Source organism: Ovis canadensis, chromosome 10, assembly GCF_042477335.2.
Source record: "Ovis canadensis isolate MfBH-ARS-UI-01 breed Bighorn chromosome 10, ARS-UI_OviCan_v2, whole genome shotgun sequence".
Taxonomy (NCBI): Eukaryota; Metazoa; Chordata; class Mammalia; order Artiodactyla; family Bovidae; genus Ovis; species Ovis canadensis.
Genome location: NC_091254.1, coordinates 97,054,403 through 97,126,491, shown reverse-complemented (window position 1 = coordinate 97,126,491; position 72,089 = coordinate 97,054,403). Strand labels below are relative to the sequence as shown.

The following is a 72,089-nucleotide window of genomic DNA, read 5'->3' as shown; positions in this document are numbered from 1 at the left end:
TTCATCTTTTCACGTGAAAAATTCATGGGAAAATGGTTTCATCAGGTATGTATTGATTTATATAAGTAAAGGATTTAAAATACAAGGTATGTTCTGAATATATAATACTTTATTCAGTTTTTATCTGCACTTTTTATCTTAAGGACAAGAGATGGTTTATTTTTTATAAACTTGCACATAATTTTCAGAGTATACAGCTGAATCAGGAATATTATAATAAATATTTCAGTAACATTTGGGGACATCAATATATCTTAAATTGAATCTGTCAGTCAAGGTAAGAAAGAATTCATGCATCCGTATAACAGATGTTCATCGAGCTCTGTTATGTTTCAACTGCTACTGGAAATACAGAGATAAGTGGATATGGCTCCTGTTCACAGGAGCCTACAGACCAGCAGATAGAGAAATATGGGGAAAAAATATTTTATAGTAAAGCATTTGCCTACGTTGGAGAAGGGAATGGCAATCCGCTTTAGTATTCTTGCCTGGAGAATCCCATGGACAGAGGAGTCTGGTGGGCTACAGTCCATAGGGTCACACAGAGTGGGACACGACTGAAGCGACTTAGCACTGCACTTGCCTACAGAGTGGTAAATACAAAAACCTGCACAGTTGTAAATATGAAACTTTGGAATCCACTTGAGGCCACCTAGAAAGACTTGCTAGAGAAAGCAGCACCTGAGCAGAGACCAGGACCTCCAAGCCTAAGGGACCATCATCTACCAAGACAAAAACGTGAGCAAATACAGGAGATTCTGGGATCTCAAAGTAGTTTACTGGGGCTGGAAGTAGAACAGGAGAGCAGCCAGTTCGGAAAAGGATTTCCAATCCCTGAAAATATTTTAGGATCTTATAAGGAAAGAGGCAGTGGTATTCTTTCCTTAGACTTAAGGTTCAGATCATCGAACGTTCACAAGAATTGCTAAGAAATATCAGTTCAGTTCAGTTCAGTAGGTCAGTCATGTCCGATTCTTTGCGACCCTATGAATTGTAGCACACCCGGCCTCCCTGTCCATCACCAGCTCCCGGAGTTTACCCAAACTCATGTCCATCAAGACGGTGATGCTATCCAGCCATCTCATCCTCTGTCGTCCCATTCTCCTCCTGCCCCCAATCCCTCCCAGCATCAGAGTCTTTTCCAATGAGTCAACTCCTTGCATGAAGTGGCCAAAGTATTGGAGTTTCAGCTTCAAGATAAGTCCTTCCAATGAATATCCAGGACTGATCTTTAGGATGGACTGATTGGATCTCCTTGCAGTCCAAGGGACTCTCAAGAATCTTCTCCATCACCACAGTTCAAAAGCATCAATTCTTTGGCACTCAGCTTTCTTCACAGTCCAACTCTCACATCCATACATGACCACTGGAAAACCCATTGCCTTGACTAGACGGACCTTGATTGGCAAAGTAATATCTCTGCTTTTTAATATGCTGTCTAGGTTGGTCATAACTCCTTCCAAGGAGTAGCGTCTTTTAATTTCATGGCTGCAATCACCATCTCCAGTGATTCTGGAGCCCCAAAGCTAAAGTCTGACACTGTTTCCACTGTTTCCCCATCTATTTCCCATGAAGTGATGGGACCAGATGCCATGATCTCAGTTATCTGAATGTTGAGCTTCAAGCCAACTTTTTCACTCCCCTCTTTCACTTTCATCAAGAGACTCTTTAGTTCCTCTTCTCTTTTAGCAATAAGGGTGGTATCATTGGCATATCTGAGGTTATTGATATTTCTCCCCGCAATCTTGATTCCAGCTTGTGTTTCTTCCAGCCCAGCGTTTCTCATGATGTACTCTGCATAGAAGTTAAATAAGCAGGGTGACAATATACAGCCTTGACGTACTCCTTTTCCTGTTTGGAACCAGTCTGTTGTTCAATGCCCAGTTCTAACTGTTGCTTCCTGACCTGCATACAGGTTTCTCAGGAGGCAGGTCAGGTGGTCTGGTATTCCCATCTCTTTCAGAATTTTCCACAGTTTATTGTGATCCACACAGTCAAAGGCTTTGGCATAGTCAATAAAGCAGAAGTAGATGTGTTTCTGGAACTCTCTTGCTTTTTCCATGATCCAGCAGATGTTGGCAATTTGATCTCTGGTTCCTCTGCCTTTTCTAAAACCAGCTTGAACATCTGGAAGTTCATGGTTCACGTATTGCTGAAGCCTGGCTTGGAGAATTTTGAGCATTACTTTACTAGTGTGTGAGATGAGTGCAACTGTGGGGTAGTTTGAGCATTCTTTGGCATTGCCTTTCTTTGGGATTGGAATGAAAACTGACCTTTTCCAGTCCTGTGGCCACTGCTGAGTTTTCCAAATTTGCTGGCATATTGAGTGCAGCACTTTCACAGCATCATCTTTCAGGATTTGAAACAGCTCCACTGGAATTCCATCACCTCCACTAGCTTTGTCCGTAGTGATGTTTTCTAAGGCCCACTTGACTTCACATTCCAGGATGTCTGGCTCTAGGTGAGTGATCACACCATCTAAGAAATATAGATGATCTGAATTGCAAAGCAGAAATAGAGACACGGAGGCCAGGAACAAATGTATCGATTCCAAGGTGGCATGGTGGGGCTGGGGGAAGGGGGTGGGATGAACTGGGAGGTTGGGATTGACACACACACTGTTGTTTAGTGGCTCAGCCATGTCCGACTCTTTGCAACCCCGTGGACAGTAGCCTGCCAGGCTCCTCTGTCCATGGGATTCTTCAGGCAAGAATACTGGAATGGGTTGCCATTTCCTTCTCCAGGGGATCTTCCTGACCCAGGGATCAAACCTGAGTCTCTTACGTCTCCTTCATGGGCAGGAGGGTTCTTTACCACTAGCGCCACCTGGGAGTAAGTGGTGAATACAGTGTTTCAGCTCAGTTCAGTTGCTCAGTCGTGTCTGACTCTTTGCGACCCCATGAATCACAACACGCCAGGCCTCCCTGTCCATGACCAACTCCCAGAGTTCACTCAGGTTCACGTCCATTGACTCCGTGATGCCATCCAGCCCTCTCATCCTCTGTCAGAGGATGCCTCGCAGCAGTGGATCAGAACACAGTTTTCTTTTGCACATGGGTGTTGGTCGTATAGTGGAAAAACCGGGTAGGGCTATTTTGTGGAGCTCCTGATCCCGGGAGTAGGGCGAGGCTCGGGTGAACGTGTCAAGTAAACAGCAGCAGCACATCAAGGGAGTCGGGGGGTGTCCTTTTGGCTCTGCATCATCAGCACCGTGGTGTGGTACCTGCCAGGGCCAAGAGTTTAGAATCCACAGGGAAATGGAGAACACAGGTTCTCAGGTCTGAATGCCCAAGACACAGCTTTCCAGACCGATCTGGAGGGAGCCAGTGACTGGTCTGTGCCACCGTCGGATCCAAGGGACATAAGCTCTGGACCTTGCACGTGCGCATGCTCAGTCATTCAGCTGTGTCCGACTCTTTGTAACCCTATGGACTGTAGCCCGCCAGGCTCCTCTGTCCATGGGATTCTCCAGCAAGAGTACTGGAAGGAGTTGCCATTCTTTGTTCCGGGGGATCTTCCCAACCCAGGGATCTAAGCCGTGTCTCTTGGGTCTCCTGCATTGGCAGACGGGTTCTTTACCACTAGGGCCACCTGGGAAGCCCCTCAACCTTGCAGTTGCTTCATAAGTCGGAAAAAAAGTTAGGTCCACACGTGTGCACGGCCGTGACAGCGCTGATGCAGATGCTGCAGTGAAACAGGTGGCCTTGGAGAAACACAGAATCATGGAGTTCATTTCTAAGATGCCATGGCTGTGGGCCAGGAGGCCTCAGTCCACAGCGGGGGACACCTAACACCCCAGAACAATTTTCTCTGTCAGCAATAATAGTGAAGATTTGGTAAACCGTGACTAGTTGACAAAGAGTGTCCTAAGAATTGAGTGTGTGTTATCGAAATTAGCCACAACCAGCTCACCGTGTCACAGGTGACATCGCCTTTTGGCACGTGTGGAAACAAGGCTCACAGCTGTTCCACAGATTCCCAATGTCACACAAGGTCATCCGAGTGCCTCTACCAAGACAGCTGTCCCCAGAGGCTGTGCTTCTGAGCACTATGACTGCACACTCATACGCACAGCCCTGCCCTCCCTGCAGAAGCCTAGCCATCTCTAAACAGAGAATGCTTATTATATCATCAGATTGTTAGTGATGGTAGTTCTTTCCACACTGCTGCATGATTGGCAAGTGATTGCAACCCCTGAACTTTGCATTTTATTCCCTTTACCTGGGACTTAGGGGCAAACACGAGAGCCTCCGTGGGCTCATTCTTTAGCAACAGCTGCGGCTCCATATGTTAAGTGAATTTTGGTCTGATTGCTCTCCTGTGAACTGGGAGTGCTAAAAACAGTGTAATTGGAAGCTGGAGTTAATTACTAAGACTCAAAAATTTTCAGAAAAGAAGGCTAGGGGAAAATATGTCCTTTAAAATAAAAAGACCTTGGTCTATGGTTAGTTGGCCTTAACTTACAGGATCCCTGATTTACCAAGAATAATTTCTGGGTGATAGTCTAGCTTTGCTTTACAAACGGAATTGTTGTAAATGTTTCCCAAGAGTTATGATGCCCTGGGTTAATGTCATCTTCTCTCGCATAAGTCACAGTAGACCAGTGACATATTCAAATTCTCACAGACTATCTAATATTATATGTTTTTCATGATAAAATTATGAATCAAAAGAAACCTCAGTTTTATATATTTCCACCTTCCTTCTTCCCATTAAGTTAATGATGGGAGAATAGGAAAGTGAGCTCCCTTGCAGTTTATAGGTGAAAAAGTCGAGGCCAAGGGGTGAGGTTGACTCAAGGTCAAACCAAATGTCAACTGCAGATAGAGAATTATAATAAGAATGATTCAGGGGTTTCAACTCTAGGAACAATTTAGCAAATTGGCAATCAGTTTACTGCCCTGGGGGCTGACAGACTCTGAGCCTAGCCATCAAGCAGGCTAGTGAGGTGATTGGTTGGTAAAGTCTGCAGGGGGAGTAGGGACGAAAGATTTGCTAACCTTGACAAGAAGAGGGGCTCATGGACTTTCAGCATCCCAATGGTATTCCATTAGTTCAGCTCCGTCGTTCAGTCATGTCTGACTCTTTGCGACCTCATGGACTGCAGCATGCCAGGCCTTCCTGTCCATCACCAACTCCAGGAGTTTACTCAAACTCATGTCCATCGAGTCAGTGATGCCATCCAACCATCTCATCCTCTGTCATCCCCTTCTCCTCCCACCTTCAGTTTTTTCCAGCATCAGGATCCTTTGAAATGAGTCAGTTCTTCACACCAGGTGGCCAAAGTTTTGGAGTTTCAGCTTTAGCATCAGTCCTTCCAGTGAATATTTAGGACTGATCTTCTTTAGGATGGACTGGTTGGATGTCCTTGCAGTCCAAGGGACTCTCAAGCATCTTCCGCAATACCACAGTTCAAGAGCATCAGTTCTTTGGCACTCAGCTTTCTTTATAGTCCAATTCTCACATCCATACATGACTCCTGGAAAAATCATAGCTTTGACTAGATGGACCTTTGTTGGCAAAGTAATGTCTCTGCTTTTAAAATACTGTCTAGGTTGGTCATAGCTTTTCTTCCAAGGAGCAAGTGTCTTTTAATTTCATGGCTGCAGTCACCATCTGCAGTGATTTTGGAGCCCAAGAAAATATTCTTGCACTGTTTCCACTGTTTCCCTGTCTATTTGCCATGAAGTGATGGGACCGGATGCCACAATCTTAGTTTTCTGAATGAAATGACTTCAAATAACTGGAAGAATAAATTCCATAAGTGAAATGCATGAAATTGCAGCACTGAATATGAAGATGATGTGTGATTCTAAAATAAAATGACTTGAATATTTTTGACACGGTTCCACAAATAGCTGCTCTATAGAAGTCCATTGAGTTCAGCATAAAACATAAATAGACAACATCCAGAAAAATAAACTTGTCGTTACAGAAAAGTAAATATTTTATGGCAAAAATAAATTGCAGATGTAAATAAATTTGACATTTATGGGCAGTGAATGATTTTTTATGTCATCCATGCTTATAAAGAGAGATGGCAGCATTCAAGAGATTATATGGCACTGGACAGGTCAATACATCATTTAGCATAAATGTCAGTGCATTTTATGGCTCACCTTCGTTGTGCTGATTTTGACATGATTTTTCTGAAACATGATTTTTTATCTTTAGTTTAACACACTTTGTTTCCAATTGAAGTCACTAACTCTGTGCAAACATAAGTTGCAACTCAGCTACTAAGATCTAACTCAGTCTCAACGGTGGGCAGGGGCGTTTTGCTGCCCACCCGTCAAGGACAGTTAGCAATGTCAGGGGAAATTTCTGAATGTCAGGACTGGTTGGGGAGGAAGGGAGGGGGCACAGGCTGGAAGCCAGTGATGCTGTTAAGCATCTTATAATGCACAGGACCATCCCGCCTACAAAGACTTATCCAGCCTGAAATGTCAATACCACCATGGTTGAGAAACCCTGATCTAACTGGATTACAAATCTGAATGAAATTATGCAAAATCTTTCAATTTCTTAAAATATAAGCTAGCTATTTAATCACTTAATAGGCTCCAACCTCAGGTACCAGTCTAAATACACTTCACAAATTAGCCAGTAAAGGTTTCAAGGGAGAAGCTTTTCAAGGAGGATGTGATGTTGGGGAAATAAAATTATATGCATTTTCCATCCAATTTTCTGACTCATATTATCCAGGCACTGTAGTTCTCAGGACGTGAAGTTGTCCTCCCATTAAAGCGATTGCTGTGGAAACAATTCACCGGGGTCTATAAAGGCACAGTTTTGTTTTCAGCCTTAGCAACTCCACCCAGGAGGGTTCACGCCCCAGACCCCCAGTGGGTTTCAAAGGAAATCATGTTTTATAAACGACTCCTGTGCTGAACTCTTTTTCCCAAGCCAACCAGGCAGAGTAGCCAAACTTGAAGAGCAGGGAAAATGTATAATCCCTGGGGATGGTCTCAGAAGGGGAGGTTCTCAGAGTCACATGGGGCTGGACCTTCTAGAAAGCAGCCTCCACCTCACTCACCTATTTAACTGAAGATCGAGGTCAAACTGGTCCCAGGACAACTTTAGAGCGTCTGACTGTGATGTCTTTACAAACGTTGGTTCTCAAATTCACACTTTTCCCCTGAATGCTGGTATTGTGAATATGTACAGTACATGCTAACATTGAAACAGGGTGGAGCTCCCTGACAATTAATCGTAACCCGCCAATTCCCATAAAAGCCTAAGTTAAAAATCTGAAACGGAACTTGAAGCACATACTTTATCACATGTTACTTCTTTAAAGGTTGGATTGGTTGTTGAATGAAATTGGAAGACGCACAGGACTCGATTTTAACTCTCATTGTAAAGCTGCTATGATCAGGACAGTGCTGGACAGAGCCTCTGAGTGGCTCTCAGTGGGAAATATGTCGAGCGGAAGGTAGCCAATACGCTCTCTTGAAAAACAGAGCGCAGATGCTTGGTCAACACTCAAAGCACAAGCAAGACACCACCGTTAACTGCCAGATCTGTTCTCTGAAGACATTTGGGGGAAGAACACGGAAAAGGCGGATGGCTTTAGTCCCAGCAAAAGGACCACCTATTTGTCATATCCAAGGGCGATGGCTCTTTTCCCATCATCGCAGAGGGAAGTCTGACTGTAAATAAGGCCACCAACAAACACAGAGTTTCTATTCAGTTTTTCTTCTTCAATATGAGAACCAGTTATTTTAAGAATCCTCATAATATAAAGGGGAAAAAAAGGCAAAATGGCTCAGGAAGATGATTCAAGGAACAGAAAATCATAACAAGAATGAGAACTTTAATTGGGAGATGCATACGAATTCGAGAAATGAAAAAGAAAAATGAGATGAAAAGATAAGTGACCCAGACTATCATTCCAGGAGATACAACTTGTAGCAATTTGCAGAAGGGGGGAAATAAATCATCAAAGAGTGACGCGTGACCCTTTCCAAAATCAAAGGGGCAGAATTCAATGGGAAGACACCAGGAGGAGACGGACAGGTCTTGCAGAAGAGGATGTCAGGGCTTATGATACTGCCCATGGCACTCCTCTTCTCCCAGGACAATACACCGCTGAGGTAGGCACTCCCTGCCCCACCTCACCCCCAGCCATCCACCACTGAACCAACACCACGACCGAGCAAGAAGTGCCAAGTTACTGGGGTGCACTGAGATCTGGGGGGCTTTCTTCCGGCAGTTCATACACTCGGACTGAAATAGAAATTGATAACTTGATGAAGGCTGATGTTGCTGTAGCATTGGGTTAGCCAAAACGTTCATTCAGGTTTTTGAACAAACATTTTGGCCACCCCAATGAAAAGCTAAAGAAATAAAAATAAACAAAAATACATGGCACTGGCGTTGCAATGAAATGGTGGTCAAGAAACAGCCTTGCAGAGTGGATTGTAGGAAATGCACGCTATAAAATAGAAAAACATTTAGTAAAAGTATAGGCTACAATATAAAAGCTTGGAGGACAGACGATCAAAACGTGTGTTGCTTGCAGTGGACTGCATTTAGCCAATATTATAAGACAGAAATGAGCTCAAGAGAGAGAACAACTACACATACAGAAATTGTCAGAAGAGGGAAATTCCGTAAAACCTGGATCCTTAGAGAGTTATAGAAGCCTAGTTTCTAGAACCAAATATTAATGGCATGAAGTCCAAATAGCAACATCACCACAAGAAAGGACCACACACAGGGGAATGGATAAGTAAATACACGCGGTGTTTTCACTCATGAGCTGATAAAGACAAGTGTGTGCTCAGTGGCTCAGTTGTGTCCAGCTCTTGTGACTGCAGCCTGCCAAGCTCCTCTGTCCAGGAGATTTTTCTAAGTCAGGAATACTGGAGCAGGTTGCCATTTCCTACTCCAGGGGATCTTCCTGACCCAGGGATCAAACCTGTGTCTTTTGAGTCTCCTGCATTGGCAGACGGATTCTTAGCACGGAGCCACCCGAGAAGCCCCCGTACTACACTTGACCTTCGCCAGAAGGTATAAAGGTCACTCAGTGGTGCTACTAGCTAGAGGTGGAGAGGAGGCAGAGTCAGGTGCTAGTAATGTTCCAGGTCAGCGCTGGCCAGAATAAACAGACTGAGCTATGTGTGATTGAAAATAAAACAGACTGAGCTACATGTGATTGAAAATACTTGGTAGCCACATTTCCAAAAAGTGAAAAGAAGCTGAGAACTACTTGTGTTTTATTTCGTACAAAGGGAAAATGGTATAAAAATTACTTGTTTACTTCGTATCTTAAAAGTTAATATTAAAGAATTGCTTGTTCACTTTTGTATCAAGCCTTTGCAATCAGTCTTTTTGACATGTGGAGCCCTCAATTCAAACACTAATTTTTCAACAGAAATTCTTGATCTGTACTTAGCTTCTGCAAATTTTACAGAGAGAAAAGTAGATTCTCACACTCACGCTGCTCCAGATATACTTAAACATTGTCCAACTGTTCAATCAGTAACCGGTTTTCATAAGTACCTCATGGAATAGGGAACGGCAACCTGCTCCAGTATTCCTGCCTGGAAAATTCCATGGCCATGGACAGAGGAGCCTGGTGGGCTACAGTCCGTGGGGCCACAGAGAGTCGGGCACAACTGAGCAAGCACGCATGCACGCATGCAGGTAAGTGCGTCATGAGTACCTTTGGCTACGGCACTGGGCCGGGCAGCTGGACAGGTGACCTAGGTGACGGGTACATCGTGCGTTCAGTGTAAAATTCACCATGTACTTAGATTATTTGTGTCTTTTCCTGTACATGTGTTATTATTTAAATTGTAAAAGAATTTACCGTTTTGGAAATAAGCCTAAGAGTGAGAAACATGGGATCAGGAGTTAATTTCTGTTTGTTTTTTTTTTTTTTAAGTAAATCAAGTTTTATTTATTCTCGTCTTTATTTTTAACATTTCTGATCCATTTTATTTATTTTGGTTGAAGTATAATTGCTTTACAATATTGTGTTAGTTTCCGCTGTGAAAGTGTTAGTCATGTCTAACTTTTTGCAACCCCAAGGACTGTAGCCCACCAGGGACACCACCTCTGCCCATGAAATTCTCCAAAGAAGAAGCTGGGGCTTCCCTGGTGGCTCAGATGATAAAGAATCTGCCTGCAATGCAGGAGACCCAGGTTCAGTCCCTGAGTCAGGAAGATGCCCTGGAGAAGGGCATGGCAACCCACTCCAGTCTTCTTGCCCGGAGAATTCCATGGACAGAGGAGCCTGGTGGGCTACAGTCCGTGGGGTCACGAAGAGTCCAGACATGACTGGACATATCTGCACGCTACAGCTCATAAACCTGCATTGTCCGTCTTGAGGGACTTGCATACACCATCAATTTCAGGCACTCAGCATCTGCTCCCATGATACCCTACTGGTCACTCTCCCCAGAAGCAATATTCAGGCCCTCCCCCACCAGATTTATACCCTAAACCTGACCACTCTCTGTGATCACACTCATGCTGTATACGTGCTTCTCGTGAATGGTGTTGCTATAATTGATGAACCCTGACAGGGGGCAAATCAAAGTCCGCTTCGAAATTGCTTTTCCTCATGGTTCAGATTGACTGTGAAATAGTCTTGTTAAAACCCCTGTCTTGTAAAATGGGGCTGCTAAGTGTTAATTGTTCCATTGATGAATAGGTAGCTGCTGACTGATCCCACAAAGATAAATTGGTCTCTTTCAAGTACATTTTTTAAAACCTTGTGCAATTGCGTGAACTCTCAAGGATTGAATGAATAAACAATTTTTCCCCAGGAAAGAAAATTTCAAAATTTCTAACGCCATAAAGACAGCCTGCAGTTCATCCAAGAATAATCTACTTATCTTAGTAAAAGCACAATGGTAATAAGTTTACCGTCACGTGATTCTAAATTCTAGACTTAAGTCATAACTATCTTCATTCCTTAAATTTGTGATTATCTTTTAAAAACATCTTTTGTGTGTGGTGATGTTATCTAGACTTATTTTTATCATCATTTCGTTATATATAAATATAGAATCATTATGTTCTACACCTGAAACTAATACAATCCTTTATGTCAAAATTATAGCTCAATTAAAAATGTTTAAATAAAATAAAAATCAAAACTTGAAGTGCACATACAAATTGAATAAACAGCTATTTCTATCGTGGATTGGAAACATTTCATTATTCAGATGACTTGTATTTTGTACTGGCTCTTGGGGGAAAAAACTGCAATGTGTTTGTCTGCAAAATGTCAGGCTGGAGGGGAGGGGAGGGTGAGATGTACGGAAAGAGTAACATGGAAACTTACATTACCAACTGTAAAACAGATAGCCAACGGGAAGTCGCTGTATGGCTCAGGAAACTCAAATAGGGGCTCTGTATCAACCTAGAGGGGTGGGATGGGGTGGGAGATGGGAGGGAGGTTCAAGAGGGAGGGGATATATGTGTACCTATGTCTGACTCATGTTGAGGTTTGAAAGAAAACAATACAATTCTGTAAAGCAATTATCCTTCAATAAATAAATAAATAACAGAGGGACGACAAAACTTCATTTTACCTGAAAAAAACAAAAGTGTCAGGCTGCAAGTTCTTTGAATGTCATCTGGTTAGGTCTCAAGTTTCTAGTTGGTCCCTTTTTTCCTTTAGATCTGTGCCAGTCTCCGAGAAGCAGAGCTACAGCCTTGGGTAGTAGTGATGAGCCCCGATTGTGGTCATCTGGGCTCAGCAGTCGGTCATTCCTGACTGCGGGGGCATCACGGGAGGAGAAAGAAGCTCCAGGACGTGAGGGGTGCTCTCACTTCCCCCAACCCTGGGGTCCTCAGGACTGCTCAGGACTCCCCTGGGCTGCTTCCAGGAAGTATCTGTTCGTGAACGCCTGGGTCTCATGTTCTGACTGACTCCTTCAGCAGAGAGACTGGGCTCCCGGGATGTTAAAGTTCCCCTCCCAGCAGGTGACAGGGACCCTGGCTTATCTCCACGCCCCACTACTCAAAGATCAGAGTTCTGTCCCCTCACACTTGCTCTATCTAAGACAAACCACATCACCTTCTTTTTAGTGGGAAACCTAGTTGTACAGGTTTGGGGCTGTGCAGCTGATTGGCACGAAGCAGAAACTGGAGGTTCAGTCTGAGGACTCAAGGTCACCTTGTCCCACCAAGTCACACTTGTTCCCGAATGTGAGGGATGCCAGCGAGCGAGGTGTCTACCCAGCCTTAATCATAGGCCAACCTTCTATGGATTGGAGACGGAAATGGCAAGCCACTCCAGTATTCTTGCGGAGAGAATCCTGTGGACAGAGGAGCCTGGTGGGCTGCTGTCCATGGGGTCGCACAGAGTCAGACACGACCGAAGCGACTTAGCAGCAGCAGTTCTTCAGATCAAGGATGAGCTTCATTTTTCACTGTAGCATGCACTGATCTTTGTGATTCCCGGTCTTAGTAATTTTCACTTTTGTCATCCCTAACACTAATTCTATCAAAGCTAGGGCCCACGCAAAAGACGCAAAGGAAGGACCACTTGGTGAAAATCCTTGCCATCATGTTAGTCTACATCACACCTCTGCCTTGGCTGAATACATTAACATTTCAGCAAAATAGCATTAGCAAGAATTAATTCAGGGCAAATATATGAACACAGTGCAAATAGCGCTATTATTCTGAATGTGTGGCTGCTGTTAAAAGGCCTCTAAGTATATACTTCAGAGTTATAGAAACAGGTTCCTAATCCTGTGCGACAGGGGGTGTCATTGTCATTTAGAGCAAAAACAGTAGTGCTTCCAGTCCGTTGTGATTCTGAAATCAGAGACTCTTCATTTTCTAGGGCTGTCCCTCTGGTATGTAGGTGACGTTTCTGACCAACCACTGGGAGGATATGCCATTTGAGGTGTGAGTGGATGTGTGGGCTGTGCGCATGCTAAGTGGCTTCAGTTGTGTCTGCCTCTTAGTGACCCTGTGGACTGTAGTCTGCCAGGCTCCTCTGTCCATGGAATTCCCCAGGCAAGAATACCGGAGTGGGTTGCTGCGCCCTCCTCCAGAGGATCTTCCCAACCCAGAGATAGAGCCCGAGTCTCTTACGTCTCCTGCGTTGGCAGGCAGGTTCTTTACCACTAGAGTCACCCGGGAAACCCGGATTTGTGGGTTACTCCATGTAAATTTCCTTCACTTCTTTTGTCCTTAGTTTGCACTTCTTGTAATTAAACTTTTAAACTGTAAGTTATATATTATCATCCTATAGGAACTAATGGGTTATTTGGGCAAGTGCATCACCCTGTATGAGAATATATCCCCAAACCTGTAAAATGTGGACGCTGATACACATCACAAAGATCGTCACAAGGATTGAATGAGATGATGGAGTCCACTTGGACCACCACAGATGCTCGACAAATAGTATCATTAGAAAGCATTCAGGAGAACCTGGATCAGTTCAGCAAGGCTGAGTTAAGATGTGTTGACACGCGGATTTCACTTTCTTGTAAAAAAAAAAAAAAATGAAATCTCTCAGTCTCCTTCAGCTTTTTGCCCTGTCTTGGAGAGTCTGTATATCTGCTAGGAGTTCATGCAGCCATGCTGCGTGCCCTTGGCTTTCCGCTGTCAAATCTTCTGGCAGCCCTCTATTCAGACACATCTTTCATACACACATTATGGTGTCATTCGGCGAGGGTTTTTTAAAGTATTCCGTGCTGCTTGAAAGGTCTGATTCTGTGGCTTTCATTTCTGTTTTTCTTAAGGAACAGGAAAACCTTTGCCATGATAGCAATTAACAGCTAGTACTCCGGATGGCATCCATCAAAAGTTCACCCCAGAGCAGCTGTAGATTTTGGAATCTGACACCCAGCTGTCCCAGATACTATTTTTAGCACTACGCTCTCTAAATACAGGAGGTGGTGTCAAAATACATTCAAAGGATAATATTATTATGGAGATTCTTGCAATGGAATTGGGTTTCCTCTCTTCCCTTTTCTAAAATATATGTCCTCTGCAAATAAGTAAACCCTATCACAATTGACAAGTCTCTCCTCATGGGAGGGTCAATCAGGAATCACCAAGATACAGTTTTGAAAATTGAAATTGTGAATATGCCATCAAAAGTCTTCTCATTTCTATTATACTTGAGTCCTATAACAATAGTTTAAAATTAGGGTCATTATTATGGTCCTAAAATTTTTTAATGATGATAACATTATATACATTTTAAATAAGGATAAAATTATATAAATTTTAAATGATCATAAAATTATAAAAGGAGAAGAGGGCAGCAGAGGATGAGATGGTTGGTTAACATCACTGATTCAGTGGGCATGAACTTGGGCAAACTCTAGACGATGGTAAGGGACGGGGAGGCCTTTCGTGCTGCAGTCCATTGGGTTGCAAACAGTTGGACAAGACTGAGCGAATGAACAGCAACAAATAAATTATTATCTCTAAACAAGAAAGTACTCACTGAATGCCTCCTTCTTGTTGCTGTTGTTTAGTCATTGTCAAGCCCAGTGCTTACTAGGTGTCTGAAGTCACCGTGAATTGTGCAAAGAAGATCCTTTCTTTGTAAAAACAACACAAGACACTTTACTGTCTAGTTGGCAAACTCGTTGTACATGAATAAAATGAAATGCTGAATTGTGGGGAAAATATTTAATACATGAATATATTTGCATTTGTGACATAATATTTGCATCTGCACGATTGCTAAAACGGAACAGTTCTGAAGACTCAGATCCACTGTTATGTAATGGTCAGAGTGAAGGTCAACTGTCAGCCAAGCCAGTGACCTTCTGTGAGGCCTAAACAGAAGCTGCTCCCAAAGGAGGCCTGGAATTCCTCTGACATTCCAGCCACCAGCGCAGGCCTGCCCTGAACATCCCAGGCCTGCCCTCAACTCCAGTCTCTGCCTTTTTGTCTGTTCTGAGGCTTTAAAAACAATCGTACTAATTGTCTAGTTGCCATCATCAGGTTTCATAGCTTTAAACACTGCCTATGCGTTGATATGTCCCAAATGGTTATCGACAGTTCAGAATTTCCCCAAATTCCAGAAACCATTTGTCCCTGCATCTGCTGGTCCCCTCACTGAGAATTCCACTAGTTTTAAAAACTTACATCTGAGGACTTCCCTGGTGATCCAGTGGCTAAGACTCCAAGCTCCCAAGGCAGGGGTCCCAGGTTCAACCCTTGGTCAGGGAACTAAATCCCACATGCCACTACTAAAAAGCCACAACTAAGACCCAGGGCAGCCAAGTAAATAAAATACAAATATTAAAAAATAAAATTACATCTACAGAGCAGAAGCAGACTCACAGAAAAGACAGAACAAGCTAGTGGTTATCACTGCGGGAAGAAGGGGAGGGACGAGATGGGGCATGGGATTAAGAGGTTAAAAACTACTAGACATAAGATGATAACCAACAAGGACTGACTGTGCCGCACAGTGAACTCTGCTCAATATTCTGTAACAAGCTAAATGGGAAAGAAATCTGAGAAGGAATGGATACCTGTATATGTGTAACTGAATCACTTTGCTGTATACCTGAGGCTAACACAATGTTGTTGCTCAACTATGTGTGTGTGCTAAGTCGCTTCAGTCATGTTCAACTCTGCGACCCCATGGACTGTAGCCCGCCAGGCTCCCCTGTCCATGGGACTCTCCAGGCAAGAACACTGGAGTGGGTAGCCACGTCCCCCTCCAGGGGGTCATCCTGACCCAGGGATCAAACTCACACCTCGTTTGCCTACTGCATTGACAGGTGGGTTCTTTACCCACCTGGGAAGCCTTAATCAACCATACTTCTCCAATATAAGGTAAAGATTAAAAAGGAAGCAGAGATAAGCCACAAGTGTATATTGTACAGCACAGCGAAATATAGCCACTGTTTTATAAAAACATTAAGAGGAGCATAATGTATAAAAATATCGAATCACTATGTTGTGCACCTGAAACTAATATAAAATTGTAAATCAACTACGCTTCAGTTACTAAAGAAAGAAAGCGAAAAGAAAAAACAGCTGTATCTAAAAACAAGTTCCTCCATTCCCACCCATGTGAAGACGTCTCCGTCTCAGGCCGTGGGGACTCTGTGCTATGAACCTTCCCTTTGTCGGCCGGGCAGTCAGTCCTTGTTGGTTATCATTTTATGTCTAGTAGCTTTTAACCTCTTAATCCCATGCCGCATCTTGTCCCTCCCCTTGTTCCCTCAGTGGTAACCACTAGTTTGTTCTCTCTTTTCTGTGAGTCTGTTTCTGCTCTGTAGATATAATGTTTTTAAAAAGTGTATTTATGTATTTGGCTGCCCCGGGTCTTAGTTGGGACATGTAGGTTCTTTATGGTGGCATGAGGGATCTGTGCTCTGAACCTTCCCTCTGGAGTCTGCTCCTTCCAGGAACAAGTCACGTTGTCTTTTCTCAATGTCCTCATGACCGATCCCCCGGTCAAGGGCATCATGAACCCGGGGTTTAATTACGGAATCTAACCTGCCCCTGATTCTGCCACGGCTCTTTTCAGTACATTCTCCATGCGTGCCGGTATAAGCCTATGAAAGCAGAGGCCACACGTGGTCACTCCCCTGACACAATGCGACGAGACAGTCCCACCTTGGAGTAGACGCAGAGCTCTCACCGTCCTGTATGGTGTCCCGACCTCGCCTCCTGCCAATCTGCCCCCTGCGCCCTGCCCCCCGCCCCCGTTCTCGGCTTCCCAGACACCCGGTTCCCCAACATGCCGGGCACCTGTGCCCAGGACTTCGAAGCGCTGCTCCTTTCTGCTCCTCTTCTGTCAGCTGTGGCCAGCCCGCTGCCTTTTATTCAGGGTTCCTTCAGAAGTCACCCTCTCCATGAGGCGCTCTGTGCCTACACTCCCCAATGCGTCCCTGTCTTTCCCTGCTCCTTCCCTGGACTCTGACACTCCGTAGCCACCCCTGCCCCCTCAAGCTTGCTTTGAGAGTTTTCTCCTAAGTTCTAATTATTGGTGCCTACACTGTCTGTTTCCTCTTTTGAGTTTGCTTATATTGTCTGCCTCCTGCCCTGAAATATACCTCGCTGTGCAGAGGTTTTCCTCTTGTTCCTCACACATCTCCCAAAACTAAAACGGAGACCGACCTGAAAACGGCCGTCAGCTAAAATCTGTTTCACAATCATCGTCAGGGCTTTAAGATGACTCTTCAAGGGCTGTGGTCTAGATAGCAAGCAGAGGATTGTGGTCTTATACACGCAACACCAAAACAGCCCATCAAGAGAGTGAACGTGTTAGTCGCTCAGTTGTATCCAACTCCTTGTAACCCTGTGGACTGTAGCCTTGGCAGTCTCCTCTGTCCATGGGGCTCTCCAGGCAAGAATACTGGAGTGGGTTGCCATTTCCTTCTCCTGGGGATCTTCCTGACCCAGAGATTGAATGCAGGTCTCCTGCATTGCAGGCAGATTCTTTACCGTCTGATCCACCAGGGCATTGAGAGAGTGCATTCAGTTAGACAAATGAACAAAGAAACAGGTCGACTCATTTGATTCTACCCATATGATCAGTTAAGAGTGTTCTTACCGCAATAAAAACAAAAGCTCACCCATGCAGAGTATTTCATGGTCCATCTCCTGCAACTTTAGAATCACCTTTTCGTCAATGAGCGTTTCTTAAAAATTACTTTGTTTGCCAGAGAAGCCAGAACACCACCTTCCATGAGATGGAGGCAGAACATAGACACACGTGGAGACAGCTCTGTGATTTCTGAGATAAATCTGAAATAAAGAGGAGGATGGCGCTCCTCACAGCCCGAGACTTAGGCTCTAACTGCTCCTCAAACAGCTGAGAAAAGTGTCTGGGGACATTCGTATGAGCAATGTACTCTGTTGCTCAGGAGATGAGTAAAATCTAATAAAGGGTGTTGATTGCCCACACTGGGGCTCCTCCCAGCCTCCCAAGAGGAGGATTCCCTTCTGATGATTGCTTCCTGTAGCAGAAGAACAGAAATTTAATAGGAACATGTGGGAGTCAAACAGCACCGCAGGAATCACCCCCTAGTTGCTGATCACTCACTAGATGAAAACTGAACAAGCGCAGAAGCTCCATTCTGCAGAGCTGGAGAAGAGCATTCCCCAAGAGTGACTGAGCTTGCCTTGAGAAGAGCGTCCATGTCTCGAGCACGGCGCATCTGACATCTGTCTCACGTGTACTCAGAAGCGATTGTTGGTGGAAAGAGACGTGTGAAGCTCTTAGAATAAGCTATTGCATCGCAGCTTCCCGCTGAATGTTTTCAGTAAAGCCAATGCGCCCCCAAGGTGAATCCATTAGAACGAAGCAATCGAGCAGAGCTCACCAGTGTCTCTGTCAGCCCTGCTTAACCATTTTCCATCCAGGAGCTATGCTGTTAGTTGCCCGTCAATATCACATCTACGAAGAGAAAGGTTGCATTCATCTTCCTGTCTTTCTGTTCGGGCCTCAACTCAGAGACGCTTCAATTGTGAAGACCTAATCACAGGGCATTTTTACTCCCCTATTTCCTGAATGTCAAGCAAGGTTAAAAAGATGTCAGATCCTTCCAGCAATGTGTCTTCTTTGACACGAGGTAGTTTTGAATAAGTGTGCACGTCACCTAGGATGTAAGTGCCTTGCTCAGTGGAGAGAGCGCATGCAGTCACCACGGAGGTTCAAGGCATCCGCGGCTCCTTTGACTTTGAATACAGTGGCTCTCAGAGGGTTATCTAAGAGAAAGGCGAACTTGACAAAGACTTTGAATTCTGTTTTCAACCAATTGCCAAAGCACAATGATATGCTTTCTTCTGTGGTGGTCATAGAATTTCAGAGTCTTTGAAATGTAGCCAAATAAATGCACCTTGGGATCTTTAAATAAAGAGTCACATTCCCAAAGGGCCAGAGGGGGGACTGCAATAGCAGATTTATACATTAGTTTCTGGGAGAGCCAAGCCGAAACCCTCCAGAGGGAGAAACGCAGTTTCCCTCGCAGACAATCGCAATGCTCTCGAGTCACTTTCAGGAAAACATGGAACCTGAATACCCCGTCCTCTGGGTCTCTTCTCGTTCAGCAGCCTCCGAACAGTGAAGGTGGCCAGCGTCCCAGTCTTCATATTGAAGGTCACCCTTTATTCTCACTCTACCCTTTGCTTCTCTGGCTGAGATAATCCATGGTGCCTATTGGATTCATATAAAACCAAATGGATTTAAGAATTACTAGTAACACTATGACCTCAAGAGACTAAAATGACAGTATTAAACCCTCGCAATAATAGAAGGATACTCACGACATAAGTGATGGTCTCCCTCTCCATTGTGCATCTCCCCTCCTTAGACCCCTAAACCTTCATTCATTAATTTGAATTATCAAACTGTAAATTATGCTCTTGTGGTAAGGATGGCATTTAACCAAAAAATGTAGTAGTGGAATTTTACTATTATAGTAAGCAAGGAAGAATAATAAAGTTGTGAGGTCTTCTTATAACATTCTCAAATCTCAGCAAACTGATATCTGCTTCTTTAAAAAGTGCTGTGGTCTACAGACTTTAGTTAAAAAGAATGTATTCAATTGGCTCATCAACTGTAACAAATGAATCATACTAAGGGGGCAGGGTGAGAGGGTACATCAGACATCTCTGTACTTTCTTTTAAAGTCCATTTTTTAATAAAGTTCTCAAACAATTGAACTTGTTTAAAAAAAAAAAAAGCAGTGCTGTGAAAATATAAGCCAGTATCCACTGGCAAAGTTAAGCATTGTAAAGAAGGGGAGAAGTGTTTGAACAGGAAGGAATAGGGTGAGCACACATACAGGTTACAGCTAACACTTTAGAAATGGAAACATCTAAGAACTGGAAAGGAAATGGAGAAGAAATAAAATAAACCATTATATGAACCATTTGGATAGCTTCTAATATTGCTAAACACTGGTTAAGAGTCTGCCTGACAAGGCAGGGAACGTGGACGTGGGTTTGATCTGTGGTCGGGGAAGACCCTACAAGATGCGGAGCAACTGAGCCCGGGAGTTGCAACTACTGAGCCCAGGTGCCCCAAGTACCGAAGCCCACACACCCTGGCTCTGCTCCCCAACGAGAGAAGCCGGCACAGCGAGACGCGTGCGCGCTGCGGTGAAGTGGAGCCCCAGCTCGCCACAGCCAGACGAAGCTCATGCGCACCAGTGAAGACCCAGCTCAACCCTAAATCAGTAAATAAACCCAAAACCAAACAACAGAACCCTTCATGTAACGTGACGATCTTTATTTCCACTGCGGCTCTCATCTTTGTTCTGGGTCTTTACGAAGACTTTCTGCAGTATGCAGTTCGAGGGGACTTCAACCCTCACGTAGACTTTGTTTTCAAAGGGATTTACGCCTCAGCCATCCTGGGGGGACAGCTGCAGCCGCGCTGCGTCGCAGCTGGGCTTCACCTGCCCCTTCAGACACCCGACAGCTGTTCCGAGCGCCGGAGGAGCCCCCGCCCCGCCAGCTGGGCCGCTGCGTGCGGGCACAGGGCGTCGTTTCCACTGCGCCTTCTCCCCCGCTTGGGAGCACTCCTCCCCGGGCTGGGCTTGGAACCGCAAGACCTGAAGTTCCCTCCGAATGAGCTCTTTAGCTGCCATCCAGCTCAGCCTAGAGTCTGGGAGGTCGGGGTGTTGGAAGCCGGTTCCAGGAACTGGCGCAGCAAGGGCTATTGCGTGAGAGACTGCTTGCGTGCACGCGCAGTCGCTGCAGTCCGGTCTGACCCTTCTCGGTTCCCTAAAGCCGTTCAGGTGGAAACACTGACAGTGACTTGTTTCTCTGACAACATCCTCCTTGGTGCTGAGACCCTGTCTTAGTTTCCTAGGACTAGCATCACACAGCCCCACGGACTGCAGGCCTGAAGAGCAGACCCTTGCTGTCTCACAGCCTGCATCCTGAAAGTCTGGGATGGAAGTGTCCAAATCTGGTTTCTCCCAGGGCCGTGAGGGATGCTCTTTTTCATTCCTATCTCCCTGGTGTGTAAATGGCCATCTTCTTCCTATGTCTCTTTGCTTTCCATTCTCCTGTGAGTCTATCCACTTCCAGACTTTCCCTTTTTGTGAGGAAACCAACTGCATTGGATTAGGACCAACCCTACTAACCCCATTTTAACTTAATTATCTCACTAAAGACTATATCTCCAATAAGGTCACATTCAGAGGTACTTGGGGATTAGAACTTCAACATATAAATTTGAGGGAAATGCATAATCAAACCCACAAAAGATTCAAAATATCAGAGACTTATACAAGATAGATGGAGAAGGAAATGGCAACCCACTCCAGGATTTTGCCTGGAGAATTCCATGGACAGAGGAGCCTGGCGGGCTACAGTCCGTGGGGTTGCAAAGAGTCAGACAAGACTGAGTGACTAACATCCAAGACAAAAGCTGATTATTTCTTGTATAATCTAAGGATATTATGTCAACAGCTGGTTTACTGCCCAACAGCATTTTAGGTTGGCAAGCTCTTGTTTCTCAACTTGGTGTGGATATTTTCCCTAAATTCACCTCATGGACCAAAACTATTGCTGTAGCACCAGCCATAAAGACTATATTCCAGCCAGCAGGCAGTACTAGACAAAAGAGAGAGTGACAAAGGGCGTAAGCAAGCTATCTGTTAAGAAAGTTTTCCCAAAACTGCCCACAACATTTTTGCTTACATTCTTTCACCCAGCATTAACTCAAACGGCCCCATCCATCTCTTGTGTGAGATTTTGATTAACATGTTCTGAGAAACGATTAACGTGGTGAAAACTCTGTGGCTCTGAAAAAAAAGGGGGGGGGGGGAAGATGAATATTGGAGGTCAACTGGCAAAATTCTCCACAGTGAAGCTATTACAGGATTATAGGCTGTGGTTTCAACTATTTGGTTGAAAAAAAATAGTGAAAAGACTTAACACAGGTCAACGGAAATACTGTCTACTGTGTGGGTTATGTCAAGACCCCAGCATTATTTCTAAAAGCCGGATTTCTTCTTTATCACACATCTTTGGATACAGTGTATGTCTTGTCAAAGGAAAACTCAGAGGCAGACTCACTTTAGAAAGGAAAGTGTTTCTTCACAAAGACTTCTAGGAAAATCAGGCACCTGATTTTCAGAAGGTGTCCATCAGAAGGACTGGCTCAACAAACGTAAAATGCAACAAGTATTTTTAGCAATGGCAGATGACCGAGCTTAGCACATTTGTATTAGTCTGCTCATGGTGGAAAAATAGCAGTTCTCAAGCATCTATCGTATTCACAAAGTTATATTCAAACAACAACACATGAAAAAAAAATCAGGGACAAATTTTTGTGAAGTCCAGATATATACAAAGTAGGCAAGATTTTATCATTTGGGGTTATTGTTGTTTAGGTGCTAAGTCACGTCTGACTCTTTCGTGACCCCCTTTCCTGGCTCCTCTGTCCATGGGATTTCCCAGGCAAGAATACTGAGTGGGTTGCCGTTTCCTTCCCCAAGGGATCTTCCCAACCCAGGGACTGAACTTGTGTCTCCTGAGTCTCCTGCATTGGCAGGTGTCTTCTTTACCTGAGCCACCAGGAAGGCCCCATCATTTCGGGAACCAGAACCCATAGGGGGATCTGTTAGTTGGTTTATCCCAAGCACACAGTATCTTTTATGACCATCCTTAGACATCGTAGCAGCAGAGTGCTCACTTCTGATTCTGCAACATCGACCAAAAACGTAAGTCCCTCCCTGCTGCCTCCATTTCCATCTCCCCTTTATGAACTTGGCAACAAGCACAAGGTATCAATCCGGACCTTTCCTGTAGAGATTTGGAGGCTCAGATCTCCCTTCTTTGGCCTGCAGGTGAAATATTCGGATAACATTATTATAGGCCCTCCTGGTCTCAACTTCCCAAATGGCTAGCACTCAGAGGCCACCTGCAACTTGCCATCACTGGTCACCTGGCACTGTGGCCATTTTCTGCTGCTTCTGTGGGGAGGGTGGGGGGGGGAGGTTGGCTAGAGGGATGTGGGACCCGGCAAAGCACTATCCAAACACAGAACTGGTAAAACTGGAAGCCGGATTCCATGGCCGTTAAAGGTGCAGCCCTCATTTTCAGTCTATCAGTTATTCGAGCATATGAGCTATGAGTGTACAGGTTTTACCAGTTGCTCAGAAGCAAAGCTTTCTATTATTAGCCACTGAAGAAAAGGAGGAGGCGTTGTTACTGCACTCCATCTAGCGGTCAGCCCTGCAGACAAAACGCTGCAGCCTTTTGTCTTCAAAGTCAAGGACCAGGATTGGATGGGATTGAAGCCAAATTTTCTCCTGCCTTCAACTCTCTCCTAAGCCACCTGGAAAAGTATATTAATTTTTTAAGGGTGAGATGATCAGCCAGTGAAATTTAAGACTGATACCCCATGAAGAAATTTCTTTGAAGATTTACATTAAATGAGAGGTCATTATAGTTCACTATTAGCCTGAATAAATCATCACTTCCCTGTCACTGTACCTCTTCCCTTTTCTCAGAAGAAGGTATTTTTAATATGATTTTCTATGCAGGAATTGAGAGTTCTGGTCAGGAACCTTTAACTATTACTAGCGTCTCTGCAAACACTCTATTGTTTGTTTAGGGGCTGCTAAAGACTTATACTTTTCAAACAAGCAACAAAATGCTAGGAGTGTCCTGAAACTTGGAAACTGTTACTCAATCCTGATCTTTTTCCTACAGACTCCAAGCAAATGATTGCTTTATCCATTAGGACAATCTCACTAATGAAAAAGACCCTTTAGTACCACTCCAGTTAATTGGTACAGCAACACAAAAACCTTATGTGAAAAAACCGAGTATGATTAGACTGAAAGCAATTTAGCCAAAGCACTTTGGCTCACTGTGATGGGACCGATGGAACTGAAGATGTTCAACGTAAAAGCCCAATTGAAAGTGAATAGTCTTCCAATAGTGAGTTTGTCTTTTAAGTTCGGTGCTTCTCAAAATAATTTCTTAAAATATCTAAGAATTTTGGAGGGAAAGGTTTCTACTTTATTCCCGCCTGACAACTGAAAAAAAAAAAAAAGGATAACCTAAAAGTGGAGAATCATGTTTTATTCGTTGGAGAAATCTGAGGACATAAGCCTAGGATACAGCATCTCAGATAACTGAGAAAATGTTCCAAAGAGGCAAGGTGGGAGGAAGCGGGGGCAGCGGGTACTCAGGACATACAGGAGACTTTTTTTGCAACAAAAAACAAGGAAGTCAGCACATCAAAAGGTTACTGTTAATATTAAATATTTAGCAAAAAAAAAAAAAAAAGATTTCAAAAGGAATTTAGGGCCTTGCTATGTAGGGGAAGATGCAAGCGTCTGGGCTCACTGAAGTCATTCGTTTGCTATGCACCTTAGCTGTTTGGACCAGTCAACTGTTACTTCCCATGCAATTTCCCTGAGGGATCACCTTTGGGGAGACTATAGGCTGATCACTACAAGGGCAGTTCTTTTTCCTCCATCCTGAGTACCCTTAAGGCTCACCGTCCAGGCACCTGTGATGCGATGGCTTGATGTCCACAGCATCCTTTGTTTACTGACATGACAGGCAAGGTTTTAGTTCACATCCCCAGTTTATGTTCTTTTATCACTGCAGTGCAGGTTTTGTAATAGCAGAAAGATCCAGCACCCCCACAGACCCTCGTGAAGCCTTTCTAGAGACTTTCTCTGGGTCACCAAGGTTGTGATGTGTTCTTTAGAGGGGAAATGCTTTTATTTTTCAGCTTCAGTTGAGTTCAGTTGCTCAGTCATGTCCAACTCTTTGTGACCCCATGAACTGCAGCATGCCAGGCCTCCCTGTCCATCACCAACTCCTGGAGTCCACCCAAACCCATGTCCATCGAGTTGGTGATGCAATCCAACCATCACATCCTCTGTCATCGACTTCTCCTCCTGCCCCCAATCCCTCCCAGCATCAGGGTCTCTTCCAGTGAGTCAACTCTTCTCATGAGGTGGCCAAAGTATTAGAGTTTCAGCTTCAACATCAGTCCTTCCAATGAACACCCAGGACTGATCTCCTTTAGGGTGGACTGGCTGGATCTCCTTGCAGTCCAAGGGACTCTCAAGAGTCTTCTCCAACACCACAGTTCAAAAGCATCAATTCTTCGGCAATCAGCTTTCTTTATAGTCCAACTCTCACATTCATACATGACCACTGGAAAAACCGTAGCCTTCACTAGATGGACCTTTGTTGGCAAAGTAATGTCTCCGCTTTTGAATATGCTGTCTAGGTTGGTCATAACTTTCCTTCCAAGGAGTAAGCGTCTTTTAATTTCATGGCTGCAATCATCATCTGCAGTGATTTTGGAGCCCAGAAAAATAAAGTCAGCCACTGTTTCCCCATCTATTTGCCATGAAGTGATGGGACCAGATGCCATGATCTTCGTTTTCTGAATGTTGAGCTTTAAGCCAACTTCTTCACTCTCTTCTTTCACTTTCAAGAGCCTCTTTAGTTCTTCTTCACTTTCTGCCATGAGGTGGTGTCATCTGCATATCTGAGGTTATTGATATTTCTCCCAGCAATCTTGATTCCAGCTTGTGCTTCTTCCAGCCCAGCGTTTCTCATGATGTACTCTGCATATAAGTTAAATAAGCAGAGTGACAATATACAGCCTCGACATACTCCTTTTCCTATTTGGAACCAATCTGTTGTTCCATGTCCAGTTCTAACTGTTGCTTCCTGACCTGCGTACAGGTTTCTCAAGAGGCAGGTCAGGTGGTCTGGTATTCCCATCTCTTTCAGAATTTTCCAGTTTATTGTGATCCACACAGTCAAAGGCTTTGGCATAGTCAAGAAAGCAGAAATAGATGTTTTTCTGGAACTCTCTTGCTCTTTCCATGATCCAGCAGATGTTGGCAATTTGATCTCTGGTTACTCTGCCTTTTCTAAAACCAGCTTGAACATCAGGAAGTTCATGGTTCACGTATTGCTGAAGCCTGGCTTGGAGAATTTTGAGCATTACTTTACTAGCATGTGAGATGAGTGCAATTGTGCGGTAGTTTGAGCATTCTTTGGCATTGCCTTTCTTTGGAATTGGAATGAAAACTGACCTTTTCCAGTCCTGTGGCCACTGCTGAGTTTTCCAAATTTGTTGGCATATCTAGTGCAGCACTTTCACAGCATCATCTTTCAGGATTTGAAATAGCTCAACTGGAATTCCATCACCTCCACTAGCATTGTTCGTAGTGATGCTTCCTAAGGCCCACTTGACTTCACATTCCAGGATGTCTGGCTCTAGGTGAGTGATCACACCATTGTGATTATCTGGGTCATGGAGATCTTTTTGGTACAGTTCTTCTGTGTATTCTTGCCACCTCTTCTTAATATCTTCTGCTTCTGTTAGGTCCCTACCATTTCTGTCCTTTATTGTGCCCATCTTTGCATGAAATGTTCCCTTGGTATCTCTAATTTTCTTGAAGAGATCTCTAGTCTTTCCCATTCTATTGTTTTCCTCTATTTCTTTGCATTGATCGCTGAGGAAGGCTTTCTTATCTCTCCTTGCTATTCTTTGGAACTCTGCATTCAAATGGGTATATCTTTCCTTTTCTCCTTTGCTTTTCACTTCCTTCTTTTCACAGCTATTTGTAAGGCCTCCTCAGACAGCCATTTCACTTTTTTCCATTTCTTTTTCTTGGGCATGGTCTTGATCCCTGTCTCCTGTACAATGTCACGAACCTCCATCCATAGTTCATCAGGCACTCTATCAGATCTAGTCCCTTAAATCTATTTCTCACTTCCACTGTATAATTGTTAGGGATTTGATTTAGGTCTACCTGAATGGTCTAATGGTTTTCTCCTCTTTCTTCAATTTCAGTCTGAATTTGGCAATAAGGGGTTCATGATCTGAGCCACAGTCAGCTCCCGGTCTTATTTTTGCTAACAGTATAGAGCTTCTCCATCTTTGGCTGCAAAGAATATAATCAATCTGATTTCCATGTTGGCCATCTGGTGATGTCCATGTGTAGAGGCTTCTCTTGTGTTGTTGGAAGAGGGTATTTGCTATGACCAGTGCATTCTCTTGGCAAAACTCTATTAGCCTTTGCCCTGCTTCATTCAGTATTCCAAGGTCAAATTTGCCAGTTACTCCAGGTGTTTCTCGACTTCCTTTTTCAACTTCAGTCTATTACAGATAGAACTAAATCAATTTAAAAAATTATAAAAATAGAAATGGAAGCGATTGATAAAGGTCTGAAAATCTGATAAAAATATTCAAAGATGGAAGGGGTGCAAAGCTCCAGTGAGGCACCAAAAATATCCTTATTCAAAGAACATGCATGCACACGAAGTCCCTTCAGTCGTGTCCGACTCTTTGCGACCCTGTGGACTGTAGCCCACCAGGCTCCTCTGTCCATGGGGTTCTCCAGGCAAGGTTAATGGAGTGGGCTGCCATGCCTTCCTCCAGGGGATCTTCTCCACTCAGGGATCACACCCGGGTCTCTTACGTCTCCTGCATTGGCAGGCAGGCCCTTACTACTACCACCACCTGGGAAACCCTATTAAAAGAACACTGGGTTTTAATCCTTAACATTATAATTTGACTAAATTATCCTGGGGACCAGTTTACACTTGGCTAACAATATTGAACCAACCACCTATGGGTACAGGGGAATGGACTGGGAGACCTTGGGTTCAGGCAGAGGCAATGAGATTGATCAGAGACGTCAGCAGATCAGGACAGGGCACCCATATGACAGTACCCCCACCTGCTAGGAAGCGCCTCATATGTCTATGAGCAAAGAGAAGATGTTTGAGGCCCACATCTCAACATCATCATTGTGCTGGAATAAACACTGCAAAGAGATCATGAAGACTTTCCCCAAGCATCACCATTTAGTGAAAAAATATAGTTTGAAACAAAATCTTCTTCCAACCTGGAGATCCTCTCCATAAAGTCAGTAGGGAAGGAACATAGTTTTATTGCTGAAGAGACACTAAACCAGAATGAGACGCACGGAGCAGGAGGTCTGCTACGAGATTGCGGGAACAGGAAGAGATCTCACCCTCCTTTGTCGCCAAGTGGAAGCGACCCATCAGCTACACGTTCTCAGGATGAACAGTAGAGTAGTCCTCAAGTAACAGGACTTGACGGCAACATCTGTCCCACATAACTCACCCTGCATCTACCTGGTAATTGGGGTGACCATCCGTGTCTGTTAATTGACTTTATACAAAGGAAAAACAAATGCCTCTCTCTCTTACAGCAGGAAACCTTCTTGGAAGTTACATCTCAAGGAGATGGCTCCCAGGTCCTTGAGAAAGATTTCCTGAGCTGAGAAACCTAAGTTTAGCTTTCAGAAAGATTGACATACACTTCGAAGAGATGGGGAAAGAACTTGCCAGCTTTCTAAAGAAGATGGTCTAAGGAAAAGGAGGGGAGACAGCTCTTCCCTGATTCCTAATGGGCAGCAGGAGGCCTCTTCTTTCTTCTTTTTATTTGCCCCACACCTTCCATCTTCCCAGGTGGCTCAGAGAGTAAAGAATCTGCCTGCAATGCAGAAGACCAGGGTTCAGTCCCTGGGTTGGGAAGGTCCCCTGGAGAAGGAAATGGCAGCCCACTCCAGTCTTCTTGCCTGGAGAATCCCATGGACAGAGGAGCCTGGCGGGCTATGGTCCATGGGGTCATAAAGAGTCAGACACGACTGAGCAACTAACACTTTCACTTTCTTTTCTATCTCTGCTTTTCCTGCAGCAGCACCACGGCCTCTGCCATCCTGTATCTTCAGTGCTAGCCGGCCAGGTCCCAAGGAGCAGCTTCCTCTGGGAGGCTGCTGTCCAAGTGGCCCCAAATTCCCAGTCTGCCCCCCTCCCCCACCGCTCGGGAACCACAGGTCTGCTCTGTCCTTCATGCCTGTGAGTGGTTTCTGCTTCGTTGATGAGTTCATCTGTGGCCTAGTTTAGATTCTACACATAAGCGGTTATCATATGATGCTTGTCTTTCTCTTTCTGACTTACTTCAGTTAGTTTGATAGTATCCAAGTCCAACCAAGTTGCTCCAAATGGCATCGTTTCATTCTTTTGTCTGGCTGAGTAATATTCCATTGTAGATAAATAGCACACTGTCTTTATCCACTCAGCTGCTGATGGCATTGATGTTGTTTTCAAGCCCTGGTTTTTATGAATATCTTCCTCTAAGAATTGATTTCTGCAGTTAAGAAACATAAACTGATATCTTTGTGAACAAAACGATGAGCTAAGTGACGGGGGTGGGAAAGTGGGCAAGACAGAGCCAGCCTTAGCCCCGACCAGCATCAGCCTGGTGCCAAAGGCACAGCTGCACTCACGCTCATGGCCACACCGGCCGCAGGCGGGGACTGAGCTGCTGAGCGAGCTTATAAGTTTATAAACTTTTCTCTGGTTCTCACATCCACTCTGTACAGATTCCTATCCCTGTTTTACAGATCAAAAACAGAGACTCAGAAAAATGAAGGACTTACTTGGGAACATGTATCTAAAATTAACACAGTTGGAATTCAAGTCAGTTCATTGGACGCCAGGCCCCAGTGCTCCTGCCACAACATTACATTGCTTTGCCAGGCAATTTTAGGTAGCTTCTAGGTAATCTAGCAAGCCCAGCCACTAAGACATATCCAACTCCTTGCTATGCCCTGGACTGTAGTCCGCCAAGCTCCTCTCCCCGCAGGATTTCCCAGGCAAGAGTACTGGAGCGTGTTGCCACTTCCTTCTCCAGGAGCTCTTCCAGAGCCAGGGATTGAACCCGCATCTCCTGCATTGCAGGCAGATTCTCTACCACTGAGCCACCTGTGAAGGTAGGTAATTTAGTAAGATACATCAAATAGACAAAAATGAAGTTCTGTGTCATATTGGCAAAAGGCTTAAGCAAATCCCAAATGGAGAAAGTTACAAAGCCTTCATGGTAAAGAAAGTAAATTCCTAGACAAACACACACTGGTATTCAATTTTTAATTAATCAAAGCAAAATAGAAGTGATTCCACCCCAACTGCCACTTTAGAGACATGCGTACTGGTCCAAATTATTAATTCAAAGCTTGTACGTTCAGAGAAATGTGTGTGGGTGAAGATGTACAGAAGATGTTTCTCAGTTAAAGAGCAAAATATGTATGGTCTTTGGAATATCAAATATGCCCTGTATTCTCACACTGTTTTGGTCTGGTGCATTAATTTAAAAGCAAATTGATGGACTGGAACTCCAAGATAAAGATGAATGACACAGCCATTAAGACTATGATATTTCTAGATATGGATAAGAAAATCACAAAAATTGTCTTATTTTAAAGTATGTTATTGATACTATTCACAATACAGATAAACCCTTTTACTCCTGGTGACGCATGGCTGATCCAGTTCAAACCAAAGTAAGTGAACGTCAATGAGGCTGCCTCTAGGCTCAGGGTCTGCGAAACCTAATTTTTTATTAAATTCGCAAGCTAATTAGAAATGAGAAGGCAGGACGAAGCTGCGCACCCGGCCATGAATGCAAGCAGTTTGGTTCAGCAACCACGTGAAGGTTATGGTCATTTCAGCTTGAATGGAGCGGCACCGCAGGAGCTTCAATGGGACTGGAGGGATTCTGTTTAAAGATAATATTTGCTTGTCACCGAGGCTGTGAGCTGGTGTGGGTGGCTCACAGAAGGAAGAGATGGGGAGTTTGAGGGGCCAGGCAGTGTGGGCCATCCCACCGTTTCTGCATCACATGGTGGACAGTGTGGAAAGAAAAGTTTATTAAACCGCGTATGAAAAGAGATCTGACTGCGGCCTCAATAAACTGCTTGAAACTAGGATCACCAAGCCCTCTAGCAAAGAAGGTCACTGGAACGTTGGGTGTTCATATGGACTGGATGGGAGAAGATGAGTGAGGAAAAAGCAAAGGAATCCGAAAGGTCTCCCTCACCCCTGCGGCTGCAGGGAGACGGGAGGAGAGAAGGGGGAATAAGAGCGGGACCAGGGGCCCACCCGCACGTGGAGGACGGGGGCGTTTCCCACAGCCGAGCCGTCCCGCGGAGTCAGGAAGTCCAGCTCTTCAGTCACAAAGAAAACAGGGTCTCTAGGCGTCATGCTCCTTTTCCTTCTCTAGACTGGCCCTGCGCGTCCTCTGCGCCTGGATTATCCCTCCGGTGCCGCGGTGCCTAGACCGAGCTCCCCGCTTTCCCGCCGGCTCCTAGGCCTCTCGCGCCGGGATGCTCCAGGACCTCCTGTCCTGTATCCTCCGCCAGCTCTTCCCCGGATCCGGGCCCGGCGCCCGCGCGCGGCCCGGGATGCCCCGTCCAGCTCCTGCGCTCACTCCCTTCCCACCATCCGATGGCTGAGAAACTCCTCTCTTTCGTCATCAAATGCCTTGAATTGAAACGCTCTGTACTGCGTTCCCCAAGCCGTTTCCATGAGTGCGCTCCCTGTGAAGTGACTTCTAACTACGCGCACGAGCATCCCCTGCTCCAGGCGCGGGTCTCCGCCGCCTCCTCCAGGGCCCCGCCCTTTGGGGAGCTTCAGCATGCCCTCCTGGGACCCCTCCCGGTTTCTCCTCCCGGCGGCGCTGATGCTGAGGAAGTGGATGGCTCCAGCTCCACGGCCTGTGAGCGTGAAAAGGCTGATGACACAGTTCAGGTCAGTTGCTCAGTCGTGTCCTACTCTTTGCGACCCCATGAACCCAGCACGCCAGGCCTCCCTGTCCATCATCAACTCCTGGAGCTTACTTAAACTCATGTCCATTGAGTCGGTGATGCCATCCAACCATCTCATCCTCTGTCATCCCCTTCTCCTCCAGCCTTCAATCTTTCCCAGCATCAGGGTCTTTTCCAATGACTCAGTTCTTCACATCAGGTGGCCAAAGTATTGGAGTTTCAGCTTCAGCATCAGTCCTTCCGATGAATATTCAGGGCTGATCTCCTTTAGGATTGACTGGGTGGATCTCCTTGCAGTCCAAGGGACTCCCAAGAGTTTTCTCCAACACCACAGTTCAAAAGCATCAGTTCTTTGGCTCAGCTTTCTTTACAGTCCAACTCTCACATCCACACATGACTACTGGAAAAAACATACTTTTGATTAGACAGACCTTTGTTGGCAAAGTAATGTCTCTGAAACAGGACACTTAGACTAGAATGAAGTAGCAGATTCCACATCAGGGTGGCTGTACTGCCCAGAAAACATTTCCTTGTGTTGAAAAAGAAAAAAGTACTTAAGCTCCTTTGGAGCCTCCTGTGGCTCTCTGGAGATGCGCAGGACCGAAAGACAAGCCACTCCTTAAAGAAGGCCTGTCAGACGCTGAAGGTATCACTCAGCAACCCCCCCAGTGCCCGCTCCCGGTCATTTCCCAAGTCTCTCCCTTTCATAAAAATAACCTGTTATACAGAGTGAAGTCAGAAAGAGAAAAACAAACATTGTAAGGTAACGCACAGATACGAAATCTAGAAAAATGTTCCTAACGACCCTATCTCAGGGCAGGGGTAGAGACCCAGACACAGGGCACGGGCGTGTGACCCCCGAGGGGGGAGGGGGCGGGACAGACGGACACAGCAGCCCTGACCGTGGGCACCTCCAGCGAGCGGGCAGGCGCCGCCGGCCAGGGAGGCCAGCCCCCCGCTCAGCAAGGGCCCAGGCAGAAGGCAGCGGGGGAGCTCAGGAGGGAGGGAGAAGACTGTGACCAGTCCCCACTGCTGTCGGGCAGACACCAACATGGCACTGTAGAGCAATTATTCTCCAATTAGGAAATTTAACAAATAAGTCATAACCTTAAAATAAAGAAAAAGTTGGTAGAGGTGGCAATGCACACACAGGGTTGGTCACCCACCTTTTCTCCTGGGCGTCTGTTTGGATGAAATGAATATTCTAGCCCTCGGCCTGGGATATCTCCAGGCCAAAGTGATTAAAAGTAAGGAGAACTGACCCCGTGGCCTGACTCCTGACACTTCATTTTCACTTCTGCTGAGAACAAAATGAAATCCCCTGGGTTAAGTTATTGTGGGTTTTCCCTGCTCTTTCAAGAAACCATGCTATTCTCTGACTATGAAAAAAAAAAAAAAAAACCCTGCTGTTGGTCTGAATGTAACTGTTTGGAAGCAGGGTTTGATTTTACGGTATTTAAAAGTCTATTCTCAAACGTTGACTCAGGCTAGCTCACTGCGTTTCCAAGCAGGCGCCGGTATCTAGGGTAACATGAACGGAAAATGGACCAACAGGAGGGTCTCAGCAGAGCACAGATGGCCTGTGGTGCACAGCTAATACCCGAGAACACGAAAGTGAAGACGCGGTTGGCTCTGCAGACCCAGCGCCTCCAGGGGCCCCAGTCCAGAAGCGGGCGCTCTGGCTTCTGAGATCTCGTGTGAGAAATGGTCCCAGTTCCTCATCTACAAGACAGAGTTAATACTAACACCTCCAATCACAAGGTGGTTGCACAAATTAGATGAAAGGGAACAAAATGAAAAAATCACAGACTGAAAGGAAATATTTACAATACACACATCGGATAAAGGAGCTATATAAGAAATAGACAAAGAACTCTTAAAACTCAGCAATAAGGAAAATATGTTGAAAAATAGGCAAAAGAAAAAAAGATCTGAATATACACTCAGCAAAGAAGATCTACAGATGGCAAATAAGCCTGAAAACATGCTCACCACCCCATGTCAGGAGGGAACTTTGAGTTAAAACCACGAGGGAGGGCTTCCCTGGTGGTCCAGTGGTTAGAACCGCCCCCCCCCCCCCAACTTCCACAGCAAGGGTCGCATCACTGCTCAGGAAACTAAGATCCCACATACCTTGAGGCACAGCCAAAACAAAAACAAAGAAACAAACAAAAAACAAGATTCTGCATGCCGTGGCAAAAAAAAAAGATAATGTGTATAAATCAGCTTTGTGCAGTTACATATATATATATATAAACGATTACATAACATTAATATAATGATTTTAAAAATTAAACAGATGTAATCACTTCATTGGAAATAGATGGGGAAACAGTGGAAACAGTGTCAGACTTTATTTTGGGGGGCTTCAAAATCACTGCAGTTGGTGATAGCAGCCACGAAATTAAAAGATGCTTACTCCTTGGAAGGAAAGTTATGACCAACCTAGATAGCATATTGAAAAGCAGAGACATTACTTTGCCGACTAAGGTCCGTCTAATCAAGGCTATGGTTTTTCCTGTGGTCATGTATGGATGTGAGAGTTGGACTGTGAAGAAGGCTGAGCGCCGAAGAATTGATGCTTTTGAACTGTGGTGTTGGAGAAGACTCTTGAGAGTCCCTTCAACTGGAAGGAGATCCAACCAGTTATTCCTAAAGGAAATCAAGCCTGGATATTCACTGGAAGGACTGATGCTGAAGCTCTAATACTTTGGCCACCTGATGCAAAGAGTTGACTCACTGGGAAAGACTCTGATGCTGGGAAAGACTGAAGGCAGGAGCAGAAGGAGATGGCAGAGGACGAGATGGTTGGATGGCATCACCGACTCAACAGACATGAGTCTGAGCAAGCTCTGGGAGATGGTGAAGGACAGGAAAGCCTGGCGTGCTGCATTCCGTGGGGTCCCAGAGTCAGACACAACTGAGCTGCTGAACAACAATTAGTTGTTCTAGTGTTCCCTCTGGTGGTTGTGCACGGGTATGACATCTCTATGAAGCAAAGGTAAGGCTGTGTTTCCAAAGGAATGAGAAACACGAATTTCAAATTAATTTCTTGAGACTTTGGCAATTACTACCTGGCCAGGTGACTACGTATCTCTGATCTGATGTGATGAGAAGGATGCTTCACTTCGGTGTTCCTCCCCCAAAATCATAACTCTATCCAAAGCATGGGACAAGTATCAGACAAATCCAAACAGAGGGTCATCCTACAGAACACCTGCCTAGAACTCCTTGGAACAGTAGGACCAGGAAAACAAGGGCAGTCCGAGATATGGGCACAGCCCAGAGGAGGCGAAAGAGACGTGGCAACTGCATGCAATGAGGTGCCCTGGCTGGTGTCCAGGAAGGAAAAGAACAGCCCTGGAAAGATCAATAAAACTGCAATAAAGTGTTCAGTTCAGTCGCTCAGTCATGTCCGACTCTTTGCGACCCCATGGACTGCAGCCTGCCAGGCTCCTCTGTCCATGGGATTGTCTAGGCAAGAGTACTGGAGTGGGTTGCCGTTTCCTTCTCCAGGGCATCTGCTTGATCCAAGGATCGAACCTGGGTTCCCTACGTTATAGGCAGATTCTCACTGTCTGAGCCACAGAGGAAGCCCTAAGGAAGACAAGCTGCCCTCTCTGGGGTGCATTTCACCTCTTTAAAAATTGAGAAGCTTTCTTTCTTCCCCCTGCCTCCCTCCACTCCCTCTTTGTCCTTTTTTTCATGTTTCTCCCTCTTGTACAGAAATGTTTAGTTTCTTGACCTTTCCTTACTTGGCCGTTTCCACATTTCTGTCAGGTGACCTTGGGAGACACAGGGGCTCTTCCACCTGTTGTGCAAAAGACTCAGTCAGAGGCGCAACGGGGAAGGTCAGGAGGAAGCCAGAGACAGCCTCAGACAGAGGCTTTTGAAGACAATGACATCCTCCTCCTGATGGCCTGGGCACGGCGGAGCAGGGCCGTCCCTGTGCTTGGGGTCATGGATGGCCCAGGCCAGCCCGTGGAGCCCTCCCCTCCCCACAGCAGAGAACCCAGAAAGGAGAAGGTGATCTCATAGAAGCCGGGAGATCTTGGACCCCCTCTAACCCTGATGGACCTGTGAAAGTGAGTCAGATTCGCACACATTTACAAATCGATTTGGAAAAGTGATTGAGCCCATGGATCATCTGGAGTAGGTTCTATACATAATCCTAGCACTGGCCAGGGAGATAACACTGGGCCAAAGAGAGCCCCCAGGGTCTGCAGCAAAGCGGATGGCACCTGCCTGGCTGCCGTCGGCCAAAAAATTACACTAGCCTCGGCAATTGTGGTCTTGGATAGCCTGATTCTATGTGATTTTCTGGAAATTGTTTATGATTCAGGAACTGTTTTGGAAGTACTAACTGAAGCAGGGCGCACAATCTATGTCCTAACAGTGCGTTCCCATGACACTGGCAGATATACTCCGGGCTTCCCTGGTGGCTCAGACGGTAAAGAATCTGCCTGCAATGCAGGAGACCCTGGTTCAGTCCTGGGTCAGGAAGATCTGCTGGAGAAAGCAATGGTTACCCACTCCAGTGTTCTTGCCTGGAGTATTCCATGGACAGGGGAACCTGGTGAGCTCCAGTCTATGGGGTTGCAAAGAGTTGAACAGGACTGAGTGGCTAACACTTTGGGGCTTCCCTGGTGGCTCAGGAGGTAAAGAATCCGCCTGCAATGACGTATATACGGTGCTGCATGTAAAATAGAGCTGTGGGGACCTGCTGTATAGCACAGGCAGCTCAGCTTGTTGATGACGGGTGGAAAGAAGGCTAAAGAGGGAGGCGCTACATGCACGTATGTAGCTGATTCACGTTTTTGTACAGCAGAAACTATACTACAGTTGCTTATACTGCAGTTGGAGTATAAGCAATTATACTCCAACTTAAAAAATAAAAACAACAACAAAACACAATTGCAGTCCTATGTGCAGATCCAGCAGGAATAGGTACATAGGGGTCCTCAAAATGTTTTCAGAGACCATTCACAGTTCACAGAATATTCACAGAAACATAACTCATGATAGCCCCAAATGGGAAATAGCCCAAAGGTCTTTCGATAGTAAAACAGACAAATATGTTGTGATATAATTGCAAAATGAAATTCTACTCAGCCCAGAAGGAGAATGATCTGTCTCTGTAGGAAACAGCATGGAAGGGTTTCACAAAGTGGTGAATAGATGTTCAAAAGCTTCCACGCTGTAAGGTGCCATCTCTATAAAGTCCAAATGGCAAAACTCTGCCTCAGGGACAGAAGTCCGAATGGTGATCTCTGAAGGTCGGAGAGGAGGTGACAGACTTTGGGGTGCTGGCGAGACTGGGGTGCTGAGATTGGGGAGGTGATGTCAGGAGGGGCTCCCCTTTGTGAAAACACATCACCAGGCTGCGCCCTTATGATTCTTTATTATAATCCCTCTCCGAGGCTGCAAAAGAAAACAGCTGTATCTCTGAAAGGAGTGTAAATGTCCTGTTTCATGTCTTGAGTCTGGAAGTTTATATTAGAAAACAACTCGAAAATGAGGAAGCAACATGGCAGCCAAGCCAAACACGCCCAGGCTCTCTGGTGGTCTCCTAGAGAAGGAGCGTCTTCAGAGTAATGTCTCCTGTCCTGGTTTGGGATTCAAAGGGCAACAGGATTCTTGAAGTTCGTCTCTCGACAGGTTGTGCCCTTAACAAAGCACCCTGGGAGGACCTTCTCTGCAGAACCTGGAGGTTGGAGGGGTTCCTCCAGGTGTCAGTGAGGGCTGCACCATGATTTCCTCAGGATGTTCTGCTCAGCCATTCAGGGCCCACACTTTCCTTGGGCTCCAAAATCATTGTGGACGGTGAATGCGGCCATAAATGCTGCACTCATGAATGCAAACATTAAAAGATGCTTGCTCCTTGGAAGAAAAGCTATGACAAACCTGATAACGTATTTAAAAGCAGAGACATCACTTTGCCAACAAAGGTCTGTCTAGTCAAAGCTATGGTTTTCCCAGTGGTCATGTATGGATGTGAGTGTTGGACCGTAAAGAAGGCTGAGTGCTGAAGAACTGATACTTTTGAACTGTGGTGTTGGAGAAGACTCTTGAGAGTCCCTTGGACTGCAAGGAGATCCAACCAGTCCATCCTAAAGAAAATCAGTCCTGAATATACATTGGAAGGTATGATGCTGAAGGTGAAGCTCCAATACTTTGGTCACCTGATACAAAGAGCCAACTCATTGGAAAAGATCTTTCCCTGATTTTAGGAAAGATTGAAGGCAGGAGGAGAAGCGGGTGACAGAAGATGAGATGGTTAGATAGCATCACCAACTCAATGGACATGAGTTTGAGCAAACTCCAGGAGATAGGGAAGGACAGGGAAGCCTGGCGTGCTGCCGTCCATGGGGTCGCAAAGAGTGGGACACAGCTGAGCAACTGAACAACTGGGTGGTTATTTAGCATCACAAGTCTTGATTTTGGATTTAAGACAGAAGAGTATCTGGCCTGGGCCCATATACTTAAGTCTTAGAAATTTTCTTGGTAGGAAATCCCAGGATAACATCTTTTTCTGCTAAAATTAATTGCAGGAAAAAGAGAGAAGGGTGAACCTGGGCAGGAGCACTGACTGTTGCAATGAATTTCCCACACAGACCTCTGTATCTACCTAACCTTTTTTTGAATTTATTTTTTACTGAAGTATAGTTGATTTACACATGTTGGGTTAATTTCCACTATACAGCAGTGTCTCAGTTATACATCTATGTATTCTTTTTCATGCTCTTTTCCATGATGGTTTATCATAGGATATTGAACACAGTTTCCTGTGCTGTACGGAAGGACCCTGCGGCTCATCCATCCTGTATATCCTAGTTTGCATCTGCTAATCCCATTTCCACCCCATCACTCTCCCATCACCTCCCCCCCCACACCTTGGCAACCAAAAGTCTATTCTCTGCATCCCTGATTCTGCTTATATTTTGCAGATCGGCTCATTCATGTCATATTTAAGATTCCACATAGGAGTAATGTCATATGGTATTTGTCTTCTTTTTCTGATTTAATTCTACTTCCTGATGGCTACATAAGCTTTAATTCAATAAATGTCTGACTTTCCTCACAATTTCACTTACAAGGAAGATGAGTCACACTTTAATGGACTTAAAATGTGACTTCATAAGTGGAAAGTAAAGTAAAATTTAAAAGTATTTTATGTGGCTGAATTCCACATCCGCTGACAAAATATGCTAAGTCATCTAAAAAGCAAAATGCTGCAAGCTGTAGATTGCAAGAGCTTACAGCCCAAGCCTATCATTATAGTATTATCTTTATTTAACCTGTCCGTGCTTCAGTTAAGTTGCTTTAGTTGTGTCTGACTCTGCAACCCTATGAGCTGTAGCCTACCAGGCTCCTCTGTCCATGGGGTTCTCCAGGCAAGAATACGGAGTGGGTTGCCATGCCCTCCTCCAGGGGATCTTCCCCACCCAGGGATCAAGTCTGCATTTCTTACATTTCCTGCATTAGCAAGAGGGTCCTTTACCATTAGCTCCACCTGGGAAACCCTTATTTAACCCAAGTCCTAAGAAATATTCAATGTATAACTTCATATATATAGTATTGAAGTAAACAAATTCTTGTTGAAATAAAAAGACATATTTATGACTTCAGATACTTTACGTCACACACTAACACACATACACATACTACTTTATAATGTTTTATCATTTACACACATTTTTTTAATCATTTTAGTCTTTTTTAATTGAAGTATAATTGATTTACAATATTGTGTTAATTTCTATACAGCAGAGTGACTCAATTGTACACATATATACATTTTTTCCATACTCTTTTCCATTATGGTTTATCGCAAGATATTGAATATCATTCACTTTGTGCACCTAATTTTTATGACAACATTCAGTGTTACAGAGAGAAACCAAAAGATGGATGGTGTAAGACAAACAATTCAAACACGAGGCAGAGGCACTGGCGTGTTTTATTTGGTGATCTAGCTAGCAGCAAAACTAAGAATATCTCTTAACTTCCTTCCAGTATCCAAACTTCTACCCCACCTATCACTTCTTTTTTCATTATAATATTGTAAAACAAATAAATTGCAGACCATGTTTTATTTTAACCCAAAAGCTGAAACTACAGGAATCAGAATGTTGAACAAAGTTTAATTTTAGACACAAAATACAAACAAGTTTGTTTTGGAAAAATACCTTTAAAAATATTTTAATGTAGACTAGGGAACACTCGTGTAGACGAGGGCCTGTTTTTCCATCTGTTTAAACAATGAAGTAAACGGTGTAAACTGATGACATTTTAAAAAGTGAAATAAATGATGTTATAAAAGATAAGTAGTATGATATTCTCAAAAATGGTTCTTTATAAAATGAAAATCAGGACAATGTCTTTTGGCATGTGATAATGGGGTCGAAAAGAGTCAGACACAACTTAGTGACTGAACAATAGCAACAACCACAAAAGTCTTTAGAACAAGCACATGGCATACACCCTACTCAGGATGCCAGGAGCTTTAATTAATCCTCAACTTCTGAAAAGCTATTAACATGAGTATTTTTTAAAGGCTGGGATATGTGAACTACAATAGCAGCAGTTTAAAACAGAAGAATAGGGAAATAAAGGGAAACGATATTACATTACTACAAATGTGTTTATTAACTTCTACGGCAGATTTTATTTTTATGTAAAAACAATGATGGTTACTTTTTTCAATGAAGGTTTATATGCATGAGTTGAAATTATATTAAAAGTTTCCGAAGTAACTGAAATTAGCTGCAAAAAATACTCTGAAGTGTACACTCATGAGAGAATGGTTTCCCTTCTGTGAAATATGTCACAGAGTATTCCAGCGGGTAATACATAGTATTAGAGCTAAAACTGCACACTTGAAATAAACCTAAAAGACTTAAATAGTACCAGTATCCTATTTTGAGTCCAATTATCTAATACAATATTTAAATTTAAACTTTTAGTTACTTTTTCATGTATAGAATGCAAGATTTCTCTACCTTTTTTTTTTCCTTCCATTTCCTCAGTATTAATAGAAGAAAGCGAAAGGGTATTGAAGATAAAAAGAGGATAAATCCTGAGATTTCCCCCCAAATGTCACAGGCTCTGTTGCACAGTGAACAGTGGAATATCATTCTGGAAGACACGATTACCACCCCTTTGAATCTTGTGCTTCTTCCAAGGCGGGAAGCACTAAGTTGTCCAACGTGGCATTATAGTGTAAGTCTTTCTAATTCCATTTTCCGTAAATAGGCTCTAGTTCTCGTAATTCACATGACACCCTTTGGCTGTGGTTGTCTGTTAAATTTCCTGTTTTGGTCGAGTTGCAGCAAACCAAAACAAATAGCTCCCAGAAAAGGCTATGGTAACTATTTTGTTTTTCCCTTTCGGTTATTTCCAGTTAAGTGCTTTCTCTTCAGAGGCACAGAGAAGGGAGGAAAAGAGCCACACACAAGGTGTGCGCAGGTCACAGAAGCTTCAGGGCTCCGAAAAACGTGCCGTCTCCATCTCGCGATATCTTAGCGTCCTCCCGGGGTATTGCCAGTTGGAGTTCATCTCCTTCCTCCAGCTTCGCGATGCCTGGAAGGGAATGATTGGCGACAACTTGAAGCCGTTGTGCAGGTAAAGAAGAGGGGAGGGCAGAACATTAAAGCAGACGACTTGGTTTCGGGAAAAAACAATTTCACATAGGCATTCATTTTCCACATGACACCAGTGGGTTTCTAGACCAGTTATTATTGTATTTGCCTAACAAGAAAACAGTAAAAGAAGCGAGCAGACGGAGTTAGACAAACGAATGTGCGGGGTCGGCCAGCGTGTTCACGTGGGCTTTTCTGCAGATGTTATGGAGAAGCCCAAGGGAGCTTTATGCCAGCCCAATATCACCTAGTGTTGACAAAGCAGGGACTCCAAATAACCAAAAGTCTAACTATAAGGAAAAGAGTGTAATAAATCATAGCACATCCCTAGATGGAATATTATAAAGTTAAAAGTGGCTTTGCTTCACTTGACATGGGAAACTTTAAAAAATAATGTTAAATAAAAATACAAAAATACGCACACACACCCTGCATAGCCCTAAATACACTTCCAAATGGGTATCTAATGTGTGAGTTATTAGAAAGTAAAAAGCAAAACACGACTTACTAACAAAACACATCTGCTAACAGAGTCTTTCCCTAGAATCCAGACTATGGAATTAGGAGTCATTCGGAGTGCTTTTTATAGTCCTTTATATTTTGTGTTTCCTTAAATGACCATAACCTGTCTTTATAATCAAAAGTGAGAAGCTAATTAGCTTCTCAGAACTGATTAATCTGCATGTGCCTAATTTACAATAAGGTAGCCTGTGATTCAGGAATACAAAATGCAGCTCAGGAACTACACTCAGTGTATCAGGTCATGCCTGACCCCATTTTAAAGGAAAAATATGAAGAAAAAAATAAAGGGGGGGGGGCAGAGAAGAAAACCAAGGAACAAAGAAACAACATATTGACACAACTAAATTGTCAGTACTTTCAACTAATAATTTTAAAAGCAGTTGCACTGTTTCCTGAGCAAGTCATGAAAATATATCTACAGAAGCCCGTTTATCTTAACCTCAATTCCATTGTCAAGCCCCAAACACCTGGGTTTCCTCCAACTATAGCCAGTGAGTGTTTATTCACTGAACATTTCAGGTATACCAGACAGCTTCACAGACACGTTAGAGCAGTGATCAGAATGACCAAGGGGTCTGTCTTCCAGGATCTTGTGTTTCGATAACAGACCAAGATAGACAGTAACAAACAGTAGCAAAACTCAGATATTATTAAGGGTGACGTGCACTCTTTCAGGACTCCTATGGCATTGGATGATTACATTAGGTAGTAAAAAAAAAAAAAGATTAAAGTGATTTGTTGAATGATCAGTCATTATCATAGATACTCAAGATAATCTAATAATTTGACAAAGGCTATAGTTCACAGATCATTCGGTAACAGTAATTCTCAAAGTTGGTGTGAACTAACTACTTTTCAAAGTAGGTCCTACTTAAAATTTCAACACTGAGTTCCTGGCTATTTCAGTTCTTCCAGATGGTAGCAATTGCTAATTTGTTAATGACATAATGAATAAGAATCAGTTTTGTGTACAAGAGAGGTTCCTTGGTGTGATACTGGGCTCTTCAAATGGACCACTTTAATTTTTTTCAGATTATTATGGAAACACTTTATACACCGATGTGTAGCTTTTAATGATTGTAAAACAGAGTTTCTCTAGAACAGATAAAAACTGCAAACCTGAAGTTTCCTAGAAGAACACTTTTTGTAAATGATGCTAAGCTATCAGCACTGAGATATACCTTTAAGGTCAAGTTATTTAATCTTAAAAAATAAGGCTAGGAAGTAACCTTGAGGAGCTGATGATCAGAAAAATTTATAAAGGAGTCTGTTGTAAAGCTCTAAGTGCTAATTAATGTAAGTAAACGACAGGCTGAAGTGACCTCACAATTTATAGGTATTTTGCAACAAGAAATACTGGTTACCACAGGCTGCAGGATAACAGTTCTCTGTGAAAATTAGGGAATTCAAATCTAAGCAGACTTCCTCAGCACCCCGTCAAAGCTCTTTACGGCTGTGGGTCCAGAATGGCAAGCATCTGCATTATTATCCTTTCTGTCTTGATTCCTGGCGCACTTGTCAGTACGTGCCTTTGGAACATACAGCTTCAGAACACACAGCCAACCCCCACTGTGCGTTCCACACTGTCATTCACGCGGTCTGGAAAGGAAGACATTCCTTGGGGTCGTGAGTGGAGTTGTCAAAACCACCAGAGAGAAATAAATGTGTTTAAGGCAACTTTTTTTCCAAGTACTGGCCTTGATTAGTTTGGAATTACCCCCAAATAAAATGAAGGCTTTGATGGCAATTTGTTTGGCTGAGATGGTTGGATGGCATCACTGACTCAATGGACATGAGTTTGAGCGAACTCTGGGAGATTAGCGAAGGACAGGGGGAGCTGGCGCGCTGCAGTCCACGGGTTCCAAAGAGTGAGACACAACTTAGCGGCTGAATAACAATAACTGAAGGCGATCACAGCCCAGACAGACCTGAAATGAAGGCAGCCTGCACGTCCTCTTTCCTCTCCGGTCCTCTGGCCCTGAGGTGAAAGGCAGGCTCACTCCTACCCTTTCGCATCCCACCCTCATCCATCTGGTGTCCACTGACCCCAGAAGAGAAACGGTGCCCCTGGATCTGACATTCAAAACTGGCCAAAGGGCATTTCTTCCACAGGAGGGAGGTAAAGAAGAGGTGAGATTCCATGACTCCCACTCAGGGCACACTGGCTGATTTAAACCAAGTTCTGGAGTGGATCAGCCGTGCAGCCCCAGACCATGTGTGCTCCGTCTCTGTGTCTCAGTCCCCACCTCCCTTTTTTAAGGAGGATTAAAGCAGGGAGCATGGATGGGTGTGCCTGGCACAGGTCATCACTTTCTTATGATGCAAGCACTCTTACCACAGCTCCAAGAAAACACAGCTTGTTCTCGAGTGGATCACTGTGAAGCTACTGCCCTTTCTAAATGTATATAAAAACGATAAACTTACTAATAACTAGTTAGCTAATAATTAAAAATCTAAAGTAATGATTGCATCTGTCTCTATCAAAACAGACTAACTTATCATTTGAGACCATAAAAACCACACAGTATGTCTTTCTGTCTATGTATATAGAACTGTTATTTACCAGCTGAGTAACAGGAATTATTGGGTAGTGTTTCAGGCATGTTTTGAATACATCGAAACAAAGTCACCAGACTCAGTTCGTCCCCAAAGACATGGACTTTTTTCCTCTGTATTAGGTGTCCCATGGCAAAGGTGTTATCGGTGTATAAAACCTGAGGAACAAACCAAAGAACTTTGTCAGAAGTCAGCACGAAACGGGGGCGTTGGACAGCGGCGGTGGGTTCAAGGTCAGACCTACCTGACCGTAGATAAAGAAGTAGCCTGTCTCTTTGACCAAAATTTTATTCTCTTTTTCTTCTAGGGCTCTTCCTCTTTTAAAGCTGAGAAGCCAAGGAACAAAGGTGTACGCTCCTACAAGGAAGAGAACGGTTTTTAAAGGAAAAGAAAAACCCCGAGAGACGCAGTTTTTCACCTCCATTTGAAACAGAGCAGGACTCTATGACCCCTGCCCCCAGACCATGTCCCCTGCCTGCCCTTTTTCCATGGAAAACTTTCGTCAAAGAATAAGTTTAATCAGAGAAGTGAGAAATGCTGCACAAAGGAGAACAGTCTCAGGAAACTAGATAGTAATAGTCATTAGCCATCGTCAAGGACCCTCAGCTCCTTCTCGAGGGCTACAGATCACGTTCTGAGCCGCATCCTGTGAGCTGTCTTATGGATAATGAAACCCCAGGTGGAGGAGTTAACTAATGATGACCAGACCATACCCAGGCCACGAGCTGCCCCAGTTCCGAGAATTAACCACAAAGAAATGAAACCAGTGCACCCGGGACTGAAGATTAACTGTACCTGAAATGCCCAAGATGACGCTGATCAGACGGCTGACAACCACCCTGGGGATGACTGTCAGAGATGCCTGTGCTGCTTCTGCACGTGGCCCCCCTCCCCTGACTCTGTCTATGGAAGCTCTCACCCGCTGCTGACAAGCAGGGGGTGGGGGGAGGAGTCCTTTAGACAGGTGTCCACCCCTCTCCCCCATAAGTTGCCAGCATCTGAAATGAGGCAAACTTTCCTTTCCAGGGGCCTGGTTTTTGGCTTTTGAGCGGTGAGCAGCTGGACCCGACTCACATACCTTTTGATAGCATGCTTAGTTACTAACCTAAGTGTGAAACTTAGAGGAGAATTTCATCTTTTAAAAAGGGACCATCTTCGGGCGATTTCTCAGCGTCATTTACATACTCACCCAGGCCAGCTATCAGATACAGGAAGTTGAAAGCAAGCGCTTCATATGTCATGTCTGGGGTTTTGATCCCTTCTGTATTTCAGCAACTTTCATAATAATGTCTAGTCTGGATGGGAGCGTTTGAGGCCAAAGAAAGGTCTCTGAATAACACACCGAAAGAGATTTTCAGTTTCTCTTTGAGTCTGTTGGGGAGGAGAAAAATTTTCCTCTACCCTTCTTTGGGGGGTGGAGGTAGAAAGGAGAGAGAAGGCAGCAGGGAGGGGCCTCTACAGCTCACCCTTCCTTTCCTCAGTTCCCACACAGGGGGCAGTCCAATCCCCCCAGCTTTCTGTTCCCAAAGATGGTCTCCGAGAAACCCCTTCCTATGGTGCAAACCCTCCAGTGCCACCCTGGGTGACGACAGTCCACCAATAAAGATCTCCCTGGTTACACAGAACAGAGGTAACCTCATCATCGCCTGTTTTCAAACGACATTATTTCGGGGAAAAGACTATAATGCTGTAGCTTCAAATTCTGTTTAGAGATCACGTGCCCACAGCATTCTTTAAGGTAGAGTTCTGAAAACGCGAGGAAGAATTAATATCAGGGTTGTTATTATTAAAAATTATAAATACAAGCTGATGACTGAAGGCAACTATTTTCACATTTTATTTGACACTCTGAGCACAGAGGGCTTCTTGTCCACCTTCAAAACCATACACACCTTAGAGTCCAACTTCTCTGAGCTTGGGGACGGTTCATGATTGGTTCCCTGCTGTTTCCTCAGGGCCTTAAATGATGCCTGACCCCCAAAACAAATGCAGCAAATATGTCTTTAAATACATACTAATCATTGTACTGTGCGATTAGTCACTAGCATTCCATGTTTTAAAAGCCTCTTACCACCTGGTTACTGAATCTCTGGGAAATGAAACACTCTCCATCAGGGAGGTAATATGAACTCTTGACGTGAAACACGTATTTCTAAGTCTGCACGCTCATATTCTGACTAGACATATTTACTGACTACAACATTTTTTTTACAATACTTTACATTGATCCCCTATTTCTCTACACCATACTTATACCTATAAAGTTAGCCAGTTCTTACCAAATCTCACCATTATAGTGTCAGAGGAAAAAGAAAAACAAGACCTTATTAGGCTTATATTCTTATTCTCTCTTTTATTTTTGGCACTTCATCTTATCTTGCTGGAAATATTCTTGTTAGAGAGAATCATCTACTTGTTTTTATGTACTGTGTATATTTCTCCCCCAACCCTGCCCACATACATGAGAGCACGTGTGTACACACACACACACACGCGTGCACGGATTACACTCCACCCAGGTGGCACGAGCGGTAAAGAATCCACTTGCAGGAGACACGAGCGATGCAGGTTTGATCCCTGGGCTGGGAAGATCCCTTGGTGTAGGCAATGGCAGCCCCACTCCAGCATTCTTGATTGTAAGGTTCCACGGGCAGAGGAGCCTAGCGGGCTACCGTCCATGGGCCATAAAGAGCTAGACACGGCTGAGCACGCATAGATCCATGCTGCTGACGCTGAGGCCGAGGCGATGACCATCCCACAGTGACAGCCGGACACCCAGCGGCCAAGAGTGGAGCCAGGCACGCAGCGCGCACTCCATCGATTCGTGCTGCTAAGCGAATTTTAAATGTAAGAAAATACACTAAAAGATCAATTAAAAGGTAAAGTGATTACACACATAAGCATTCGTGATGTGTTTCTATGTATTAAAAATTACTTAGTGCTTTTTGCATGCTAGTTAGGCCACAGATAGGTGAAGGCTAACAAGAAAGCATGCACTAAATGCCTGTTCTACAGAAAGCTCTAAGCTAGCAGGAATCACTTCTTACAGTAGATATTTAAGGATGTGGAAAGGAAAGATTTCAATGACCCCAGATTCTTGCACCTCCTCTTCGTACATAGAAAAGCACTAAAATCATTGAACTGAGATGTCTGTTCTTTGTTTCATTGTGATTAGCAGTAATCTTTTGTTATCCCAGAAAAAAAAAATTACATAAATCCAGGCTTCTGCCTTACTTTGAAATAGTTTCTCAGAGCTGTCTGAGAGGCTGTTTCCTGGGGCTGGGCTATAGCGCTCAGTAAGAAACCGAATAAACTCAACTCACAGTTCTTATATGGTGGGGTTTTATTTCAGTCAGTGAAGGTAAATACCAGGAGCATTAATGCTTAATTTTGTTTTCAACAGCTAAAATACTAAAATATTTTGGTATATAAAGTGAACTTCCCAGCTCCACTCAGCATTAACTTTTGATGTATTTAAATGTCTTCGAAAACAAATTACTGTGTACATTAACATGTGAATTAAATTAAAATGACAGTATTCAAATATAAAAATAATTCACATGTATTTCTGAAAATGCCTGCTTTTAAGAGAGTAGATCTTTCCTGTTCTAATATATGTGAAAGACTTGTAGATACATTTTAGAACAATACATTTTTATAGGAAAATCAGATCTACTTTGCTAATATTTGTTTTTTATTCTATTTTATGAATAGGAAACATCCTCCCAATTATTTATACTTCCAGTGTTACTTCCTTAAATAATTGACCATAAATGTTCCAGAGAGCAGCTGGCAATCACAGCTATCACGCTTGGCTACTTCTCTTGATTTTCTATTTTATTATCTTAAAATTCCTGCAAATAGTGTTAAAGGAGAAGATACTGATAATATTTTTGAAGACAGACTAAGTGAGCCAAGTCAAGGAATAGGGATTTAGTTTTTACTTGGACACACATGTCTGGCATTGAAATCCTCAGGCATTTGGCTTTGCAGCTGAGGCAGGACTAGGAAAATCCACAGAAACAAACCAGACCGGCAGAGCCAGGCAGGCTGAGCCGCCAGATAGGCGATGGGAGGCCCGGCAGGGCTGTGCGCAGTGGAGAAGAATGACGCCGTCTGGGTTTTAGAAACACCGCTGAGGAGCTCCCCGGTGAGCAAAGAGCAAAGGGAACCAGCCCAGGTGAGAGATGACGGGGGTCTGTTCTAGGAAGGTGAAATGGAAATGAAGAGAAACAGATCAGTTCAAATTACGTATATGAGGAATCATCAATAAAATTTTGAGATGAACGCAGTGACTTCAAGGAAGCAGTCAAGAATGACACCCAGGATTCTGGGTTGAACAACTAAAGAACCAGCATCCCTTCTGGAATAGGGAATGCAGGAGGAAGACCCGATGCAGGGGAAAGGCTGCGGAGTCACGCTGAGATGTCACCAAGACACTCAGGAAGACAGGGGCGTAAGTAGGCTTGGATCTCAGCAAAGTCTGCTGGACTAGAGATCTACACTCAGGCCATCACACATGGCTGTTACGTGACAACACAGGAAGATTTAAGACCACAAAGAAACAAGAACGAAGATAAAGGGACTGTGTCAGAGGTCTGAAAAACATCCACATTGAAGGAATTTTTTTAAACGTTTAAAAAAGCAGTGTGTAAAAAGAGCAAGGAACACAGTTGGAGAAACAAACCCAGAAAAAGCACATGTTTTGGAAAGAAGGGAGGATTTCCCTGACGGCCCAGTGGTTAAGAATCCGCCTGTCAGTGCAGGGGACATGGATTCGATCCCTGGTCCAGGAAGATCCCACATGCTGCGGGGCAACCAGGCCCGTGGAGCCTGCACTCTGGACCCCGCGCTCTGAAACAAGAAGCCGCCACAGTGGAAAGGCTGCACGCTGCAACGGGAGGGCAGCCCCCCCTCGCCACAGCTAGAGAAAGCCTGCACGCGGCAGTGAAGACCCAGCACAGCCGAAACCGAAATCAACAATAATATCTTTTCAGTAAAACGAGGCTTATCAACTGTCGAATTCTACTGTGAGATTAAACCTCATCACTGTCTCTATGAAATAATTATGCTGAAAAACCAAAAGAGACTGCTGCTATCAACCTGACCGTGGGAATCGCCTCTCTCCTTTGTCACCTCCCGTAAGCCCTGTGCAAGAAACAGACTGATGTCTGTTGCCTGATGTAAAGTGATGTCTATATCCTCCAAAATAACTCCAAGGCAGGCTGGAAGCGACTGAGGTCACACCGAAGCTGAGCGCCACAGTCAAGAGAAGAAGCCAAGAAAATGGTCAAGGGCTGGGAGGCAGCAAAGTCCACAAAGAGTCAGCAAGAAATCAACTCACAGAAGGTGATGAGTCTCTCATATACACGCAGGAATCTACAGGCAATACAGTGTCAGCTGTCAGCTGAGAGGATTCGGGAAATTAGGAGGGAAAAAAGCTCACTTAGATGAACATAAAAGCTTTGGAAGGGAAACATAGACTCTGCACAAAGCAAAATGAAAGGGAAATAAAGTATTAAGAATTTGAGAAAAGTTGTAGAACAATAGGAAATAATTAAAAAAAAAAAAAAGGTCAAGAATTAACAGCACAGGAACTGCTCTCTGGTCCACTGGCTAAGACCCTGCCCCCGAGGCAGGGGGCCCAGGTTCAATCCCCGGTCAGGGGACTGGATCCCGCATGCCACAGCTGAGCCCGCAGGCTGCAACGAAGACAGAAGGCCCCACATGCCACAGTTAAGACCCGGCACAGCCAAAAAATAATTACCAGTGTATACATAATTAGAACCCCGAGAGACATAACTAAAGCAAGAAAAATTCAAGCCGAGCAACCACTTGGCGCGACTGCAGTCTTCAAAGGCCCATTATGTGTCAGGGAAAGTTGATTCAGAGCGGTGTCATTAATTTCTTATTACAGCTGTATCAAATTACCACACACAGTGGCTTAAAACAACACACATTTATCATCTCCCGTTTCAAACACCAGAAGTCTCACTGGGCAAAAGTCAAACTGCTGGCAGGTCTGTGTTCCTTCTGACTGCTGGAATGTCTGGCCCCGGCTCCCCCAGCTTCTACAGTCGGCCTGCTCTCCTGGGCTCGTGGCCCCCCGTCCTCACAGGCAGCCGTCTTGTCACTCTGGGTTCTGCTCTCACTGCCTCTTCCCCTCCTCTGACCCTGAACCCCTAGCCCCCTCGAGAAGGGCCTCTGTGATTACCGTGGGGCCACCCGAGTCTAGAGCATGGGGTTGGCGCAGGTCTGGGAGATTAGATGGGGATGTCTGTGTGCTGTCCTCAATCATGTCTGACTCTTTGTGACCCCAGGGACTGTAGCCTGCCAGGATTCTCTGTCGTGAGTTTTCCCAGGCAAGAATATTGGAGTGGGTGGCCATTCCTTTCTCCAGGGTGTCTTCCTGACCCAGGGATTGAATCTGGGTCTCCTGCATTGGCAGGCAGATTCTTTACCACTAGTGCCACCTGGAAACACCCAAGTCATCCAGGATAATACGCCCAAATTCCTTATTTTAATCATATTTTCAAAGTCCCTTTGCCAGATAAAGTAATAAACTTACAGGTTTCGGGGATTATGGTGTGGACACATTTGAGGAAATATGTTTCTACCTACCATAATACTTGATGTTGAATATAAAACAAAATAAGTATTGCATTTTTAAGGCAAATAATTCTTTGTGTAACCCGGCAACGTGTGTGCTAAGTGGCTTTGCTTCAGTCATGTCCAACTCTTTGCAACCCTACGGATTGTAACCCACCAGGCTCCTCTGTCCATGGGATTCTCCATGCTAGAATACTGGAGTGGGTTGCCATGCCCTCCTCCAGGGGATCTTCCCCACCCAGGGATCCAACCACTGTTTCTTGCATCTCCCGCATTGGCAGGCAGGTTCTTTACTACTAGAACCACCTGGGAAGCCCCAGTGAAGCAATATCTTGAGACAAATGACAAAGGAAAAACACAGCATACCACGATTTCCAGGGTGCAGTCAAGCAGTACTGCGGAAACCTCCACACACACTAACATTTATTTACACATTCCAGATTTACTGGAGTCACAACTCATCACACAGCAAAGGGTCCAGATAAGCCCCAGGACCCTCCAGGGAGGGTCAGCGTGGAGCGGCCGCCGCACCAGGAAGACCACGGCCCCACGAAGTGCAAGCTTCACAGGGGAGGAGCAGCCGCATCCTTTATGATGACGAGCAGCATTTTTGGTTCTGGCCAAATGTGTAAAACAAGACTTTCCCAAGTTATAATTTTTCATTGGTCTTTCGAATCTTCTTCTGGCTCTATCTGAATTCTTAGGAGACAATTTGCTACCTAATAAAAATTGCAAACATTGGACTTTGGAAAATGTCAAACAATAAGCAATAACAGAACTTCAAGTATTTTAGCATTGTGGTTGCACTTAAGATAAAGTCACAGTGAAAAATACAGATGCAAGATAGATTTTCCTTGTTCATTTGTTTGTTTTCTGGTTTCCCCTCATAGAAGGTAAATTCTGCGAAAGTGAGGACTCACATATGCATTACTCGCTGCTAAGCCCCGGTGCCCCACTGTAACTGGAAATTGTATGTTTTTCACCAGCACATGTAAAATATGAAGTAGTAATTTCACACTGAAGGCTTATCACAAAAATGTTATTTATTTGTACATATTGTATACTTATTGATAATTAATATGAATGTCTGTATGTTGTTTTGTCTTCATCCTATTAAAATATTCTATGACTTAATATAACAGGGAAATGAATATTTCTGAAGATGATCTTGAGGCATTATAGAAGCCAAAGTCATTTCTAAATAAAAACCTGACTTTGATTTAGTATTAATTTTGCTTTAGTGCATAGTGAAGTCATTCAGTCGTGTCCGACTCTTCGAGACCCCGTGGACTATAGCCCACCAGGCTCCTCCATCGATGGGATTCTCCAGGCAAGAATACTGGAGTGGGTTGCCATTTCCTTCTCCAGGGGATCTTCCTGACCCAGGGATCAAACCCAGGTCTCCCACATTGCAGGCAGATGCTTTAACCTCTGAGCCACCTGGGAAGCCCCAATTTTGCTTTATCACATGCTAATTATTTAGAATTTCTTAGTATTAGTGTCCCAAAGGTAATTCTCTTTCTTCGGTTATTATAGGAGCCTAAATATTTATTCCCCGATTATTTTAAGTGAATCTATTCTCTTAAATCTGATTATGAGAAGTTTTGAGGCAGATCATTGATTTGAGGTGGAGCGCAAATACAAGTTTTGGGCATGAAATGTGCAGGTAACTGGACTGAACTGGATTCTCAGTGGAAAAGTCCCTGCGAATGCTTATTACCTTTTCGGATAGTAGGCGTGTCACTGTCTGCAATCAACTGCAAGCAGTCTTGAGTGACTGAAAAGCAAAAACATATCATTTTAGTTACGTGAATAGAAATAGTGAGGGAACAAAGATGACCAGGAGTACAAAGCTACAAGCCCACCCTTCCAATGGCCCCTAATCAATCCTGTCAATACTTTCTCACTGCCTACATGCTGTTCTTAAAATCCCTTTAGGAAATATGCCCACAGATTTCAATATAACTGGTACTTTAAATGCAATATGTATATACTTGAAATTCAAGTTTTAGAAAACCTCTCTGCTATTGAAATATAGTACTTTTTTAAAAATTATTTTGCCAACACGTGAAGTCATGTCCGACTCTTTGTGACCCCATAGACTGTAGCCCACCAGGCTCCTCCATCCATGGAATTTTCTAGGCAAGAGTATTGGAGTGGGTGGCCATTTCCTTCTCCAGGGGATCTTCCCAACCCAGGGATCAAACCTGGGTCTCCCGCATTGCAGGCAGATGCTTTACCCTCTGAGCCACCAGGGAAGCCCATCTCACAGCTTAGCTGAACTCCTTCTAAAACAAATGCCTGAATAGAGAGAAGGTTTAGCTGCTGACATTTGTTCTCCAGTCCCCTCAAATGTACGAGCCAAATGATCAGATTACTCTAAAATGATATTTTTTAATCTAACATCAAATCATAACTTGACTAGTACTGAAAATACCACTATTAACATTACTGAAAATAAAAATAATTGCTAACATTTATTGAGCTAGTATAAATCCAGGCAACTTCACAAAAATCCTAAGAATTACATACTGGAAATTACATCTTGGAAAGTGTAAACAACTTGTCCAGTCCCCAGGGATAGACAGTGACGGGGCCTGAATTTAATCATGCCTGTTTCACTCTGGAGCCAAAGTCAGGCTTTTGGTAAAATGTTTGGGACTAGAAAGAGAAGGAGAGCTGCGACATCTTTTTAAGGTAAAATAGAAGACTTCTCTAGGCAGCTGCATTACCAGTAAAGCATCTGGGACACCTCCACTCACATCTGTTCACATTGCACACTGCATACAGAGTATTCCAGAGTGCACCAAAGAATGTGCAGTATGAAAGGCACGCAGTCATATTCGACTCTTTGCGACTCCATGGACTACACAGCTCATGGAATTCTGCAGGCCAGAATACTGGAGTGCGTAGCCTTTCCCTTCTCCAGGGGATCTTCCCAACCCAGGGATCGAACCCAGGTCTCTCACATTGCAGGTGGATTCCTTACCAGCTGAGCCACCAGGGAAGCTCAAGAATACGGGAGTGGGGAGCCTATCCCTTCTCCAGTGAATCTTCCTAACGCAGGAATCAAACTGGGGTCTCCTGCATTGCAGGAGATGTTTTACCAACTGAGCTATCAAGAAAGCCCAAAATAATATATAGCTATTCTATTAAATGAAGACAGTGCCTTCAGGTTAAAAGCAAAATAGGTACTCTGTGGAAAAAGAAAGCACAGCAGTATCTATGAAAAACATGGAATATGGAGCTGCTGCTGCTAAGTCACTTTAGTCGTGTCCGACTCTGTGCGACCCCAAAGATGGCAGCCCACCAGGCTCCCCCATCCCTGGGATTTTCCAGGCAAGAACACTGGAGTGGGTTGCCATTTCCTTCTCTAATGCATGAAAGTGAAAAGTGAAAATGAAGTTGCTCAGTCGTGTCCAACTCCTAGCGACCCCATGGACTGCAGCCTACCAGCCTCCTCCATCCATGGAATTTTCCAGGCAAGAGTACTGCTAAGTGTGCCTATTTTAAATTAAGAAAATATTAGTTTAGATTATTTTATACCACCCATCTTACTCAGAGCTGAAGTAATGCTTTAAAAACATGCTTCACAATGTATACATTTTAAGAGCCTAACACAGTGGAGAGCTCCCACTGCAGATCATTAGCGGAAACCATGGAATAACAGATGTGATAATCATGTGATATTCTGAAGCTATGCAAATGCACAGGCCTAAAAAGAATGCTGTTAAAGGTAGTGATCACGTAAGAAAATCCACCGGAAAATGTTCTTTGGTATTTAAAAGCAGAACTGTAATGTTAAAAACTGCAATCCTTTTTAACCACGAGATGTTTCTAACACATTTTTATATTAATCTGATGGTTTGAATAGGAGCAGAACACTTTGGCTACCTTGTGGCTCGTTTTTTTAAAATTTCTTTTTATTGGAGTATAGTTGATATACAATGTTCTGTTAGTTTCGGGTGTACAGCAAAGTGAGTCATTATACACATGCTTCCCTGGTGGCTCAGATGGTCAAGAATCTGAAACTCGATTCCTAGGCAGGTTAATAAGAAGTCGGGGGTCCCTGAGGAGGAGATAAGGGTCTGAAATTCTCAAGGAGGAGGAAATGACAGACTGTTGTTTTGGTTTTTTTTTTTTTTCCTCTACATTTTCTTAGTCTTAGTCACATAAAACATTTTTTTTTTCTTTAAGCCCGGAACGGATGATTACACAACTCAGTTTAAACTCTGTACTAGGGATTATATAACAACAGTGTATCCTGGTTGAGGGCAGTTTCTGCTCCCTGAAAACCTTCTGACTAATTCTGATATTTTAGAATGTATATTGTGGGAGAGGGTCTGGTAGGATCTTTCTATTGTTAAGTTCTAATCCTGTTATCTTAAAATGTAAATTGTGAGAGTGGGTCTACTAAAATTTTTACAACCTTGACACATTTTTTGATTTATTGTAATAACTAATTCAAAAAATACACAGCTCCCTTGCTAACACTAGTGAGGGGGGCGCTCTCCCTCCCCCTTCGGATGTCTGTGTCAGAAGCTTTCCCTCTCCGTTTTTATACTGTAATAAAATTCTGCTACACAAAAGCTCTTGAGTGATCAAGCCTGGTCCCTGGTCCCAAAGCCAAATCTTCGGAGATCACGAATCCAATATTGTTCACTGTAAACTATCAAATCCACCTGCAATGCTGGAGACCTGGGTTCAATCCTTGGGTCAGGAAGATCTTCTGGAGGAGGGCATGGCAACCCACTCCAAGATTCTTGCCTGGAAAATCCCATGGACAAAGAAGCCTGGCAGGCTGCAGTCCATGGAGTCGCACAGAGTCAGACACGACTGAGCAACTAACACTTTCACTTTTCACGCTTTTTTAGATTCTCTTCCCATATAGGCCATTACAGAGTATTGAACAGAGTTCGCTGTGCTATACAGTGGTCCTTATTAGCTACGTGTTTACATATGGACGTGTTAGCGCTCAGCTGTGTCCCAACTCTTGTGACCCCATGGACTGTAGCTCGCAAGGCTCCTCTGTCCTTGAAATTCTCCAGGCAAGAATACTGGAGTTGTAGCCATTCCCTTCTCCCAGGGGATCTTTGTGACCCAGAGATTGACCCCAGATCTCCTGCAGTGCAGGAGATTGCTTACCCTCTGAGCCACCAGAAAGAGAAAAGTGAAAGTGAAGTCGCTCAGTCATGTCCGACCCTTTGCGACCCCATGCACTGTAGCCCACCAGGCTCCTCCGCCCATGGAATTTTCCAGACAAGAGTACTGGAGTGGGTTGCCATTTCCTTCTCCAGGGGATCTTCCCACGCCACCGGGAAGCCCCTTATTTATATACAATATTGTGTCTATGTCAACCCCAATTCCCAGTATACTCCACCACACCCCCCCTTGAAAACCGTAAGTTTGTTTTCTACATCTGTGATTCAATTTCTGTTTTGTAAATAGGGTCATTTGTGCCATTTTTTTCCTTTTAAAAAGCTGGAAAACAATAGCAGGAGTATCTGTGCAGCAGGGAAATGTGACTCATTACTGCAGTTCCTACAGCAGACCCTCTGCGACAGCAAATATGGAAACGCAGCATAGCAGGCAGAATAGCTGGGAATGAGGACAGCGGGAAAGAAAGGGACAACAGGACTTCCGAGCATCTCAAGACTGAAGACGTCTTGACGTCTCAGTGTCTAGAGTTGCCATATTATACCTACTTTTCTAACAAACACCTCTTAAGGCATGACTACACACATGGGACCACGGTAAGTTCTGTGAGGATGCAGGCACCAACTGGAGCATGCAAAACTCTAATTTTTCCTCCACACAGAGAATGGAGAGGATGTTGACCCAAGTCAACATCAAATTTCCAAATCCTCCATCTCTCCTTTGCCACGGACATGCATACTGTTAAGACTGAGTGAGATGATGTTCCTGAAACACTTAGTAGTGTGCCTGGGACAAAATGATTGCAAAGTCAGTCTTGGCTATTAGTAGCAGTAGCACGAGCATTATTGTGCTTAATGGTATTGAACCAAATAATCTGGGAGCACGATGGAAGGATACTGTGAGAGAAAGAAGGCCAAGGGAACAGATAAAGAGACCTAGGAAATACTAGAAATACGATTTCCGGGCTTCACTGGTGGCTCAGTGGTAAAGAGTCCACTGCGGATGCAGGAGTCACGGGTGGGATCCCTGAGCTGGGGGGCTCCTACATGCCCCGGAGCAACTAACCCCTGCACCACGGCTACTGAGCCCGTGCTCCAGAGCCCGGGAATTGCAACTACAGAGCCCACGCGCCACAACCGCTGAATCCCAAGCACCCTGGCGCGCAGGCTCCACAGCAAGAGACGCCACTGCTGCGAGAAGCCCACGCAGCGCAATGGGGAGTGGCCCCCACTCGCGGCAACCAGAGAAAAGCCCGTTCAGCAATGGAGACCCAGCAAGGCCACGAGTAAATGAAGACCTTAACAAAACAGGAACACCATTTCAAGTAGCCCCCTGCTTGGCCTTTCCCATAAAATGCCTGCAGTAGACTTGCCCCGCCTCAGACCGAAAGGGGTTTACCTAATGAGGGATGTCTGGAAACTACCAAACTAATATGAAATACCTGGACTTTAATCTCCAGAGCCCAACTAGAACTTGGCCACAGCCTACACATCGAAAAACAAAGGTCTAGGGGACTTCCCTGGAGAAGGCAATGGCACCCTACTCCAGTGTTCTTGCCTGGAAAATCCCGTGGACAGAGGAGCCTGGTAGGCTGCAGTCCTTGGGGTCAGGAAGAGTCAGGCACGACTGAGTGACTTCACTTTCACTTTTCACTTTCATGCATTGGAGAAGGAAATGGCAACCCACTCCAGTACTCTTGCCTGGAGAATCCCAGGGACGGGGGAGCCTGGTGGGCTGCAATCCATGGGGTCGAGAATAGTTGGACTGAGCGACTTCACTTTCACTTTTCACTTTCATGCATTGGAGAAGGAAACGGCAACCCACTCCAGTACTCTTGCCTGAAGAATCCCAGGGACAAAGGAGCCTGGTGGGCTGCTGTCTATGGGGTCACACAGAGTTGGACACAACTGACGTGACTTAGCAGCAGCAACAGCAGGGGACTTCCCCGGTTGTCCAGTGGTTAAGACTCTGCCTTCCAGTGCAGAGGGTGCAGAGGTTCAATTCTGGTCGGGGAACTAAGATCCTATATGCCTTGTGACCAAAAAACCCAAAACATTAAACAGAAGCAGCATTGTAGCAAATCCAGTAAAGACTTTTAAAGTGGTCCATATATTTAAAAAATCTTTGTTTAAAAACCCAATGGTCTATTTTATTGCATGGTAGCAGAAATATAACTTTTAGAAGAAAATATACAATGAAGAGAAATTTTTATTTCAAAAAACCTTCAGAAAAGAAAACGGGACATTAAAATGACAGTTTAATAGCAGGGTTTGAATTATACTCACTGAAGTTAGTGCTCTTCATTAATTTTCCTTATTCTGGAGAAAGTCATGGGGCTTTTCAAGGACACACATTCTTGGAAATAAGAACAGGACCTTCCATCCTGTCCTTGTTAGATGCCGCTCAGGTTTCATCAACCCCATCAGTTCTCTTAACCTCTTCACCTTTTAACTCTTCCCATCCCCTTCTCCAGGGGATCTTCCCAATCCAAGCATCAAACATGGGTCTTCTTCTTTTTAGGCAGATTCATTACTGTCTGAGCCACCAGGGAAATCCCTTTTTAGGACATATGGTATCTATTAACAACTTATCTCCAGTTAAGTCTTTCAGGACTTTCTTTCCAATTCAACATAGAGCTGATCTTAGACTGATCTATAGATTATTGCTCACAAAAAGTAGGTCAAAAAAGGGCAGCATTGTTTTTTTTTGTGTGTTTTTTTTTAAATCTCCCAATAGCTTAGATATTCAACCAGAAGAGTTTGGAGGATGCATAGTCTAAAATAAGAAACATAATATTAATAACAGTTGTAGTATTAATTGATGGCGTTTGGTTTTCAAATGTCTTTTATACACCTTTCCTCTGCTACAATTGAGGGGAATTATATAAGAGTTTGAGAAAAGTTTGTCTTTTAAACTTCTTTTTAACTAAGCAAGGCAGCAGCATACTTTAAAAACTTTTTCTGTCAATGGGGAGACACATATTTCTAAATATATATATATGTACATGTGTATCTATGTATATATATTACATATCATAATGATCTGAGAAACACAAATGATTAATCTTAAGTACAGTTTTACAGCATAGGAAAATTCACTCATAATATTAAACCATGTGAAAAAATATTTCTAAAACAAGACATTATATTGACAACAAAACTAGTTTACAAAAGAGAATTCCTAAAATAAGAACTTTCAGGGCAGAAATCATTTAGTATTGCTCAATATTTAATATAATAAGATCCAACCAACTTTATAATTGGAATAGTGGTTGGACTGATCGAAGTTGAAAGCCACCTTTAAAGTGTGCCATTCAAATTTCATTTAATCAGGAAAAGAGCCTTGACAGTCCATGGAACTGCTGACATCTGATGACTCAGTGGTAAAGACCCCACTTGTCAGTGCAGCGCAGCTTCAGTCCCCGAGTCAGGAAGATCCCCTGCAATAGGAGATGGCAGCCCACTGCCATATTCTTGGGAATACTGGGAAATCCCATGGACAGAGGAGCCTGCTGGGCTACAGTCCATGAGGTCACAAAGAGTCAGACACGACTTAACAAAGAACAAACAAATAGCTGTTGTACTGCATTCTGTGTTGGAATCAAGCCCTTTCAAAGCGGAATCAGTTTCTTAGACCTTATTTCCACAAAGCTAAACCGAATAGAATCTACCATAAGGCACGCAGGTATTGCATATTGTGTGTGGTCCCAGAAGCAGCCCACCCTGAACTTTTCCCGCTGCACATGTTCTGTCCATGACTGTCCGTATTCTGTCCATATCCTGCTCCCACAGTTCTTACTCATCTCACTCTAGAAACTTCTTCCAAGCTCTTCAGTCTGAATGAAATGTCCATCCTTCATTTTCTTTTCTCTTTCTTCTCTCCTCTGTCTTCTTACACATTACACTGTGCATGTTTTAAAAATGAAGACTCTGAAAGTGATGCCTAACGTTCAGTATACGGAAGTCAGGACAAATGTAGGAATTTGATTTATTTATTTTTTTGAGCTGCTTGCATACTAAGTCACTTCAGTCATGTCCAACTCTTTGTGGCCCTATGGACTGTAGCCCTCCAGGAGTCCACCAGGCTCCCCTGTCCATGGGATTCTCCAGACAAGAATACTGGGTTGCCATTTCCTTCTCCAGGGAATCTCCCCAACCCACATCTCTTAGTCTCCTGCATTGATAGGAGGGAGGGCTCTTAAACACTAGTGCCACACAGGAAACCCTTTGCTTGAGTTAGTTTTGAATAAATAATCAGTGGCTGTAAAAATTTAATTAGGAGAAACCCCTTAAAGATGCACATGTTGACCTAATGCTGGGCATAGATTATGAAGAAATCGAAGAAGTCATGGTTTGGGGATAAACATTTCTCTCAGAGTGGGAGTACAAAATTTGAAGAGTGGGAACAGGATTATAAAGTTTGATTATCACAGATAAGCAGTTTGCCTTGCCAGCAAATTTTGTTAAGTTACTTATTTGTAGCTTAGGAAACAATATGAGTTGAAAGAGTTTTAAAAGAATTTCTGGAGAACTAAATTGAGAAGTTTGTTTTTGACCTGGTATAAAACAGAAAACAAATTTAGGAATTTTTAATCTTGAGAGGGGCTTGCCTAACACATTTTGTGCTTGAGAAAGATCACCCATGTGTCTATGTGTAGAATCAGTTACCACAAAGGGAGAACGAGAGTCAAGATTCAGCTGTTGACTGGTAATAAACATAGTAATGTGGGCGATTTGGTCTAAAAAGCAATTACGTAACTGGAGCAACCAAAACAAACTGTCAAGAAAAATTTAAAAGTTTCTGACTAATGGGTATATGTGTTTGAAGGAGAATTAAAAAATAATAATAGAAGCAGCCTCTCAATTCTGGTGAATTCAGAAAGATGGCAGCACCATAATGGCCCTGGGGAGGGAAGAAAGTGGTGCTGACTTTTAGGAGGGCTTGGAGTGAAGCTGGTAAAATGCAGTAGAAATAAATATAACTGATAGAAGTAAAGAAATATATCTGAACGTGGTCTACATGTATATGTGCAGAAAAAGAGTCTTGGATTAGCTGTACATTGCCATGCACCACTCTTGGTCTATGCCTGAGGCAACACAGGGCATGTGAGATGGTAGCCCTCTGCACAGCCTCTTAAGCACTAAGAATAAAACTGCTGTTGTTTAGTCGCCAAGTCGTGTCTGACTCTTTTGTGACCCCATGGTCTGTAGCCCTCCAGACTCTACTGTCCATGGGATTTCCCAGGCAAGAACACTGGAGTGAGTTGCCATTGCCTTCTCCAGGGGATCTTCCCGGCTCAGGGATCGAAATCGCATCGCCTGCGCTGACAGGTGGACTCTTCGCCACTGAGCCACCAGGGAAGCCCCAAGAATAAAATAGCAAAAACAAAAAACGCTATCTTCATGTTTAATTTTGCAAACGGTCAGTATTTTAACTTAAAGTTACCAGTTCTTCCATTGAGTCATCATCTCCACAGGATATGCTTTTTCTCTCGTCATGACTTCTTTGTATTATTTTAGGATATTTCTCTTTATTAAAGAGGAATACTCAGGAGGCACTGGGCAACCTAACTTCACAGTGAAGAACATTAGCTTCATGACACAACGTGCCAACAGGTCTGAAGTCAAGGAAGGTAAAACCGAAAGCAGAAACACAGCTGACTATCTGGAGAGAGGTAGCAATAAATCGCATAGTTGGCTGTTGCACGTTAAAGTCCCCGGGGGACATTTCCGCCTGGACGCCACAGTGATCCCCAAGGTTCACACGCCCCGAACCTGTTTCTTTACCCTCGCCACACACACTCACCTCTCACTCCTCGGTTGTCCTCTTAGTGAATCCTGAGTTGCTCAAGCAACACTAGCTTAGTCTCCAACTCAATAGTGGGTTGCTGGTAGGAGGGACTGACTACGTCTGGGCTTCAATTCGCTCATCTAAAGTGCAGACAGCAATGCCAATCTCCTGGGTTTATTAATAGGGCAAATGATAATCCTGCGTCCACAGGGCCAAACCCAGAGCTTTCACATGGAACTCATCTCTCCCCTTTTCTCTATGTTCCGGAATGCCTAGCTCAGAGCTTTACACAGTAAGCATTTCCTCTATTTTGAGAAAAGTCTGTTTCTCTAACTCCTCAGAAATGCGGATACGTTTTAAAAAGGAAATCCCACCACAACAAAAGAGCAGCTGACCAACACAGATGGTGTAAGTAGGACTTGACCCATGAAAAGTGCAATTAACCATTAAAATGAATATCATCCATTTTTATAGAACTATTAATGAGAATGCATCCCTCAACATTATGACTTTATTTCTAAAATACCTATGTGTTCATGTGTGCTGAGTGACGCCACGGACTGTAGCCCACCAGGCTCCTCTGTCCATGGGATTTCCCAGGCAAGAATACCAGAGTGGGTTGCTATTTCCTCCTCCAGAGAATCTTCCCAACCCAGGAGTTGAACCTGAGTCTCCTGTGTCCCCTGCATTGGATTCTTTACCACTGTGCCACATGGGAAAGCTACGCATGTCTGAAGTTTTTTAATGTTGAAAAGTATAAATAACAATTGAGCTTTCGGGAATTAGATAGAAAGACTTACCCTGGCCTCTCTTATTTGAAATAGAGACACATCCCCTTGCCCTTCCTCACCCTTAACTCTGCTGGTTCTCTTAAGCTTGCCTTAAAATGTTCACTTTTGCAATGTATTTGCTATTTTCAAGTATTATAATTTACTCATCAATTATGTTTATTGACTATTTTCTGTGGCTTCCCACCTCACTGCAATGTGATATCCCATGGGCAGGAAACTTTCATCTGTTTGTTCTCTGATCAATACCCAACAACCAGCACAGTGTTAGGAACCTCTGAGGTTAGGGAAGGTTGGAAGAGACACAATACCACTTCTGGCTACCCTGGTTGATCTGCTTCCTGGCTCTTCAGTTTCCCAAAACTTTAAACTTGATAAGAACAGGGTTCAGAGATGTGGTTATCAGGTCACTATTTGCATTTTAAATACTTTTGTGGAAATTGAACAGAAGCCAGCTCTTGCAACACTGAAAAGAAGTCTCTCCTTATTGAAGCAGGGGACAAGAAAAACAACACACAGGGAAGGCTCTGGTCAAAGATCACCATAACAGCAACCATCTGTTTCTGTTCTAGGAAAGAACACGCCCTTGCTGGGTAAGAGGCTGCAGGCCCATTTGGGGACAGAATGGATGGTTGAGTTACACACTGCATACTTGCAACACGCCTTTTACAGCCTTGAAAGTTACAGCTGAGACCGAAATGTCTATAAAGCAAAGACTGGATGCTACAGACCCCTCAGACATCCCGTCTTTTCTTGCAAGGGAAGTGGACTATGGATTTCAAGACTCAAAAAAAAAAAAAAAACAACAACAACAACCCAGTATTGATATATTTCTGTTTCCCCAGGTGGCACTAATGGTAAAGAAACCACCTGCCAGCGCAGGAGGCCGAGAGATGTGGGTTCGGTCAGGAGGACCCCCTGGAGGAGGAAATGGCAACCCACACCAGCATTCTTGCTGGAGAATCCCATGGACAGAGGAGCCCGGTGGGCTACAGTCCAGGGGGGTCACAAAGAGTTGGACATGACTGAAGTGACTTAGCATGTACAGTTATGTTTAACAATAGAAATGTTTACCCCAGGGAAATATTTAAGTTACCATATTAGGCATTAATTTATGTGTATTAAGGAGGTAGAGGTGGCTCAGTGGTAAAGAATTCACGTGCCAATGTTGGAAATGCAGACTTGATTCCTGGGTCAAGAAGATCCCCTAGAGGAGGAAATGGCAACCCACTCCAGTGTTCTTACCTGGAAAACCCTATGGACAGGGGAGCCTGGTGTGCTACATTTCACTGGGTTGCAAAGAGTCAGACATGACTGGGCACGCATGCACTCATATTTATTATATTCAAAACTCTGATTTAAAAAAAAAATCAAATGCATTGTGGTGTCCTGGATGGCTCCTGGAACATACATAGACATTAGGGGAAAAGCTGGTGAAATTCAAAGTCAGGGCTTCTCTGTTGGCTCAGACAGTAAAGAATCTGCTTACAGTGCAGGAGACCCAGATGCAATCCCTGAATTGGAAAGATCCCCTGGAGGAGGGCAGGGCAACCCACTCCAGCTTTCTTGCCTGGAGAATCCCATGGACACAGCAGCCTGGTGAGCTACAGTTCATGGGGTTGCAAGAGTCAGCCATGACTGAGCAACTAACACTTTCAGGAGTTTAGTTAAATCCCAGTGTTGGCCTCTATGTTGTGACAAAGGCACCAAGGTGGCATAAGATGCTAACTTCGGAGGGAACTGGATGGGGTCATAAGGGAACTCACTGCACCATTACTGTGAGTTTTCTGTAATTCTAAAATAATTTCAAGAAGTTTATGTTAAAAATGAGAAATACAAAGTAGAATGGTCTGACTCTTATAGGAAATATTTGCAAGATAAAATATGAGCAATTATTTTTCTGCTCTTGTTTTTACTTTCTTTAAAATCCTCATGCTTTCACCACTATTTTTGTTATTAAAATTGAGACAAGTATAATAAATATTAATAAAAATATTTTTGTCTTTCCATAATCTGAAACACATGAGTTTCCGATAACTTTTAAATTCCCTACTGAACAAGGGAGACAGCAAAAGGTCATCTCATTTTATTAGTGAACTGTTAGAGTTGAGTAGAAACGCATTTGGAAGAATTCACTTTCTTGATGGACTCTCAAGCTGATTATCTTTAGATTCTTATGAAGAGAATCACAGTTAAGTTCAGGTTCAATACATGGATCACTGTGACTCCATCAATGAAGAAACATTCATGCATAACATCTTCAAAGCTGTGTCACTTCAGGGTTTTTTTTTTTTTTTTTTTAATTAGGGCTACCTCCAAATACACTTATGGGCTGAAAAGTGAATTTCTGGCTATTATAAGCCATTTGGCAATTTTACTCCTGGATTTCCCCACATTTCTGTTTGTTAGACTACAGTCAGAAATTCTTATGAAACATAGGAAACTTGCTAAGACGTTCATTTGAAACACAACATAGTTAAGAAAAGCAAAACTGGAGCCCTAGCACCAAATTCTAGACTTAAGTGAAAGCAGTGCTTTTGCTCCTGGGTGGGGTGGGGGTGTCTGCAAGGAGTGCTAACTGGGATGCAGGCTGATGGGGGTGCTGCCCTTCTTGTACTGACGTGCAGTCTGTGAATTTCACTGACTTGAAGATACGTGCCCTTTTCTGAGTATGTAAAGAATACGTCAATTAAAATTTAAAAAAATTTTAACAATCCATGTAATTATAGTTGAAGAAGTCGCTGAATAGGGGAGCTTCTCTGGCTTTTCAATGGGCCCAAATACTGCCTCTGCCTGGGGTAGCGAGAGAGTCCGAGGCAAGGAGTTTCCAGATCACACCCCTGGGACTTGAGTCTTCTGATCAAGCTCTTCTTTGGTTAAGCAGTTCTTTAAAAGGTCAAGTTTTAAAAATTTCATAAGAGAGCCTTTGATCAAAACTTGACAAATGAAGAAATATGGGAAAATCCCTCCCCCCCCCCGATGATGTCACTTGGTGCTGGGCGCTCAGTCGCTCAGCTGTGTCCAATTCTTTTGTGACCCTTTGGACTGTAGCCCGCCAGGTTCCTCTGTCCGTGGGATTTTTCAGGCAAGAATACTGGAGTGGGTTGCCATTTCCTCTTCCAGGGGATCATCTCAGCCCAGGCATTGAACCTGCGTCTTCTGTGCCCCCTACTTTGCAGGTAGATTCTTTATGGCTGAGCCATGGGGGAAGCAAGCTGATCCCAAATCATTCCTAAATCATCCCATCTTATTTCATATTGAGCCCTAAATTAATTCATGCATGTTCATGGAATACCTACAGGGGGCAAGTATCATGATGACTGTACAATGGGAGAAATGGGACCAGACCACAGAAGTCTCTACTATTTAGTTGTACAGATAGCCTGCACACAAATGAAAAGAACCTTCCTAGGTGATCTGTGATGAGTATCAGATACTGAAAGAACTAGGCTTGCTGTGTTCTGGAGAGGTCAGACTTTCTAGCCCACAACATACTGGAATTTACTTACAAATTGAATATATACCAAATAAAATTGAGATGCCTGCTGAAATCTGGGTTGGATTTATAGGAAAATAAGAATGGGTAACATTCTGGTATATTACTTAACCATATTTAGCTGTGAAACTTCTGAGCATGGTTATAAAATGATGACAAAACTGACATGAGAAAGCAGAATATTCTAGGAAAAATCTAGAAGAATATTATAATTCTGTTAGTTATAAATCCACTAAGTGCCCTGGTGTGGCTTAAAAATAAGTGTGAGGTCAAATACTATACATCATTTACTTGAAAACTGTATTTTTTAAAACAGTTTAACAAGCAATTTGAAAATGCCAAGGCTCCAAAGTAACAGTAACATTTTTAAATTAATCATGAAAAATAGTGAAACCTATATAAGGAAAACTGCCTTATTGTGGAATTTAAACTTCTATATTTAACATAGGTATTAAAAATTCTTGAATAGATAAATTCAAAATGTGAAAATTCATTTTTCCTCAGTTACAGGCTTTATAAAATTCCAATTAAATGTATCTAAACATATATAGATAACTAATATAAACTAAAAGGGATAACCTAAGGCTTTTGAGCTTTACTTAAAATAAGTCACAACTAGAATGGAATCAAGAACCAAAGAAAGTTCCATAGATTCAAACTGCATAGAACCTCCTCAATTGCCAAACCTCCTCAATTCCTTACCAAACGGAAAACAAAGGAAAATCATGTAGCTTCATACAAACTTCTTGGTATATACATAAACAAATTTTAAAGTAGTGCTAAGCAAAATGGACATTTTCTCTGCTTGAAAGGATGGAACATTCAAGTCAATTTTACTGACAAGACTTGCTGATAATAACTGTCATTGAGTTTCTCATCTTTAAATTTTTCCTCTGGGATCTATGAATGCTATAAGTATATGTAGAGAGAGACATAGAGATATATATGTAACTAAGTACTGCATATGTAACTAAATATACAATGTATATTCTCTACATATATATGCAGTTTGTACTGTATATATACACGATATACATACATAAATATTATATACCATATATACGCTACATTAAAGTTCTATAAAAATCTGAGATAAACCAGGATATTGATAATAGTGATTACATCTGTGCTATGGAAACTGGGTGGATTCTTATTCATTGGTTAGAATTTTCAGTTATTCTCCAAATTTTCTAAACATTGAAAGTTATTTGGGGAAGAATTTTTGTGAGTATATCCTTTTTGGATGCCTTAGAAACACAAATGTGAGAAAACATTCACATGGGATGAAATTTTAAAATATTAATATATTAATAGAACATATTTTGGGGAAGTGGGACTTAGGGAGTTATTCATTTCTTACTCAGTTTTTTCCTTCTTAAATCTGCTGTAATGGGTCTATATCCTCTTGGAATAGGCGAGCTAGGGTTTATTTTTAATAATAAATTTATAGGCAAGAGTACTAACAGACAAGGTTGAAGGAGAATGAGGCATTCTCACCCTACTAGATATTGAAGCTCACTTTATTACAAAATTCCTTAAAATATTTAATGCAGATAAATCGGATAATAAATCAATGAAAAAAAGCAGTCTCAAAATAGATTCAACTATATATGAGGAACTCAATACAATATAGTAAATGTTTCAACGCAAATGAATTAAAAAGAATCGTCTAATTAATTTGGTTTAGATATTTAGCAACACTTTGGAAGGAAAAAGTAAGAGAAGAAAGGAGAAGTTAAGGCTAGTATAACATGATTCTCCACAATAAACTCCAGGACTAACGGATTTAATACCAAACTACAACACTAAATTACTAGAAAAAAAGTCAAAATAGCAGAAAAAATAGCAAACTGCTTTAAGAGATTATGGATAAATATGTATTTTAACTTTGGTATCTTACAGAAAATTTTTAAAAAGGCTATCACATTAAAATATACAGATGTAAGATGTCTGTACAAGTTCTAAAAAGCAGCAAAATATTGTGAAAACATTTACATCAAAATTTTGATAAACAAGATGCCTAACACAGAGCTTATTCAAAATTATTTTAAAAATAGGACAGATGAGTGAGGGAAGTTATAAAAATTAGTAGAGGATAAAATTAGAAGCTACCAAAACATGCAAAAAGAAGATAATTCTTATTTGTAAGCAAGCCACAAATTAAATTTGAGGCACTGTTTTTCACCTACTGAGCTGGCCAAAATATGTCTTTAAAGGTAAAGCGTGTAAGGCTGTGAAGCACTTGCACACTGCATCTCTGCTGCATCCATTCATAGTCCATCTGGATGCTGCAGCAGGCAGCGAGGGCGACGAAGATGCCCATCCTCTGTGGCTCAGACATTCTATCTACGGAATTCACATTGAGTGTATGCATAGAATTCCTCAGAAACAAAGAGATTTGCGCAAAAATTTTGACATGTTCCATTCTACCAAAAAAAATGGAAATGATCATAATTATAAGACAACAAATAAAATCAGTATATGTGAGAATTACTTAGAAATAAGGAAAAAGTTTATTGTGCAATAAGTCAACACAAAAATATGCCACAGTATATGTGCCGTATTTCTTCAATTATGCAGAAAATATGGATGACAAAATGCAAAATATGAAAATTAGGATGTTATAGTAAAAATATGAGCATTTTCCAGTTTTAAAATGTATAAACCCAGTTGTTTCTGACAACTGGCATGGGGGTATGATAAGCAGAGACAAAATGTATTGCCGTATAAAACTAGGGAGGAATTTTTTCCATGAATAAGGCATTTAGTGAAAAATAAGTTTACAGAAGGAGCATCGTGTGTGTGTGTGTGTGTGTGAGAGAGAGAGAGAGAGAGAGAGAGAGAGAGAGAGACAGAACACCTAACCTGTCTCTCAAGCACTCTCCTTCAAAGTGCAAATACAGGTAAATAATTACACCTCATCAGTTTGCCTCATAGTCAGCACTAAGGTTAAAGGAAACAGACACGACAACACCTCTCCCCCATACAAGCCTGCCTGGCACATTCTAGGGGTTCAAAAAATGCTCCTGTAATATAAACGGGAAACAGCACCAAGGGTTTATTAAATTGCAATATTAGTAATGCAATGCAAATTCTCTTTTCCATCCTTGACATGAAGGAACTGAGGCTGAAAGTTTGGGGTGTCCCCCCTCCCAAATCTGAGATGTCTCTGGAGCAGGTAGAAATCACTGAAGAACTATTACAGATTATAAACCTGCGGAGCTCCTGGAAGAGCATTATAATAAGGACAAGCTTTAAAATCTCTGTGCCCCAGTGTGTAAAATAGGCTTCTTTTTGAAAAGGGAAGAAATCGCATAGAGCACCAACATGCACCTGCCTGGTCTCCACGTGGTTTCGCAGCAGCTACGCCCCTCGGAGATGCGGTCTGCCCCTCGTCTGGACCAAACCTCATTCCAGACTAGCTCCTGGCGCTTCCCCCCCGCCCCCGCCCGGGGACTGCCAGACGGTGCTCCCGACGTGGGCGCGAGCTCTCTCTTTGAGCGGAGAGGTGAGCCCCTCTCCCCTCTTCTGTGCTCTAAGCGCCGCGGCACGGACGGATGCCCCCAAAAGGTGCTGCCACACGCGGTCAGCCCAGGACACTGGCCAGGGCTTGGCTCCGCCCTGGGGGGCACACGGGCTTGGGATGCCTTTTCCAGCCTCCGGCTTCTGTTCGGCGTCCCTCTCCCAGGCAGGATGCTCTCCTCCTCACCTGAGCCCTGGAGCCCGGACCCCTGGGCGCTTCTGTTCCCCGCACACGTACCTGTTTCTTCGGCCTCCTGCAGGGCACGCTTACTCCTGCCGCTCTGGCTGGAATTGCTTTCTCCCGGAGCTGGGGGTGCAAAGATCCGCTGCTAAGAGAAAAGCCCCACCACGTTACTGCCGGGGCGTCGGGGTCTGGGGCGGGGGCGGCGGCGGCGGGCTGCGGCTACTGGGGCACACTCACTTTCAGGGCGGGGGTGACGCCGGGAGCCTCCCGCGGGGCCGCGGCTCCGGCCTGGGGGGCGCCCGGCCGCCCCCGCAGCTCCGCCCGGAGGCTGCCCAGCTCCGCTTGCAGGGACGCCACCCAGCAGAAAGCCAGCACCGTGAGGCAGCTGGACGAGGCGGCGAGCAGCAGGGTCACGGCCAGCAGCTTTCCATCTTTGGAGCACCGGCCGGAGGGGCTTTCCTCCTGGGGCAGGACGGAGCCTCCCTCCTTCAGTTTCATTTCTTCTCTGGTCTGAGGGCAAGAAAGGCGGGACTGCTCCCCGGTGGAGTCATCCATTTCCCTCCTTGAACTTTGCAGGTTGGGGCCCCTAGCCTGAGTGACCACAGAGAATGGATCATTTCCTGTTATCTGGGTTTGTAGATGTCCCACTTTGACTACACGGCCCAGCCCGGCGGCGCTCGCCCTGGGGCGAGTTCTCCTGAATTTTCTCCTCTCTGTCGCGGCTGCATCTCTTGCCCCAACTGTAGGCTAGGTCTTCCTGGCATTCACCCTTCTATCCGATTGCTCAATCGGTCTTCCTCATTTCACTTTCAGTTTTTGTAAGAATTTTAATGGCATCTCAGAACACTCATGCACAGACCCGGGTGGGGCGGGGGCGGCCTGAAGATCTACTGATGGGGAGGGAACTGGCAGTTCGGACCAGCACTCTCTGGGGAGCTTTTAAGACAGGAAAGTGTTTGAAGAGCTGCCCCTCAGGCATTAGGAGAGGACTGGGTCCACTTGGGGCCACGTGGCTTTGTAGGGAAGCGGGAAAGAACAGGAATAAACTCCTGCTAAATGTGATCAAGATAATCCATGTGAAGGTCAGATAAGCTAAGTGCTTCAGCAGTGAACCGGGCACCCCTGGAGAGTGATTTACGAACAGTCTTTAAGTAGGAAATAAAATGAAGTGTCCTCAAAGGAGGCGCAGAGGTCCGCTGGAAGGCACTCTGCTCCATTATCGTCTTGGTGATGTGATAAAAAGAATGTTCTTGCATTCTGGAGAACTGTTTAGATCAGCTTCGCAGGGGGGGGGGGGGGTGGGAGGGGGGGGGTTGGGAGGGTGGGTAGCTTTTATACGTGGGTGGGTGCAGTTTCCAAGAGAAATCTGAGGTCTTCCTCCAGGGACTCTGGGGTCCTGGGAGGCTGGGAGTCAGCCATTCAGGGGCGGGCCAGGCTCCAGGACTCTCCCACCTCTGCGGTCCCCACTTCTGGAGCTGCAAGTCCCCAGCACACTGGTTGGGAAAGAAGCGACCTTCTCTGGCTCTTGGTGTCCCCGGAACCCTCATTAACTGCTCTCTTCCTAGAGCAGCTTATCTGCTCGTCCCCATTAGGCCCACTCGAGCCAGTCGAACATATGACCCAACCTGGGTGGATGCGGCTCCACCCAGAGGGGCTTGGCCTTCAAGTCTCCCTTGTTGGACATGGTGTGGCCTGTGAGTCAGTGTCCTCTCTGGGTGGGTGATAACTGTCCCTGAGAATCCTGACAAGGCCCCCCGGGAATGTGGAGCAAGCTGCCCTGAAGATGCTTCCATTTCCATTCATCCCATTCATTCATTATGTGGAATCTATTCATTCATTTTATGAACAGAATGTTTCACTTATTCAATTGTAATATGTTCATTATTGCCGCAATGGACGTCTTTGCAAGGGCTTCGCGGGCACCCACCTGCTGGAGAAAAGGCCTGTGCTCACCTTGACCAGGTGTCTCCGAGTTACCTGCCAGGACTGCATGCTTCCTCCGTGTCTCACTAAGTGTCATGTCATCAGCCTTATTCATTTTTATCTATTGGGATTGTTTTTTTTTTCCCCCTTTGCACCTGCAAGCTCCAAGACCTTTAAAAATGACTTTTAAAAATATTTTTCTGTTTAAAAAAATGAAAAAGTGTTTCAGTGATTCCCTTGGTCCCATTTCGCTGGTGGGAGTCGTCATCTGTCAGTGGGTGTGCAGAATCTTTTGTGGAACACAAGCTTCCTGACAGTGCTTGTTTCCAGTCAATCAGGACAAAACACACCAGGTAA

At 44.0% G+C, this 72,089-nt stretch overlaps 1 protein-coding gene across 4 annotated transcripts; it reads right to left on the bottom strand.

Annotated features, from left to right (window-relative positions):
* Nucleotides 1–39,239: 39,239 nt before the first annotated feature.
* On the bottom strand, nt 39,240–70,739 carry TNFSF13B (TNF superfamily member 13b). Of its 4 annotated transcripts, none has more exons than XM_069602000.1 (6): nt 70,047–70,739; nt 69,864–69,954; nt 52,593–52,649; nt 44,508–44,620; nt 44,271–44,421; nt 39,240–41,126 (listed from the first exon to the last, which is right to left on the bottom strand). In XM_069602000.1, the coding sequence occupies exons 1-6, from the start codon at nt 70,362–70,364 to the stop codon at nt 41,014–41,016; spliced, it is 843 nt and encodes a 280-aa protein (XP_069458101.1). In that variant the 5' UTR covers nt 70,365–70,739; the 3' UTR covers nt 39,240–41,013. The 4 variants fall into 4 exon arrangements, with proteins under 4 accessions (XP_069458101.1, XP_069458102.1, XP_069458103.1 ...); XM_069602001.1 differs by having other exon boundaries at nt 69,864–69,951; nt 70,047–70,670; XM_069602002.1 differs by lacking the exon at nt 44,271–44,421 and having other exon boundaries at nt 70,047–70,580.
* Between the last annotated feature and the right edge of the window lie 1,350 nt (nt 70,740–72,089).

Coding starts and splice junctions, on each gene's coding strand:
- TNFSF13B (XM_069602000.1), bottom strand. CDS start 70,364: ATGGATGACTCCACCGGGGAGCAGTCCCGCCTTTCTTGCCCTCAGACC. Junction 52,650..69,863: donor GCAGGAGGCCGAAGAAACAG/GTACGTGTGCGG, acceptor TTTGCTTTTCAG/TCACTCAAGACTGCTTGCAG. Junction 41,127..44,270: donor TAATTCCTGTTACTCAGCTG/GTAAATAACAGT, acceptor ATTCCCTTCCAG/GCATCGCGAAGCTGGAGGAA.